General features: G+C 39.8%; 3 protein-coding genes and 2 long non-coding RNA genes across 11 annotated transcripts in view; 4 read left to right on the top strand and 1 right to left on the bottom strand.

The window, feature by feature from the left end:
- Positions 1-6,537: 6,537 nt before the first annotated feature.
- Positions 6,538-14,922, top strand: nfil3 (nuclear factor, interleukin 3 regulated). Its single transcript, XM_028601601.1, has 2 exons — positions 6,538-6,718; positions 11,179-14,922. The coding sequence occupies exon 2, from the start codon at positions 11,294-11,296 to the stop codon at positions 12,668-12,670; it is 1,377 nt and encodes a 458-aa protein (XP_028457402.1). The 5' UTR covers positions 6,538-6,718; positions 11,179-11,293; the 3' UTR covers positions 12,671-14,922.
- A 10,345-nt stretch (positions 14,923-25,267) lies between these two features.
- Positions 25,268-45,169, top strand: auh (AU RNA binding protein/enoyl-CoA hydratase). The gene is made up of 10 exons (XM_028601514.1): positions 25,268-25,505; positions 30,063-30,130; positions 30,968-31,055; positions 32,573-32,659; positions 35,477-35,569; positions 37,674-37,730; positions 38,705-38,892; positions 39,047-39,097; positions 41,828-41,875; positions 43,840-45,169. The coding sequence occupies exons 1-10, from the start codon at positions 25,268-25,270 to the stop codon at positions 43,915-43,917; spliced, it is 996 nt and encodes a 331-aa protein (XP_028457315.1). The 3' UTR covers positions 43,918-45,169.
- An 11,474-nt stretch (positions 45,170-56,643) lies between these two features.
- syk (spleen tyrosine kinase) overlaps positions 56,644-72,089 on the bottom strand; it is a 48,905-nt gene continuing 33,459 nt past the window's right edge. For 2 of the 6 annotated variants that reach the window (XM_028601166.1, XM_028601165.1), the window contains exons 5-15: positions 72,073-72,089; positions 70,448-70,526; positions 70,244-70,299; positions 69,363-69,425; positions 67,350-67,428; positions 66,316-66,475; positions 64,791-65,000; positions 63,536-63,725; positions 59,154-59,294; positions 57,536-57,648; positions 56,644-56,972 (exon numbers count right to left, since the gene is read on the bottom strand). The exon at positions 72,073-72,089 is cut by the window's right edge and continues 122 nt beyond it. In XM_028601166.1, coding sequence (XP_028456967.1) covers positions 56,900-56,972; positions 57,536-57,648; positions 59,154-59,294; positions 63,536-63,725; positions 64,791-65,000; positions 66,316-66,475; positions 67,350-67,428; positions 69,363-69,425; positions 70,244-70,299; positions 70,448-70,526; positions 72,073-72,089 — 1,181 coding nt within the window. In that variant the 3' untranslated portion in view covers positions 56,644-56,899. Of the gene's footprint in view, positions 56,973-57,535; positions 57,649-59,153; positions 59,295-63,535; positions 63,726-64,790; positions 65,001-66,315; positions 66,476-67,349; positions 67,429-69,362; positions 69,426-70,243; positions 70,301-70,447; positions 70,527-72,072 lie in introns of those variants that run through there. The other 4 variants (XM_028601167.1, XM_028601168.1, XM_028601169.1 and 1 more) reach the window with 4 other exon arrangements.
- On the top strand, positions 57,540-63,968 carry LOC114570707 (uncharacterized). The gene is made up of 3 exons (XR_003694566.1): positions 57,540-57,677; positions 63,521-63,731; positions 63,934-63,968. It is a non-coding gene; the product is annotated as an uncharacterized LOC114570707 (long non-coding RNA).
- Positions 65,635-66,592, top strand: LOC114570706 (uncharacterized). 2 transcript variants are annotated; one of them, XR_003694564.1, is made up of 3 exons: positions 65,635-65,675; positions 66,043-66,194; positions 66,331-66,592. It is a non-coding gene; the product is annotated as an uncharacterized LOC114570706 (long non-coding RNA). The 2 variants fall into 2 exon arrangements; XR_003694565.1 differs by having other exon boundaries at positions 66,043-66,184.

Raw genomic sequence — 72,089 nt, forward strand, 5'->3', positions numbered from 1 at the left:
ACTGGGTCTTTGTATTTATGTTTCAGCTCCGACTACGTGAGGCGTTTCTGTGTAGCGTAGAGTTTTTCCTGCATGTTTCTACGACTTGTAACGTTAGACAGCCAATCACAGACATTATTAGAATTTGGTAGAAGCATGCTGCATCTTGATTGGCTCATTGACACTGATGAGATTCACTCATTAGGTGTTGACATTTGCTTTTGAATGACGAGCCATTTTTCGATACTTGATACTTCAGAGGCAACTCTGTCAGTGCCTAACAAGTACTGAGTTGAGTACCCTGCACTATTCTTAAGCAGTACAGTTTGGTGAAAGTGTCGTCCGTGTAACGGTACCAGATGTCAGAAGAGGCAGTGAAAGTTTAATCAGTTTGTAATCATTTTTTTGCTCTCTCTCTCTCTCTCTTTTTCTCTCTCTCTCAATAAATAAATAAATACAAACAATTCCAGTTCACTCAGGAAGACCATTGGATGGGATTGAAAGCTCTGAAAAAAGCTAGTAATTGGACCATCAGTTAAGATTATTTTGTCAAACTTCTGAGGTCAAGGAGGAACTTTAATGCTCCAGAAGACGGACTGTGAAGTGATGCACCTAGTCAGCAACAATGCTAAGGTACAACAGGGCACGCTCAGCTGATAGGACAGAACTACTCCATGGTTTCATCATTTAAACTTCAAACAGCAGACCACTTGTCATATACTGGTTTGTAAAATTGCAACTCATATTAATGGACACACCTTTTTGCAGATGTATGTCAGGCTACACAGTAAACGGGAAGTAAGGATTAAGATACAGGAGATCTCCTCCTTGGCCCATAAGATCACAGGTCCGTTACCAAAAGCAAAATAATGCAGGAGCTCACCAACCAGTGAGAAACTAGCCATCAAATCTGGTCAATCCGCCACCAGCCAAAGCAGTCTGTATGAACATTTGCAAGTGTGTAAAAACAGACTTCAGGGGCCAACATATTTAAACTGTCCTGACCACATATATCAATATTATATCTACAATTAAAGAGTGGACACAAACAAGCTGGACTCTTCCCTGGACAGGATTTTTACAATTTTAATGGAATTAAATAGCACCAAATAAGTACTATAATTCTTTTAAAGTGATTATAAACATTTTGATTGAAGGTCTTCATTTCTCAAAAAGATGTGTGCTTATTTGGGAATATTGGCTTTAATATAATCGGAAGTTCTTTTTACAACCACAACATTTAAGCAAGCAGGCTACAGCCAATCCACGTAGAGAGGGTTTTTGACTGAAAAGCTTCCCTTCCATTTTATTTCATGTATTAAAGCACACTGCGTCATCCACTCTGTCCCAGCCAAGCTCCAGACACACATGACATAAGTGTTGTCTTTTCCTGGTTTTAAAGCCAGCCATTGCTACTTCCTACTTCTACTCCTCTACATATCAGAAGAAAATATTGTACTTGTTATTCCAGTTATTATTATTATTATTACTTTTTACATACGTGAATGATATGATGCAGTACTATACTACTAACATACCCAGTAGTATGCAAAGTATCTAAAATTGGCTCCACATATGCATCTGGTAGGGATAAGAAACATCATAACATAATATTCTATAATAATATAACACTTCTGGCGCCCAGATAGCTCAGTTGGTAGAACAGGCGCCCATATGCAGAGGTTTACTCCTCGAACCAGAGGGCCCGGGTTTGACTCCAACCTGCGTCCCTTTGCTACATGTCATTCCCCCCCTCTCTCTCCCCTTTCATGTCTTCAGCTGTCCTGTCAAATAAAGGCCTAAAAATGCCCAAAAAAGAATCTTTAAAGAATAATATAACTTTGAAAGAAGCCATACTGCAAAATAAGGACATTTAATGAGGACTTTCATAATTCATAACCAAAACTTTTCTGTGTGCGTGCATGCGTGCGTGCGTGCGTGCGTGGGTTTCCTGCATGCATCATCTGTACTCCTCCTCTCTGTCCTCATGGTCACATTTCTCTCTGGTTTCTTCATTTCATGTATATTTTTGTTTAGACATAAAACGTAGGAACTTAGGAATCAGCTTGGATTCACATCCCAGATTTAACAAACAAGTGTGTAATATCTGCAACAACAAAAAAGTTCAATCAAATCTCATTAACTCGTATTTCTACCTGGTCACAGGCCTCCCAACTAACTATAAAACCAATCCCAGAACTGTATAACTGTATCACCAGACAATACAAACAATGGACAAAAAACCAACGTGGTAGCATCATTGTCTATCTGTTCAACAGAGCACTCAGTGGAATCCCTGCACCGTGGATTTTCTAAAAGCATCCTCTGAACCCACATTACAACAAATAGAGCAGAGTTAGGCCAGTTTACACTTTGAATTAGGAAGGGAACAATCAAATGTTACAATCACCTTAACCCTTCTGTTGTCTTCCTGTCCACTATGAACTTGTTGATGAAAAATGAACACAAATGAACACTTTACCCCCCACTACCACTATTAACCAATTTTTGTGTTAACCAAAGTGTGTTTATTAATTTTTAGAAAATAGTCACACTACAACAAATAATACAGGTGTAAATCAGAACTGTCACAGTAAGGCTCATCGTCAATAAAATAAACAAACATGCCAGGGCTGAAACAAGCAATATTCGGTACAGTAAGTCAGCATATATCATCCTTAAGAATCACCAGTGGTCCAAATGTTAATTTATCTCGAAGAGAAAAGCACTTCAAATATAACGAAGCAAAGACAGACGTATTTTAAATACATAGCAAAATTCAATTGTTGATGGTTGACACACACACAGAGAGCATGCCTCTAATGCTTTCTTCCCCTCTAAGAACACCATAAAGGATCTCCACATATTGTTAAAGATGAGATATTTACCCTTTAATGTAAAAGTGAGTTTTTCCAGCGCAAGACATTCAGACAGTCCTGCAAGCCAGACATTAACACTTGGTTTGATAGTGGATTTCCAAGATTTGGCTATGGTATATTTAGCTTGTAAGATGCAGAAAGCGATCATAGATTTATCTACCTTGCTGAGATTATGATTTACGGGAAAGACGCCAAAGATACACAGTTTGGCATCTAATAATAGCTTTATACCTGTGACATGTAAAATCATATCTAGGGCTGGGCGATATGGAGAAAATCAAATATCACGATATTTTTGACCAAATACCTCGATATCGATACCGCAACGATATTGTAGTGTTGACTATTGGTGCTTTCACAAAATATTTACACAATGAGAGTTTTGATAAATAATCATCAGTAATGTGGTTATAATGACTAAGTGGGTAAAGGCAAATAATAGAACAGTTACAGTAAGTCTGGTAAGTTCAGAAAATGACATCACTTTACTGTAATGCACCATTTAAAACCAGTAAAAGACAACACTTATGTCATATCGCGATATTACGATATCCAAAATCTAAGACGATATCTAGTCTCATATCACGATATCGATATAATATCGATATATTGCCCAGCTCTAATCATATCCATCACTTCCCTCCAAAAAGCCTGGATTTGTGGGCAGTCCCATAGGCAGTGATACAATGTACCCGTTCTACCACATTTGTAGCACATGTCGGGATTATTGGGGCTGAATTTATTTAGCTGAGTTGGTGTTACATATGTTCTCATTATCCACTTATACTGAAGTAATTTAAAATTTATTGTTTGTGTTTGAGATTTTAAGCAAATCTTCTGCCATTCCTCAATTGAGATTACAGAATTTAAATCTTCACACCATGCCAATCTCTTACTCTCTGAAGAAACCTTTGATCCATCCACGATTATCGCATAGAAACTCGATGTCAATCCCCTCTTAGGGTGTTGATTTGTTGCTATTTCTTCTACGCGGCTAAGAGTAGGTAGAAACAAAGATTTCTCTATCTTAAATATATAGCTTCTTATCTGCAGATATTTAAAAAAATGTTTTGGTTGGATGTCATACTTTTGCCTCAAATCTTCAAATGACATGAGAATGTTATTGTTAAATAAATCCGCAATTTTACTTAAGCCTTTGTTTGCCCAAATTCTGTAACCCATATCTTGTTTGCCAGGTACAAAAGTGCTGTTACCCCAGATTGGTGTAAATTGAGATAACACAGGTATCTCACCTGTATGTTTGTGAACCTCATACCATACCATAATCAAGTTTTTAACAAAGGGATTATGTGTTAATGTCTTTAATCCTTTTACTTTAGCTGAATATAAATATAAATTGAGAGGTAGAGGAGATGTCATGCTTCTTTCCAAACTCATCCAGGAACGTTGCGTTTCTTGTGAGAACCAACAAGAGGCAGTTGTAAGTTGGGCAGCCCAATAATACCACTGGAGGTTTGGGAGTTTCAAGCCTCCTCTATCATAGGGGAGATAAAGTAAAGATAAGCGAAGTCTAGCCCTTCTGTTGTTCCAAATGAAATTACAGAACATGCTTTTCATCTTTGAAAAGAAATGAACAGGAGGACCAAGAGGAATGAAATGAAAGAGGTAGAGAAATTTCGGGAGGACATTCATTTTAAGTATATTGATACGTCCTATTATGGAAATTGGTAACATGGACCATCTATTAATAGATTCAGAGACAGACTCTATTACTGGATTATAATTTGCCTCTACTAAATCGTCAAATTTAGGAGTAATTCTAATACCAAGATAAATGAAGCTATCTCTAACTATTTTGAATGGTGTTTGAACCGGGGATTTACTCTACTATTAACCAATTTTTTCCAACTAGTATTACTTATTGTTGGAATGCATGGTCAGTAAACCTTATTTATATGATATAATATCTCATGTTTGAGGCCTGGAGCCTCAGTGCTACATTGCCTTTGTTTTGCTACATTTAAAGCTATGTTAAGGGGCAAATGATGGTTAGGAGGGTGTCCACTGTTCATTATCCTGTATAGGCTCAGGTAATGATGACTTGATCTCTCCCCCCAACCCCCACACCCTCCACACACACACACACACACACACACGTACACACACACACACACACACACATTTTCCCAAATATCATCACTGATTATGATCAATTTAATTATTTCCCTGCATTTCTACATACATTTAGGGAAATAATTAAATTGATCATAATCAGTGATGATATTTGGGAAAATGTGTGTGTGTGTGTGTGTGTGTGTGTGTGTGTGTGTGTGTGTGTGTGTGTGTGTGTGTGTGTGTGTGTGTGTGTGTGTGTGTGTGTGTGTGTGTGTGTGGAGGGTGTGGGGGTTGGGGGGAGAGATCAAGGTATGTAGAAATGCAGGCAATGGGATTCAAATCGAAAACTCTCAAACCAAAGTTAAACCTTTGGTATTGCCTTGAATCCATACAGTGATACAATGGACGGTGCTCACATTACAAACAGGCACGTGAACTATCCAGGAACACATACTTGAGCAGAGACTCTGGTATGCAGCAGCCATCTTAACTCTGAATCTCCAGGTACAAGCCATGGATGGAGAATCAGAACCAGTGCACACCAGCTATCCAACAGGGACCCCTAGAGGCGCCGGCCAGTACAAGAATCACAAAACACAAACGCTTTAATTGCAACAATAAGTACACTAATGTGGAATTTACCTTGGTGAATTGTGCGTACACGAACAGACAATGCAAATGGAGCGATACAACACAACACAGAGCTGAATGAAATAAAAAAATATGAATATATCTGTATGACATAATGAAGTCCGTGCAGGAGGTGGTGCTTTAGTTATGGTATCTTGCTGAGTGTTGTAATTCCTTTTTTGCATTTTAACTATACTCAAATAATACATTTTGGCTGGTATTTGGCAGTATTTTGAACTGATGCAACTTTATTGAGAAAGTACATCCAAACAACATATACAACATTTCAGACACATACTCAAAATAATGATCCAGGGAAAACCATATGACTTTAAATAAACAGAAAACAGTGTCAATAACAAAGAATATGTAGAGGGGATGATTAAACAATATACAATTACAATAAGAGACAAAAATAATATACATTGTTCTTCAAAAAGTTAACCTATAGTGTTTATAAGTTTGAGAGACTTAATATATTCTTTGAATTCACATAAAAAAGCAGTGAAATTGGGGGGTAACATTTACTGTTTTGCATTTTGTAAAATGTGTCCTTTAAAGTCCAATAAATTGACAATAAATTCAACTTTCAAATTCTCATGTTCAAAATAAAAAGGAAGAAGATATTTTTACATTCAGTTTTGATATTATGATTGGTTTTACACTTTATAGGCCTATAATGCATAATTCAAGACCCAAAAGTATTTGACTGTATACAATTGTAATAAATATTATAGCTTCTGGTTCATCATTGCAAAAACTGCATTTGTTTTCAATTTGAACTGACGCACCTAAAAGCACCACACGCTCAGTGCATGACGACATACATTTTATATGAGATTTGAGCTCTCTGCTGAAGCCAAAAGACATTGGCTAAACTTTGGAAAATGCTGCGATCCTATTGGCTGCAGTTGCTGTCATTTCATCTCACGTTGCCAATACACTTAACCAGCCCCTGACCTACTAACACAGATCATGAGTCAGTAGCCACCTTGAGAGGAAAAAGCCAAGGGAGGAGAGCCAGGTACTTCGCAACTTGTAGGATTTTCATCGACACCTCTTTCCTTATTAGCTGATGGGAAACCTGAACTTCTTCTCTGTGCTTGATACGCGAAGGAAAACCAGACCAACCCTACAACCAGGTGCTAGAAAAGGTACCGTTTTTATTTGAGGTTAACATTTAGCCAGTGTAGTGTTAGAGATTTGTGCGGGATGGTGTTGTGTTTACGTGTTCGGAAGAACGTCCCAGAATCCCGGCGGCGCAGAGCTTTGAACTGTGTCATGTCGCTAACCTCCATGCTTTCTTGCGTAAAGCCCACTTTAACATTTAGAATAGCCATGTTCAGATTCGCATTGAAGGTGAAACCAAGCTCAAGTTCGAGGCAGTGTGTAACGTTATTATATCTCGGCTGTTAGTAGTTGACTGTAACGTTACTGTATTAATAGCCTGCTAAAAGCAGAAGAACGGAGCCATGTATTAGGTTGTATTCGGGCACGTAGGCCTGCCGTTACAGTAGCAGGAGTTTACGGATTGCGACAGTGTTGCAGGATAACCCAGAATATGAGGTGGCTGTCAGACACGTTGGCAAAGCCTTGTGGCTGCTGTCTTGGGAGTCAGCGAGTTATTGGTCCAAGTAACGCTAACAAAGCAACCTCTTCTGTAACTTTATTAACCTATAATAATACATTAATACATTACAACCGCTTACTTTTTTTGGGCGTAGAGACCCCAATGATGTCAACAGAGTGAATGCCCACATTGTCTCAGCACAGCCTACAGCGTAACATACAGCGTTAAATATCAGACACATTATGTATGTATTTATTAAGATATAGGCCTATTTTAACTTACACATACAGAGCAGAACAGCATACTGCCACCCAGGTAAACATTGCATAATGTCTGCAGCCATAGAAACTGCTGGCAGTCGGAGGTCGGGGGCGCAGAGTTTATTGTGTCATATGGACACAATGAAGGAATCTGGGACAATAGGATGTGTTGACGGTCCGCTGCGGTCCGGCCCGGCCCGGCCCGGCCCGGATCCTGCCCCCCCTGCATGTACCCGCCGGCCTGTCGCGGCTGAACCGACGGTGAACTCCCGCGCCCCCCAAATCGAGCTCACGTTGCGGTAATATAACCACCCATTTTTATCACGTGTGATCCAAATTTAGTCTTGATGTCATATTGCCTCGTTAGAAAAGATCCTCACATCCCTAAATAAATAAGCCCAGCCGTGCGGTGCCAAATCAAATCGCCACATCTGTAATATGTCCCCTCCTGTGATCTCAGAAAATAAAAGAAGAAAACAATCCAAATAGTGTATCAGTCTTATATGGTAACATCAGCCATAAACTATTTCACAGAATTGCAAGTTGTCTAGTGGACTTCCAAAGCACCGACAGTGGGCTTGTTTGGATATTAAATCTCATTAGGGCCACACCATAATAAGTCCATTCTATGGGAACCAGGCTATACATTATTCTACTTGTCATTTATTAATAATGTGTAATCCTTAATTAATGATTCCTAAATGTAGACCCTAAACAGGACAAATGAGGACACAAAGTCAGAAGAGACATTTTTTGGGGGAAATGTAACCACACCCCTAACCTGTATTTCTATTATTAACTTTATTTCCATAAGCCAACATCTTTCTGCAGCAGTCCCAGTTGGTTGTGTGGCAGTGTGTTAGGATGCCTGTGTGTGCTGTAGGCCTGAGGTTACAGGCTGTGTGTGTGTGTGTGTGTGTGTGTGTGTGTGTGTGTGTGTGTGTGTGTGTGTGTGTGTGTGTGTGTGTGTGTGTGTGTGTGTGTGTGTGTGTGTGTGTGTGTGTTTGACATTCTGCAGAGCCATGTGTTACCATTCCAGCTGTCTGTAGTCCTTTGTTCTATCTCCTCTGGATGTATGGGAGCTTGGAAGCCCAAACTGCCTTTTTTTAAGCAGCACCTAGGAGTAGGGATCACTTTAAAATGTATGTATGTATGCAAATGTCATCTTTAGGTGATAATGGGCTAGAATGAATTATGACTTGTAAATTGTTAATTTGCGTTCACTAAAGTTCTGTTTTTGCTGCTGAAAGACTCAGATTAAAATTCTACGTTTCTGACAACATTATGAAAGGATCCCTACAGAGCTAAACCTTTTTAAACCTCTTTGAGACCTTTCTGTTTAACCAGAAACAGACAAACAAAAAAAAAAAAAAACAGTACTTTTAGCGTGTATAGAGCCAACATATTTATACATGTAAATCTGTAAACTATGTGTTATTTTTAACCAAAACTAGAGTCGTGATCGTTGGAAAAGGGGAAAGACGACCCAAAACGGCTTTATATAGTTTCAGTCTGGTGGGTTTAGCTAATGTAATTACGCAGACCTTTTATGTTTAAATAAATAATCTTACTCTTTACCAGAAAGGTGAAAACAAGCATTTTTGTGAAGGTAAATACAAGCTGGATAATTGCCATATTAACTTACATTGGAGCTTCTTTCTCTGCTGCCGACTGCAGAGATCTCTCTTAATACTGGACCAATGTCACAGATTGTTGTTCCCATCACTCACTTAGACATAGAAAGATAGGAAAAATAGGGTCCATATGTATCGAACAAAGGGATAGAAGGGACTGTTTGTTATTTATTTAAAATAGACTTGACCCTCCCTTCGCCAGTAATACATTTTCTGTGACCCTCCAAAATGATAGTGAAAAAAAGCATGACTCTCCCCAATAATTTCTTGATACCTTCTGTACTGGTTTGCGCTTGGCAAAGCTGTACAGATGCCCATTGTTTTTTACAGCCATGACACATATGACTAAACCTCTGCTTTCTCATCTGACGCATCCCACTCCTCTGTTATGGTGGGGGGCATTTCAGTAGATTTACTCACTAATGTTGTGAAAACACAATAAGCATGGAAACTAAATGCACACTTCCTGCATTACTTCAAATACTAAGTTACTCCTCTAGTAAACTAGTATTCACATGAAATAAAACAATCAAACATTGAGACCAACAAAGCACACTGGGTAATAACAAACAATGAACACTCAACACATGAACTGGTTGCTATGGACTCGTCACTAGGCTTCCTCAGTAATTGTATGTTTTAGCACATAGGTAAAGGCCTCTCCACTTCGCCGTTTAAACAAAGTGGAATAAACGTATAAAAATCCAAATCTACACAAAACCCACAATCAATTAGTAAGCTGACATCAAATGTATATACTGTACATGGCATTTAGGAAACCTTTATTGCAACGTTAGAACGGCAAGATTTGCAGACATAGTGCAACAGTCATTTTTGTTTTTTGCGTCCTGCTGCTCCCATCATCAGCCAGGTAATATGATTTTTACTAAAGCAGTATATGAAATCAGATGTATTACCTACCACCATTTAGTTGTTTTGTGTTATTTAAAATATCTGGTCATGCCAGACGTAATTATTCCACTCATTTTTGAAACAATGCAATTACCTGTTTCAGCCACTGGGGGGCGCATATATACATGAGGGCAACTCATGGGTCAGACCCCCCCCTCTCCCAAGGTAAACATTTTTGGGTGACCCTCCCCTCAACAAAGAATAAAAAGACATGACCCTCCCCTATTTTCCTCCGGTGGTCCATTCCATAAATACCGAACGGAGTGAGGGACAGATGAGGAGAAAGACACACCCACACACACACACACACACACACACACTTTTTAAAATGGAATTGGTCATTGTTCTGGCTTATGAAAATTAACAAAATAATATTCACTCATTCTGTCTGCACCAGATCAAAGTTAATGTGTCCCTTTCAAAAATAAAAAAAATAAAAAACCTTGACTAAAAAAGATTTTTAAGGATGTGCTTGCTTAAAAATGGAACTCATTCTTTTTTTTAACCAGTTGTAATCTCAGCAGCACTGAAACAGAGAGATGTGTGTAAATGCATCCAAGAAGCATACAAAACTTGTGCCTTTTTTTTGTTGTTGTTGCATTTCAAATTCTTAAATTGAATCGTTTCTTTTATTTAGTAGCTCAAAAACAACACAAAATAGGGCTGCAGCGATTAGTCGACTAATTGATTAGTCGATCGACAGAAAAATAATCGGCAACTATATTAATAATTGGTTAATCGTTAAAGTCATTTTTCATGCAAAAATGCCAGAAAATGTTCTTTTTTTTCAGCCTCTCAAATACAGAGATTTCCTGCTCTTTTTAGTTTTATATCATCTTAAACTAAATATCTTTTGATTTTGGACAAAACAAGACATTTAAAGCCATCATCTTGGACTTGGATTGACATTTTTCACTATTTTCTGACATTTTATAGACCACACGATTAATCAATTAATCAAGAAAATAATCGGCAGATTAATCGATAATGAAAATAATCGTTAGTTGCAGTCCTAAACACAAATATTAAATCTTACTGAATCTGAACTGAATCAACATGAAACATCGATATCGACTCATAACCCTACTAATGTATCTACAATCAGTCACATTATCTAGATTCATATTGTATCATCTGAGAGGGAGACATGCCTACCTTAATGGAAATGCATTACTTTGAAAATATGGTTAACTTGACACTGACATCTAGAACCTCTCTCATTGTCTGTTATTCCACAGATTTCCTCAACTCAAGTGGATTAATCCAATGTGGCAGTTACTATTGCTGCATTCAAGCATGATGGTGCACAGCTAAAGACCTGTCAACATATTGACAGTAGCCAACAGTGATAATATGCAATCCATCAAGCAAGAGGTGGACTCCAGTGAGTCCTACAGTGGAGAGGATGCCCTTGTCCTGGCTGTGGCTTTACAGGGGGCTAACAGAGATGTGATAGGCCAAAAAATCCCTGGTATCCCTTTCAAAGCAAAAAGTACCTGTCGCAGGAAAAGAGAGTTTATCCCAGAGGAGAAAAAAGATACGGTTTACTGGGAGAGGCGTCGCAAAAACAACGAGGCGGCCAAGCGCTCCAGGGAGAAGCGGCGGATAAACGACATGGTGCTCGAGAACAAGCTGATGGCCCTGGGGGAGGAAAACGCCTCCCTCAAGGCCGAGCTGCTGTCGCTGAAGCTGAGGTTTGGCCTGGTGAGCTTGGCAGCATATACCCAGGAAGTGCAGAATTTATCCAGCTCTACCGCCATCGACCTCTACCAGGAGTTAGTTCCACCCAACGTCAGCCAAAGTTCGTCCGGCAGGGTTTCGGAGCCTCTTCACTTGCGCAGCACCTGCATATCAGTCATCAAGCATTCCCCCCACAAGCTCGAGACACGCACTGCGGCTCAGGGCAGCTTTGATATCTGCAGGCCTGCAGAGGTCAAGCAGGAACCAGCCGAGAACGGCGGCTATGCACAAGAGCGTAGTAGTCCCTACAAACTCTACAGAAACTACGTGGCCAGCCCTTTGTCTGGAGTCTACTCCCAGCCTGCCTCCTTCCTGCAGCTCACCAGGTCATCCAGTGACTCCCCCAGGAGCTCAGACGATGGCGCTGTGAGCAAATCCTCAGATGGCGAGGACGAGCAGCAGGTCCCCAAAGGGTTGATGCCGTCTGCAGCTGACCCAAGAAGTGTCATTGTCTCCACACACAAAGTGCCAGATGCCAGTTCTTCGGCATTGCCCCATAAACTGCGTATCAAAGCCAGAACCATCCCGATTAAAGTGGAGGCCATGGACCCTGAATACGAGTCTTCTGGAAGGTCCTCCTCTCCCGTCAGGATTTCCGAGGGGGGATGCTACAGGAGCACTCAGGACTCTTTAGAGTGCACCCAGTTGTCCCCGTGCCCTTTGTCATTACAGGTCACCAACATGCAGGACTGGAGCCAGCCGTCTGAGCAGTGGCATAAAAGCAGCACAGAGACCCCGCAGAAGGGCTGCCAGAGTAGCAGACTAACCACAAGTCCTGTCTCAAACAAAAGCGGTGTGGATGTAAAAGAACGTTCCTATGTGCACTCGCATGCTGAGGACTTGTATCTAAGACCGGGCCCTGCATGCCCATCTGCAAAAGTGGCCTCTCTGAAAAGACTGATTCCAGCACAGCAAGAATCCGTGATAGAGTCAACCAAAAGCCCAACTCATCATCATGAGTCATTACCACAAGGATGGTCCTCTGCATGACCTCTGTGTTTAGTTTTTTTTGCATTTCCACTGTATTTGCTGTTGCACTGTGTGGTTCATATTGGAGTTAAACAATGTTTCAATTATTGTAACTTTTCAAATAGAAGGTGTTCAAATAATAGCTGTTGGAGCACGAGCAAAGGCTAGTATTGCTAGTATAGGCTGATTTAAAAAAACAATGAGAAGGCATGGAATTACCTGTAGTGTACTGTAGTTCACAAGGTAAATTCATTAAAGGTGCTCTAAGCGATGTCACGCCTTTTTTAGGCTAAAACATTTTTTTGTCACATACAGCAAACATCACCCAACATTGCTTAGAGCACCTTTTAAAATGTACAAAGCCACAGCTCTAATCCCATCAGTACATGTCATTCTCACCACTCTGCTCCTTAGAGTTTCTCATATTGCGATTGTGATATGATTCACAATATTGGAGGGAATGATCATTTTTGTATCCTTATTCTCATTTTCATTGAAAAATATTAAAATTTCAAAATATAAAATGATCATAGTGTGATTGATGCGAGGATCTGTACCAAACAGATTCTCCCTTCATTCTGTAGGATAGGGATTTGTAGGCTGGGACGTCACTAAATTTAGAATGGTTTGACACATATTTTGCCTTAAACAAATCTTGCACCCCCCTGGATATTGCACTAGTCCATATTGTGATTTCGATAAAATTGTGATTAATTGTGCAGGCCTAAGTGATTTTAACAGTCGCTTATTCAGGGATAGAAAAACAAAAGGTCAAAGCTAAAGCGACTGGAATTAATTGGTGATTGAAAACAGTACTTCTGTTAGAAAAACCAGCAGAGTGGTGAGTATGACAGGGCTCTTTTACTGATTAGGTAAGTGATGAATTGTACATTATGCTGAATTTAAACAAAGGATTTCTGGGCACTGTTGGAGAATTTACAGTAAATTGTTAATTGATGATGTGTGACAGACATCATTAATGTGTAGGATATTAATATGTGTAAAGCTTTTATTTTTATTTCACCAAACGATTCATGACTGCTGTCCCACCTACTGTCACTGAACACTGTTGCTCTGGTGTTTGTGGAGCAGGAAAAGGCCCCTGTTATTAACATCATCACGTGTTTTCGGCTGGGGGCAGTGTGATAAATGTTGCCAAAGGTTTGGACATTATTTGCTTTAAAGCTGAAATCTGTTTTTAACTGATGTAGTAATGCTATTGTATCCATTTGTGTGTTGGTGTGGTGACAGGTTTCCAGTCCATTCGTCTGCTTTAAAGGGAATGTTCTGTGGTGCTTTATTTTATGGGTTTGTCATTTCTAAAGAAGACATTTCCTGGAAGGAATGATGTCATTTGGTACTTATTATGGGGGGATAAAGAGGTTTAATTGGTACTCTTCCAATTATAATTCAATTAAACTGCTGATGGAACCTAGAATTTAGTCAGTGAACAGCAGGTCAGCTGAACATGTACAAATATGGAATTTGTCTACGGCAAACAAAGTTTTTCTTGAATTTAAATGGAGCTTTTTTTTTAAGGACACACTATTTTCCCTATAATTATTATCTAATGACATAGTTCTTTTCAGGAAACTAAGAACCGGAACCCGTAAAATACAGCATTTCTGTTCTCTTTTGTCTTGTTTTAAAATGCCGAAAGTTCCAGATTTTTGGCTTTAACCTAAGTTCAGCGTAACTTTTAAATAGACTCTGGTGCACGGGTTCACTCTTTGCCAAATAACCATCGCTTCTCTTTTGTTTTTTTAGTGGAATTTTGTTGATTATTCAAACGTTCCGGTCTGCTGGTTATACTGTACTGAGACTGTGCGTGACACTGACTGGAGAATTGTGATTACATCTGATGGAGCTGACACCAGTAGATCTAAATGGTTTTATAAAGCTCTGATACATTCTATCCTCAGAGGTTTGCAACTTCTAGAAAAGTAACACTTGTATATCAAGAGTCTCCAGACATTCAGGCTACATTTCCATTGCTACGTTTTGGTTTTAAAAATGAATATCTTCTGCTACGTTCCCCCCTCTCATTCCCCCTGCTCTGGCGTTTCCCCCTCTCATTCCCCCTGCTCTGGCGTTTCCCCCTCTCATTCCCCCTGCTCTGATGTTTCACAGCCCCTAAAGCGGAGATCTTTGACAACACCGACACTACGGGTATATGATTCAGAAAATGGCACAATTCTATATCGATTTTTAGGCTCAAGATTTGATTAAAAATTTATTTTCGATTTTAAATAAATAAATAAAAACAATTCACAGTATGTAAATGTAATTACTTTTCCCATGTGATTGCAGTAGACATACAATTTTTAAAAGAAAAGAAACAACAAATTAAATGTAGTTTGATATTATATATGTCTTCATACAAAAATAAAAACTTTGGCAACTTAAAAACTGCAAAGTGCTAAGCTTTGGCCAGTTTTCAAATACATTTAATTCAAGTAAAAAATAAAACTTAAATAAAAAGAGCTTTTCATTCAGAGTGCGGTGGGAGTTTAGAGCATTGAAAGAGTGCGTTGGTTCTTCTTCTGATTATGACAAGTGCCCAGGCGTCAGTGTGAATTTGACACAGCGCCATCTAAGGGAATGGCGAGCTAAACTCATTTCAGGACAATAGTAGACACGCCATTACAAAAAAAAGAAAAGAATATGAATTTTTGGAATTCTATGAATCGATTTTGAATCTGTAGAGCTTGAATCGCGATACGAATGTGAATTTATTTTTTTGCACACCTCTAACCGACACCAACGCCAACATTTCTCCTCCTGATTGGTTCTTATCGGTCACGACGTCTCGTTCTGAGACTAAGCTGCTAACGTTACCATGGCAACTACCAGCATGGGGCGGAGTCTCCATGCTGCCTCCTGTTTATGTCCAGTATACCAGAATGATGATGAGATATGAGGTTTGTGCGTGTTAGTTTAAACAGAGATTAGTTCTTCTACTGGAGATAAAAGCTCTTGGTGCATGGAGATCACTTTGGGCTCCAAACTCTGCTTAAAAACCAAAACGTAGCGATGTAAATGTAGCCTCAGTATTAAACCAGAAAAGGCAGTGGCAGTTCTAGACCATTTTAAATGGAGGGGCCAGGTTGGGCCACATGTGACTTTAGGGGTACCAAATAAAAGCACAAGTATTACATACCACCAACCCTCCATAGGTTTGGTTCTACAAAAGATTAACAATACACATATAACAATAAACACAAGAATACTCATTCACTGTTAACCTACATTTTTTGTATCACTGCACATGAATAATATTCTGTCTTTGGGGATAAAGGTGTGGTTAAAAATGTATGAAAGTATTTGCCACAGTTAGGGGGGCCACAGGGGGTTATGGAATCCAGATCTGTCAGGGGTTCATCAAATGGCGTATTTATTAATTTCTTATACTCATTTGCGGGGATTACATCATGCCTCCTGGTCTTCTCTGTAATCAGTTTCAAACGGCTGACTTCAGCCAACCCTAGATGAAGAATGGTGTGTGCATATGTTGTCATAGTTTGGATTATGATGATGATGATGATGATATTGATAACTCCATTTGCCCAGCAGCCTCAAACTACATGTATCTGAACACTTTATACAAGATTTATTGTAATGGTGAGTTTTTGTTTATAATAAATGTATTGTCACTGAATCAAGTATATTGTTTTCTGTGTATTTCCTTTGTTGTTTTATAAATGATCTGAATCTCAGTATACCTGACTGATACTTCAGTTTTGAGGCTGATACTAATATTGTTATTTGAGTTTTAAAAAAATCTGATAACTGTATTTTGGCTGATATTGATTTTGTCACACAGCTCTCACAGCAGACAACCGTGGCTCCCAAGTTGTTATTTTTAATGTTAGTCCAAGTCTAAAGTCTAAAGTTCTGGGGTCTCATTTATAAAACTGTGCATAGGATCCTTACTATAAGTGCACGTGCGCCCAAAAGCCCAAGTTGGTGTACGCCGAAAAAAAGTCAGATTTATAAAACCGTGTGTACGCACACCTGTAAGCAATGTTCCCTTTATAAATCACAGATTGACTACAAGTGTGCGTACGTGGATCAAGGCAAGGCAAGGCAGCTTTATTTATATAGCACATTTCAGCAACAGGGCAATTCAAAGTGCTTTACATAAAACATTAAAGAGCAGTTAGAAAACAATTAAAAAACAATAATAAACAAATTAAAAACATTAAAAGACAAGAATAAAATTGATAGTGCAGTATAATAATAAAAGTTACAGTGCAGTATAAGAAATTAAAGTTAATAAAATCGATTATTTAAAGAAAAGCAACATCAAAAAGATAGGTCTTTAGCTTAGATTTAAAAGAACTGAGAGTTGCAGCGGACCTACAGGTTTCTGGGAGTTTGTTCCAGATATGTGGAGCATAAAAACTGAACGCTGCTTCCCCCTGTTTAGTTCTGACTCTGGGGACAACAAGTAGACCTGTCCCAGACCACCTGAGAGGTCTGGGTGGGTCATAATGTAGTAACAGATCAGAAATGTATTTTGGCCCTAAACCGTTTAGAGATTTATAAACCAGTAAAAGTATTTTGAAATCAATTCTTTGAGGCACTGGAAGCCAGTGTAGAGACTTCAGTACTGGAGTGATGTGATCCACTTTCTTGGTTTTAGTGAGGACTCGAGCAGTAGCGTTTTGAATCAGCTGCAGCTGTCTGATTGATTTTTTAGGGAGACCTGTAAAGACACCGTTACAGTAGTCAAGTCTACTGAAGATAAAAGCATGGACAAGATTTTCCAGATCCTGCTGAGACATAAGCCCTTTAACCCTTGATATATTTTTAAGGTGATAATAGGCTGATTTTTTAATTATGTTAATGTGGCTTTTAAAATTTAGGTCTGAGTCCATGACTACACCAAGATTTTTTGCTTTGTCTGTTGTTTTAACATTGTCGTTTGAAGCTGAGCGCTGACTTTCAATCGTTCCTCTTTTGCTCCAAAAACAACCACCTCCGTTTTTCTTCATTTAATTTAAGAAAGTTCTGGCACATCCAATCATTAATCTGTTCAATGCACATATTTAATTGTTGTATTGGGCTATAGTTCCCTGGCGATAAGGTTATGTAAATTTGTGTGTCATCCGCATAACTATGGTAACTTATTTTATTGTTTTCCATAATCTGAGCCAGCGGAAGCATGTAGATGTTGAACAGAAGAGGCCCCAGAACTGAGCCTTGGGGAACTCCGCACGTCATATTTGTATGCTCAGATGTATAATTACCTATAGACACAAAGTAGTCCCTATTCTTTAAATATGATTCAAACCACTTTACTACTGAGCCAGAAAGACCAACCCAGTTTTCCAATCGGTCAAGCAATATGTCATGGTCTACCGTATCAAATGCAGCACTGAGATCAAGTAATACTAAGACTGAAATTTTGCCACTATCTGTGTTTAAGTGGATGTCATTAAAGACTTTAAGAGCTGTCTCAGTGCTGTGGTGTGGTCGAAAACCTGACTGGAAGGCATCAAAACTGTTGTTTAGTGATAAGAAAAGGTTGAGTTGTTGAAAAACCACTTTTTCTATGATTTTACTTAAAAATGGAAGGTTTGATATTGGCCTATAGTTGCTCATTAGTGTCATGTCTAGATCAGCCTCTTATCCCGCCCTGTACACGCCCATTTTTAACCATAAAGTCAATGCAAAGCACCTCGTGAACGCTGATCAGTATGTTAATGACCCTGGCAGATGTTCTTCGTTACATCAAAACATGCCGAATCATGACGACTGGCAGAGAAAACAAACAAACAAACAAACAAAAAAACTCTCAGACGCAAGGGAATTGCTGCCAATTGAATTATAATTATAGGCCTGTTGTCGCACAGTGTATGGAAACCGGATCTATAGACTACCTTTATTAATAAAATCTTCCAAAACAGCAGGCATTACGGTACTCGGGGACAGCTTCGATATACCAGACATATATAATAAGATTTAACAGAACTATATATTATATCCAAACAAGCCTTATTGATGAAGTTGAAGATTATATATAATATTTATTTTAAAAAAACACTTAGCTGTCTGACATTTCCCTCTGGAAACAGCCGGTTTCACCCAGAGTGGCGAGAGCCTGTATTTGGACCGGAATGGCACGGTTCCGGCGCGTTGCCCTCTCTACTGGACCCAATTCAGTGCATAGATCCAAGAGCGCAGCTATATTACTATTACAGCTATATTAGGGAATTTAAAACGGCATATGAGCCAGTCATCGTCATGGTCCCTGAAGTCTCTTTCTCTCCTGATTCTTCCATTCCGGTCCTCCTGCAGGGCCAGCAGGGCCATCATGCAGCATTACGCACGGGTCCACCGCAGTATTTATACGTTTAGCCCACAACAATGTGATTTTTAACACCTTACTAAAATCACAGCATCAACTAGTGGTATCCCCCACCCCGAGATACAATTTGAAATCAAAATGTAATAGGCAAACACACTTTTCTTCATGCAGGTTTTGTCACTAACGGTATTAAAGTTCGGACTGATAACGAGGACATAGAGCGTAACGATTGCGCGAGAGCTTAATGGCTGTATTTCCAGACTTTGACATTTGATGATATATGCACAGTTTTAAAGACAGATATTTAGTTATTTACACTGTGTTGTGCAGTTATCTAATGGTAGGGTATTTGATGATATCCTGTATTCCATGCAGTCGGGCCATCTCCTCCTCCTGCGCTCCGTAGCGGACAATGGCCCTCATTTATCAACCTAACGTACAAACCAACGCAGATATGAGCGCAGAAATCGTCTTACGACAGGCTTCACGTGGGATTCATGAAATGTTCGTATCACAACAATCAGAGCGTAAGAATGGTCGTACATTGATAAATGCGGCGGCTGGAAACGATCGTCATTTAAATATCACGCCCCAATATATTCTGGGTTTTGAGGCCTCGCCACTACAATTTACGACATGGCGAGACGTAATCCGGCTGAGAAGCGGCATTTTTCAGAGGTGGAGATTGAAACCCTGATATCTCTGGTTCATTTGCACTAACATGTGTACTATTGGCAGCCTGAAAACTGGTATTAAAGGCTGGAGAAAGAATGCGGGATGAAAAGAGATCACTGATGCGGTCAACAGTGTTGCCGTAGTAAATCGGACTCCAGCTGAAGTTTAGCCTATTTAATTTATACATGCTTGACACATTTTCTATAGTCCTAATAGTAATATACAGGCTTCTATTGCAATCTCTTAGGCCTACATGTAGGTGTACCTATAATTAAATAAACACACGGTAGCGGAGTTTATGCAGTGTCTTTTATTTTACTCGTGTTCGTCGGAACGAGGCAACAGCTGAGGGAGAGCGCGTGTCCTCCGCCCCCCCGTGCTGGACCCTGTCTCCTGACAGCAGAGGGGCTGGAAAAACAAGCCAAAATAACTCTGTCAATGGCAGAAATAAATCATTCACTTGAAAGAGAAACAAAAACCTGAAGAATAAATAAAAATGTTGTGCATCGTCATGCTTCCTGTATTGAATATCGTTGCCAAACAACACTATAGGCTACCTTTTAAAGCGAGAAATAATATCCTGTCTCCTTAGTATAGCCCTCAGTTGGGGCTGTTCTGGACACTGCTCTCCGGGCATCGGGTCATCTGGCTCCATCGCTACATTTATGGCACTGTGTTTTGCTGCGAGATGTTGTGCAGAACCCCCCAGGCTAAAACAATGTTGCAGACCGGCGCATAGAGGTCTTTTAAAAGAGCCAGATCTGTCATTGCTGATACGTGATCAACTGATGACTTCTCCTTCTCCTGTTAAACTGATTATATGCTGCACCGCAAGTCCACACTGACTCGAAAACTTGCGTACACGAGTTCAGACCAGACGTGAGATTTGATTGCAGCCTACGCTCACGTCCAAATTGATAAATGCCGAGCTTTGCGTAGGAATCGGCGTACGCCCGTCGTACGCCTGTTTTAGGTCGTACGCACGTTTCATAAATGAGGGCCGTACTCTCTGCAGTCTGACTTCAGTTCACCACCTCACCATCTGCGTCGCCAATTCCTATTGGCCCTCATTTATGAAACGTGCGTACGCCCTAAAACAGTCTCTAGTCAAAAAGAACATTTCAGATTCAGAAGTTTATTTTCACCTTTTTTTAGCAGGAGAGGGGCCCTCGGAGGTTCTCCTGGTGGGATTGGATGTAGCCGCAGCGGTCATGTCAGTTGGGGGTTCAGGTTTTTTTCAGTGAGTTTCACATTCCTGTGCCGGCTTGCTAGGTGCTTGCTCAGATTTGAGGTGGAATTTTTTGCTATAGATAAAAGTTTTTGTCCCACGCAGAGCGTACAGCGGACGCTGATGTTTTTGTCACCTTTAACCGAGTCAAACTACTGTACACAAAGTACTCTCGGTACTTCCAAGCATTAAACGCTGCATGGTCCTGCTCTCTCCCGCAGTCCATGTTGTCTCTTGTTCAACACTACACATGTCGGTGTTTACCACTGACGTCGCGTCGTGGCGCTCATACATCATTGTCACTCACGAGACAGTTTCACAAAACAAAATCACGGTTAATAATGCAGTAACACAGCCTGCTTACAGGGAAGTAATTTGCAATTGTAATCCCTTACTTTACTCGTTACTTGAAAAAAGTAATCGGATTACAGTAACACGTCACTTCTAACGCGTTACTGCCCATCAGTGGACAAGACTGTGATGTGACACTATCAATAAAATTGACAAATTAAATTGACAAATGACATAACTTATGCCATTCATGTGTATTGGGCTTTCAATTTCAGACATCCACAATGGCATGCTTCCTATCCAGAATCAATATTCTATTCTTACAAGGAGGAACTCCAATTTCAGATATCTACAATCCAGTTGTTACTAATCATAATTTTGATTTCAGATCTCCAAAATGAAAAACCTTTCCAGCTATCCATAATGTCATTTTGAATATCTAAATATTTAGACTAGTACAAATGTAATTACCGATATCCACAATTGGCATTATGACTAGTAAAAATGCTATTACAGATATCTACAATCTACAAATTATGCCTAAAAACAGTGCAATTGTGTCAAATATGTTTTTTTATTTTGGAAAACTCGAAATTAAAATGATGACTATTAACAATTAGATTGTAGATAGGCTTTGTGAAAATGGAGCTCTTCCAATTATATTGTAGATAAGCTAGAATGTTCATTCTGGATAGGAAGACTGTCATTGTGGATATCTGAAATGTTCTTTTTGACTAGGGAGAATTAAAATGCGGATATCTGCAATAAATATCCAGTCTAGCTAACAAATGTTAAAACGGCCACTTATAGTCTGCTTTTTAAGGATTTAAAGCAGTGGCGATTTCTTTAAGACTGCAAAGGAAGCTCAGCTTCCCCTAAAATGTCTAAAATTTAATGGTCAAATATGTACAATTATGTTAACATTTTATTGACTAAAATGCGTTAGAATACGTTCATCTCAAAGACGAGTTGGTTCAGAATTAGCTGACTCGATTTCCTTCTCATTCATTCCCCTAGCGTATCAGTGCATTTCCTAGCCTAGCGTCCGTTGACTTCAACGGGGCTGCTTTGAGCAGTTTTTTTCAGTGCTTCGAAACTAGAAGGTCATTGGATAAATGCTGTGATTATGTCCCGCCCACGGACGCTCAGCGTCTCTGGGGGTCAATGGAGCAGTGGGCTGGCCTGGACGCTGGGCTTCTGCGTGATGATTGGAGGATCTGTCGAACAATGGTATCTCCTTTTGATTGACAGTGATTTTGTACTATAAAAAGTCGCCGAAGCTGTTCAACTTCAAGCACAGCTCAGCTCCATCGCGGATTTTGCAAGTCTAGCTAGTTGAAAGACGAACTGCTGCAACCTGTTTCTTGGTATTTGCTTGGCAAAATTGCTAGCCAATTTTCATCATACATTTCATACAATTATACAGTTTAACCTAATTCCCACATTTCCTCCTTCGAGTTTAATATCGTTTTGTTAGATCGTCTGTGTAAGGTTTAGCCCCATGGTGGAAGGAGGAGACATGGACTCAGGAGTTCTTCACCGGGTGCTTTGTTTTATTTCTCCCCCATTCATGGGGAAAGTGCGGTAGTGCATGGATGAATTATTACAAAAATATATCAAAAATAACAAAAACAACAAAGAAACTAGGTACAAACTATTTAAATTATCATACTAAACCAATATTAAACAAAACAAAAGCCTAAATCAGGCCCTGACTATTGGGCTGTAGCACCTGCACCCTTCCAGGCCACAACTGTTCTCTTCCCGAGGAGCCTCTGCCTCCTTCCTTTATACCTGAAGCTCCTCCTACAAGACAAACCAAAGTTAATTGGAAATCAATCAACCTCATCATGTTACCCCAACATTCCACAACATTTCTGGCTACATCAATACACAAGATACCAACTATAAAACCAGCAATTAAATGTTATGCTGAACAAGGTTCTCAAAAACAGAAAACATAGACACTCCAGCACCCCTCCTCTGTACTGGCTTACACTTGGACTGTTCCAGGTCCTCCCCCCTACAAATTACTCCGGACTCTGTCACTTCCTGTTTGCCGCTTTGACCCAGCACCCTGCTTGAACATGAGAACAGGTGAATGAAACATTTTGATGACCTTGGGTAAATCCACTAACCTAAAATAAATGCCTTGAAATGAACTGTGTATGAGTTGTATTTATCAAATCATGCTTTCTACTCTTTCGACTAGTACTTAAATACATTGAAAGGAAATAACATGAATTGACAAGCCATGTGTCCATTGATGCTAGCCCACATGCTAATGGTAATGCTAATGCTACCAGTCATATGCTAATGCTCATGCTAGGGTTAGCTTAGCATGCTAGGACCAATGCTACCACTGGCTTAAATGAAGGCATGGGGTAACCCCATGACAGTCTGTTCATTCATTGATTCATACAGTATGCTCAGCTAGTGTTGTAGGGGTGAACTAGCCAGCTAGCAATCTGCACACGATGGCAGACAATGCTAATATTGTCGACCTGATTTTGGCAAAGCCATTTGAAAGTCTTCCTTATGAGGGGAAACTTAGAATTAAACAGCAGGGTTAGATCACCACTTAAGATTGATTTAGTGAAAAAGACAGGGCAAAGTACCAGGTCTGTTCAGCTCTCTTGGTATGACAAAGTTAGCTGGCTGACTGGAAGTGCTGTGACAACGAAAATGTACTGCTGGCCATGCCTCTTGATGAAACCTTCTCACGGATATTATAAATTATTATTATAATAATTATATTATTATTGTATTTAGGGCTGGACCCGAATATTCGAATATTAAAATATTTGTTCGGTGGGTTGGTATTCGATTTTAAAATTTGACATTCGAATATTCGTTTTTTTAATTTTTTAATTTTGGTTTATTTATTTTCTGCATTTATCTAACATTCACACTCCAGTCCAGTTGGTGGCGGTAATGCACATTTAAGTTGGTTTGCAAACCGCCAATAAACTACAAAGAAGAAGAAGAAGAAGATCCTGTCGGTACACGATGACGCCCACTTCGAGCATTTAGCGAGCTGGGCAGAGAAGCTAGCGTAGATAACAAGTGCGGAAATGGAAAACTGTTTTGCGTTTTTCCGTTGTGATTCGGCAAGAAACTTAAACATTGTGAGGCGAAGAGATCGTTTTGGAATATAAAGCTTGGATATTACATTTCCTTGGACTCTTGTGGATTTATGAAAATCAAGTTTTGGTCAAAGTACCACTTTGTTGCTGAAAGGACAGGTATGCATGCACTCTCGGTTGCACTCTGCTTTAAAGTTATAAAAACGCTCATGAGTGGAAGTTTTATCGAGGTTACAGTGACGCCCCAGTCACAAAGTGTCCCGTTGACGGGACGGTGATCCTCGAGAGGTTAAAAGTTTATTAATTCTGAACGCGTCTGGCCTGTCTATCTACATTGCACCAAATACGACACTGCACTCCCCTGTGAAGTCGTTTGGATGAAAGGTTCTCAAAATAATCAAAATGCAAACAAACAGACAGACACATAGAGATTCCTGCCTTTATTAGAGATAATAATATGTTCAGCCCCCTCTCTCCAAAGCTTCCAATATTCGATGCGCATTACTACCGAAGCTTAGAAGCTCAAAAAATGGTATTTGGACCAGCCCTAATTGTATTATATTATTATTATATAATTTAATAATTACATACATACATATTATAATATTAATATAAATAAATGGACAATTTTTATGATGTAGGCCCTCTTTGAATTACCAGCAGCCGCCACTGATTTAAAGATATATTAAATGAGTTTAGTATGTTCAGTTGTAGATATCTTGAAATACAATTTCTACAAAAAAGAATGTTATTGTGGATATATTTAATTACCATTCCATGAGAATATAATTTTCACTAGGAGAAATGCTGTTATCATCTAAACTGTAGGATTGGAGTGAGCAGATAGAAGTGGTGTTCGATTAAATGTTCGAACGGCTTGCCATACCCCCGTGCTGTCCATAGACTTCTTATATACTGTCTATGATAGACTGTATGGTACTGTCCCGTATTGACTGCAACCACGTCACGTGACGCCAACACGTGACCGGGTTCACAGTTGAAAGTCACTGCGGCTCAGCGTCCTCATGGTCCTGGCAGTCCTAATGGGACACAGAGCCTTCTTGCAAGCTTTCCGCGTGAAGGCAACGGGCCACAACAGTGTCTGTAGGCTGGCAGCGGCCTTCTCCTGCTCGAGACAGTATGTTTTCCCCGGGAAAGTCTCGCCTTCTTCTCGCCTTAACGGTCCCGGAGCAGGGACCCGACACTACAGCTCGGACCCGAAGGAGGACCTGCGCGTCCGATACCTGGACGGAGAAGACGCCGGTAAGTCCCGCTCAGAATCAGTGTCATTTTAAAGGCAGGTTTGTCAAAGGAAAAACGGTAATTAATGTCTAAACGGAAGTTCCCGGTAGCTCGCCAACAACCGGAAATTGACCATGTAAAGTCTGCTATTCCACTGTATCAAAGTAGAGTGTACGCGTTGACGTCATCTTTTTCTAACGTAATAACAACCTACTGAGTTGCATTATTATGCAAACCTCTCATAAGTGGGGTGTGGGGAAAAAATTTAAATCTTATGCATCATAATTATTTTTGCCGCGATTTTTTTAAAATTGAAAAGTGATATTTTAATTTTTTACTACATCACTTCTGTTTCCAGCAAAACAGAACAGAAGCAGAAAAAGCAGAAAATCCATCTTATGTTGTTTTTTACAAAGTAAATAAATCAGGGATGCACCGAATCCAGGATTCGGATTCGGCCAAATATTGGGCTTTTTGACGGGGTTCAGTTTCTGTCGACTCTTAGAATTTTTTTCCACCGAACCGAACCTTACGCTTAGGGCTGGGCGATATGGTTGAAAACTGTATCACGATATAAGTTTTTCATATCGGTCGATATCGATAATTATTGATATTTTTTATGACCTATTTAAAATAAGGACCAGGAGAAAAATATATTGAATTTAAAATTTTTTATTTTAAACTTAACCCTGCTCTGATTATAATCCCCTCAGTTATAAAAGCAGAAATGTCAACACAACCATGGAAAACACTCAAATAATTAAAATGTAAACAGGTCTAAAATCACAATGAACACTTAACAATTATCTCTTAACATTAAGGTGCAAAATTAAAGAATAAGTAACAAATGCTTAATAAAGTGTCATAAAATAGTGCAAAGTGTAAATTTAAGAAACCTGAGAAGGAACTATTTTCTGCAGGTTTAGTGCTAGGTTGGTCACCTGGCTTCTGGACAGTGCTCAGCATGTCTGCCTCCGTTATTTCTTTGTAGTGTTTAGTAAGGTGCTGATGCAGAGTACCTCTCCATGGTGGTCTGCTGCTTGTAGTGTTTAGTAAGGCGCTGATGCAGAGTACCTCTCCATGGTTGTCTGCTGCTTGTAGTGTTTAGTAAGGTGCTGATGCAGAGTACCTCTTCATGGTGGTCTGCTGCTTGTAGTGTTTAGTAAGGTGCTGATGCAGAGTACCTCTCCATGGTGGTCTGCTGCTTGTAGTGTTTAGTAAGGTGCTGATGCAGAGTACCTCTCCATGGTGGTCTGCTGCTTGTAGTGTTTAGTAAGGTGCTGATGCAGAGTACCTCTCCATGGCGGTCTGCTGCTTGTAGTGTTTAGTAAGGTGCTGATGCAGAGTACCTCTCCATGGTGGTCTGCTGCTTGTAGTGTTTAGTAAGGCGCTGATGCTGATGCAGAGTACCTCTCCATGGTGGTCTGCTGCTTGTGGCGTTTAGTAAGGTGCTGATGCAGAGTACCTCTCCATGGTGGTCTGCTGCTTGTAGTGTTTAGTAAGGTGCTGATGCAGAGTACCTCTCCATGGTGGTCTACTGCTTGTAGTGTTTAGTAAGGTGCTGATGTAGAGTACCTCTCCATGGCGGTCTGCTGCTTGTAGTGTTTAGTAAGGTGCTGATGCAGAGTACCTCTCCATGGTGGTCTGCTGCTTTTAGTGTTTAGTAAGGCGCTGATGCAGAGTACCTCTCCATGGTGGTCTGCTGCTTGTAGTGTTTAGTAAGGCGCTGATGCAGAGTACCTCTCCATGGTTGTCTGCTGCTTGTAGTGTTTAGTAAGGTGCTGATGCAGAGTACCTCTCCATGGTGGTCTGCTGCTTGTAGCGTTTAGTAAGGTGCTGATGCAGAGTACCTCTCCATGGTGGTCTGCTGCTTGTAGTGTTTAGTAAGGTGCTGATGCAGAGTACCTCTCCATGGTGGTCTGCTGCTTGTAGTGTTTAGTAAGGTGCTGATGCAGAGTACCTCTCCATGGTGGTCTGCTGCTTGTAGTGTTTAGTAAGACGCTGATGCAGAGTACCTCTCCATGGTGGTCTGCTGCTTGTAGTGTTTAGTAAGACGCTGATGCAGAGTACCTCTCCATGGTGGTCTGCTGCTTGTAGTGTTTAGTAAGGTGCTGATGCAGAGTACCTCTCCATGGTGGTCTGCTGCTTGTGCCGTGTTGCAGATGTTGTTGGATGTTGATGGCGAATACGGCTGTGCTCCAAAGTGTGAGCGCGGCTAAAGTGGTAAAACAAGTTTATGGTATTACCAGTGTTGGTCTGACGACATTGGTCTGACTTCGGTCAGACTTATAAAATCCCCAAAACTGCCATACTGACTTTTCCTCGCTCGCTGCGGCACTCACTTTCAACTCCACGCCGGTTCTGTTATTGAAGAACACGAGACAGCGATGTGGCGCAACCAAACTTGATACTGTTACATGATTGGCTGTTAGAGTGTCACTCCCTACGTTGCTAGGTTGCCAGAGAGTGAGGGCCTTTGTTCATGCAACCAAACTTGATTCACAACCTCTGGTTTCTTCTGATGAAGAAAAACAAGTTATCGAACGTTTTATCGACCGCATTTTCTATTGATATTGATTATGTGTCTATCGCGATACATATCGTTATCGTTTTATCGCCCAGCCCTACTTACGCTTGCACTCCGCGCGCTACGCTGGTCGCCGTAATGACGGCGCCGTTGATTACGGGAAGGTGTTTACATAGGTGGAGCGTTCAATGCAGGAGGCTGTGAGAAAGTGGACATGGAACTCGTGAGCAGAAAAAGTGTTGTTTGGCTAGCCTGACAAGCCAGCCCCACATCCAGATGTTGGGTCTGGTCAAAGTAGCCACGCTTTGCTTTTTTATTAATAAGGAAAAATCGTCCACTAATTAACCCTGACAAGGCACACCTGTGAAGGTAAAACCATTTCAGGAGACTACCTCATGAAGCTCATTGAGAGAACACCAAGGGTTTGCAGAGTTATCAAAAAAAGCAAAGGGTGGCTACTTTGAAGAATCTAAAATATAAGACATGTTTTCAGTTATTTCACACTTTTTTGTTAAGTACATAATTCCATATGTGTTCATTCATAGTTTTGATGCCTTCAGTGAGAATCTACAATGTAAATAAAAGGAAACAAATTGAATGAGAAGGTGTGTCCAAACTTTTGGCTTGTACTGTACATTTAAATGCCCTCTGTAAATGCTGCCCTGCTGGTAGGGGCAGTTTTTTACAACTTGTCCTACTTTCACTTAACTACGGTGCAGTAAAGTCAATCAGATGTCCGTGATCTGCATAACGACAGTACAGTGGGACGTTCTCCTTCAACAGAGCAACAGTAATGACCTAATATACCGTCATTACTGAGATTAAACTACATTCTCGGTTATGTTTGCGCTGAATAACGCATTCAATAAACAGAAACATAACTCTTGCAGCGCACATGAACAGATGCGCAATATTAGCTCACACATAAAATAATAATAAAAATGACACCCTCGTAAATTAGCCTACTGTTGCTAACGTACATTCATAAATCCTTCATAACATCGTCCTGTACCTTGGACCTCAGACTGACTTATTGATGCACGCACAGAGTAGTGTCGCCAACTTAGTCCAATGAGGGGAGAAAGGAAATGTGATAGCGTTCCACGTTAAGGCTTTTCTCTCTCGCTAGAGACCGCTGTCTGGTCCGCTATGTTTTCGTACAGTGTTTTGGATGTTTTTGAGCTAAACAGTACGGCAATCATACTAATGAATACAATTATTTTTTCAGCAGATGTCTTAGTTACAACACAATTGAGCTAGCAAAGCAGTTTTGTGTTTATATGTGCGAGCGGGATTTATTCAGTTTGGGAAATCCCACGGTCTCTAAGCTACAGCTCAAATAGTCTGGCTGACTAAACGGGGAGGGACCCATCTGGTAGTGATAGGGGCCGAGACTGAGAGAGCTTCATGGAGCTGCATGGATAAATATGCACCAAACAAGCCACTTTGAAATTTTGCTATTCTCATGAATACAAAAGACCCTCCCCCCTAGACTAAAAAAAATGGATGGCCCTCCCAATACTCAATACTATCAAATTACAATACTTGCCAAAAGAAAATCAATTTACTGTCATGTAAGAGAAAGCAACATGGAGACTTCACTTGAGAACCTGGACAAACGGTTAATTGATTATCAAAATAGTTGTATTTGATGTAGTATTGTATGACATCCTGTTAGTAGAAAAGGTTTAAGTATGTCGTTTCTAGTACACAACTGCCAAAACAATATACAGTACCAAAATGAAATGGCTTTCTACGTTCCTCTGCTGTACTGTAGTCTGTTGCATGTAGCAAGGACTTAGGATGCAGCGTTTTAGTTTTCATGATGTGATTTTTTTTTTTTTTTTTGTTGTTGTTTTTTCCAGTTGTTTTATAATAATACAGTTTATTTAAAGCGACTTTTATGACACCCAAGGTCACTTCACAAACAAACAATCATCAAACATCGTTAAAATTATATTCATCTTATAAAAATAAAAATGTTATGTCTAACATGCTGCTCTTCATTAATGTGCTTGTTAATTAATCAGCATGATGTAACTCTCTTTCAGGTATTGTTGTCGTTGGGATAAATCGACCCAAAGCGAAAAATGCCATAAGCAAAAATCTGGTCAAGATGGTACGTATTGTTATTTACCTTGTTTTGTTTTTTTAGATAATTTTTTGGGGCTTTTCCCTTTATTGCATAGTGACAATGGATAGACAGGAAAGGTGGGAGAGAGATGGGGAATGACCCGCAGCAAAGGGCCGCAGGTCAGATTCAAACCCGCGCTGCTGCAAAGGCCTCTGCCTACATGGGGCGCACCCTCTTACTGGGTGAGCTAGAGGTCGCCCCATCTTTTAATTTTTTGTGCCATATCTATTTAACAAAGATGACTAAGTCAACTATGCACGGCAATAAGCATGATCGGTCCGCGTACAGTAAAGGCAATGAGTTTTGGGTCTTATTTGACAAAAAAAATTTTTTCTGTTATTTCATCAACAAAAATGTATATTATGCTTGAGAAAATAAAATCCAAATTAACAAAACTGGTTAAAAAGATAATATTAATATTTAAATAAATAACCGTGAGAGTCCGGTATACAGCCTGACTCTCATATTCCAGTTTATGTTCTGCTTGTTCAAAGGTTGTTTGGTAAATTGCTCTTAAACACATTCAGAAAGGATTTGAATTGCTATTTTAGAGGCGTCTGTGTGTATCCTTAGAGGAGCCTCATTCCAACTTAAATACGATATATAACAAAGTGATGAATATAGATCTTAAAAACCATTGAAGTACCTGTAGCTCTTCACTGGCTTCCAGCACTCAGGTTCAGTGTTTTCTGATCTCTTGTATAATTTGAGTTTGCCTTGAAATATGCTCCAATTTTATTATTATTATGGTTTGTTAATACAAAGTGAATTTAAATCATAAAACATTTTTTAAATCCACTCCCAAAAAAATGTGTGTTTCAGATGTTTGAGGCTGTGGAGGATATCAAGAAGAATAATAAAGTGCGCAGTGTAATTCTATGCAGTTTAGTTCCTGGGATCTTCTGTGCAGGTACACTCTCTTTGTTTACTGGCATGCTGCATTTCCTCTTTTAAATCCCTTTTTTAAAAATTAAGACATACTTTATTGATCCTGCAAGGGGAAATTAAATGTTTTCACTCTGTTGTTACTAATTACACACAGGCCCAAAATACAAACATGCCTATACATGCACTTATGGAGAATCAAAGTTGGCAGTGAACTGCAAGCAGTCCACACTCACGTCCACACGGGGACTTGAACCGGCGACCCCCTCTGGTACTGTTAGGGCTGGGCGATATGGACCAAAAGTCATATCCCAATATATTTTGGCTGAATATCAATATACGATATATATCACGATATTTTTTCCACAAAGTGAGAGCAAATGTTTAGTCAAAGTCAAAGCCAAATATGTCATGTCACATGTAGTTTCATAGAAACCGGCTATTTCAGCGAACAGTTGCAAAATCAAATGAATAAATAATAAAACAGGTTTCTTCACCTGGTTCAATGCTCAGCTGTTCAAATAACAATAAAATGTAAACATAAATACTGTATACAACAGGAGTACCTTTTATGAAATCAAAGCTCCATAAGGTTTGTTTTAGTTTTTTCCAGCGTTTTAAATTGTTAAATTTTTCTTCTACACATTTTCCGCGCTTATTTCTACATCCCATATTTTCTGATATAGGGCTGGGCGATATAGAGAAAATCAGATATCATGATATTCTTGACCAAATACCTCGATATCGATATTGCGGCGATATATTCTAGAGTTGGCAGTTGGTGCTCTCGCAAAATATCTTCACACTTAGATTTTAGATAAATAATCATTAATAATAGAACAGCTACAACAGTCTGGTAAGTTCAGAAAAGTACATCACTTCACTGTAATGCAGCCTTTAAAACCAGGAAAAGACACTTATGTCATATTACGATATTACCATATCCAAAATCTAAGACGATATCTAGTCTCCTATCACAATATCGATATAATATCGATATATCGCCCAGCCCTAGGTACTGTCAACCCCTAAAACCATGTAGTCATGTGCTTTCTTAGGGTTTGTGGCCAGAATTCACTTATATCTTTTATGTCACTTATTTAAACATATTTACATACAAAGGTATTCTCTTAACTTTTATTTTATTGATTATTTAAATTAAATTATTTCATGTTTTATATTGTTTTACTTTTTATCAAATGTAGCTCTTTCGCTCAAACCGTTTTAAAAAAAATAGTTTTTATAATTGTTTTTGTATCTTTTTTTATTTGAAAAGTGTTACATAAATGAAGTTTATTATTGTTGCATTGGAGGGTTTTTTCACTGTTGGAATCTGCTGTTTGGAATGTCTTTCTGATTCACTTGTTATTCTTCAGTTGTAGATATTATGGATCTAGTAAATATAATTCTGTATTCAGCTGTATGTTCAGAGACCTTGAGACTGAGGTTTTGGCAGATCCCAGAGCTGTGAGTGGTGGACCACACTGTTTCAGGAAGCCCCAGGCCTGTGGCGCCATGCTGATGCTCTGTGGGTTTGTGCAGGTGCAGACCTGAAGGAGAGGGCCAAGATGCACCAGAGTGAAGTGGCACCGTTTGTGTCCAAAGCCAGAGCACTCATCACGGAGCTGGGTAAAGAATGATCAAGTTCAGTGTAGGGCTGGGTATCGTTCAAAAATATTCCATACCGGTACCGAGCCAATACTGGGACTTTGATACCGGTTCCTAAACGATACTTTTTTCAATACCAATTTTATAAAATCCATTTTAACAAAAAGTAATGACAACATTACACATTACGGCACAAATCTTTGTATTTATGTTTCAGCTCCGACTACGTGTAACGTAGAGTTTTTCCTGCGTGTCTCTACGACATGTAATGTTAGACAGCCAATCACAGACATTATTAGATCTTGGTAGAAGCACGCTGAATGCTGATTGGCTCACTGACACTGATGAGATTTACTCCTTAGGTATTGAAATTGGCTATTGAATGACGAGGGATTTTTCCATACTCAATAATTTAGAGGCAATTCGGTCGGAGCCTATGAAGTATTGAATTGGGTACCCAGCCCTAGTTCAGTGACAGTTTTGTTCATATATGGACTTGAATGGGGGTCTCCAACCTTTCTTCATCTAAGGCGTACTTTAAAAAAACTAAAGTGGCCAAGAGCTACTTGCATCACATAATTTATTAACATAACACACATAAGCTGAATGAAGCTACTGTTTGATGAAATTGCAATACCCAAAGCTTATGAAAAGTCTTAACTTCACATCAAGGTTCATGACTATTTTACACTTCTTTTAGACCAGATAGTTAGCTACATCACTGAAAATATTCCCATCAGGGTCCAAGAAAAAATGACCACTTTACACGTCTACGGCCCACAAAGTCGGCTACCTCCCTTTTAATATGGTGGTCTTTTTGTGTCTCAGTTTGTCACCTATGGCGAGCTACTGGAAACCTGCTCGCCAGCTACTTGTTGGAGACCCCTGGACCTGAATGTGACAGAGATGCATGTTCATGCATCACTTTATTTAATAATAATGTTTGTAATAATGATGTTTGTTTACAGATCTCATGTTATTTTGCTGTTATCATTACTTTGAAAAAGTGAAGAAGAAAAATAAAGTGAATCTCGAAACTTTCATTAATGACCCAAGCCAGCACGAGTCAGGGCAGCCCAATAAGGGACTGTTCATTATTTATTTCAGGGGCCCCCGGAGGAGTTTTAGGACCTTTAGTGAAAAAAGGCATGACCCTCCCCTCACCAGTAATAGTTTTTTCTATGACCCTCCATAACAATTTAAAAAAAAAGGCATGACCCTCCCCCAACAATTTATCAATACCTTCTGTACTGGTTTGCGATTGGCAAATATATACGGATTACCATTGTTTTTTACAGCAATGACATATGTTACTAAACCTCTGCATTCTCATCTACTCATTTCAGTAGATTTACTCACTAACATTGTTGTGGAAACACAATAAGCATGGAAACTAAAGGCACACTTCTTGCATTACTGCATTACTTCAAATACTAAGTTACTCCTCTAGTAAACTAGTATTCACATGAAATAAAACAATCAAACATTGAGACCATTGAGCGGAGCACTCTGGGTAACATTCAACACACAAACTGGTTGCTATGGACTCGTCACTAGGCTTCCTCCACTTTGCCGTTTAAAACAGGAGTGGAATAAACGTATAAAAGTCCAATTCTACACAAAACCCACCATCAATTAGTAAGCTAACATCAAATGTGGCATTTAGGAAACTTGTATTGCAACCTTGGCACAGTAAGATGTCCAGACTAGTGCAACAGTCATTTTAGTTTTTTGCGTCCTGCTGCTCCCATCATCAGCCAGGAAATATTTATTTTACTAAAGCAGTATATGAAATCCGATGTATTAGGCTACCTAACTCCATTTAGTTGTTTTGTGTTATTTAGCTAAGATATTTATAAAATATGTGGTCATGCCAGACGTAATTATTCCACTAATTTTTTAAACAATGCAATTATCCGTTTCAGCCCCACAGCCAAACTCATGGGTCAGACCCATCTGGTAGCGAAGGAAGGCCGAGACTAAGAGTTACATGGAAAAATATGCACCAAACAAGCCACTTTGAAATGTTGCTGTTTCTATGAATACAAAAGTTGGGTGGTCCATTCCATAAATACCGAGTGGTCCCTAAGGTTTCATTTTCTGCTGACTAATGTAATTATATACTAGTTAAGTAATTGTAATGTAATTCAATGCTAATGTTATAATCACAGTTTTTGCACATGTTATTGTTAGCAGGCGGGCGTTTCCTATCTTCTCACCTGGCAAAAGCTGAGAGCACATCACCGTTGATTATGTGAAGATTTGAGATGATTTAGATTAAGATTCAGATAACATGAGTGTAATGTGAGCTTCACTTAGAGATGGTTCGGACGGATATTTGATTGAAATATTCATTCATTCAAACTTTATTTAAACTCGAGAGATCATAGTGGGGCTGCCCTCATTTACAATGACATAGATTAATTACAAAAACAACACAGAAAAGAATACATCACAAGAAAGATAAAAGACAATAAAACGCAATTAATGTATAAAATTTGATTAAAAAAAAGTTAGGATAATATGGATACAAAAAAAAGTGCAGTTATGTAAAGCAAGTACAAGTAGCAGTTAGCAAGTTTGAAACCAGATTTCTAAATTGTCCAAAAGGCACAAGTGAGTTGATTTTCAGAAAGTGCTGTAATTTGGTGAAAGGGGTTATGGTTACAAAGTGTCTCTGGCTAATTACTGTATATGGCCCATAGCCCAGAAGCAGGGGGGGACTTTGTCCACGGCTTTGTCAGAAGTGAAGTAAATATGTACCAATGTAGTTGGAGTTTAAGTTGAATAGTTGTCTGATGTCTCTTGATGGGTACCTTGTTGTCTTTTATTTGACAGGTAACCTGCCGGTACCAACGATTGCTGCCATTGATGGAGCTGCCTTAGGAGGAGGCTTGGAAATGGCCCTTGCTTGTGACATCAGGATTGCCTGTAAGACTCAGTGGGCTTTATTTTTGAGGTTACAGATAATGTTAAAGGTGCCTTTATTGTCATTTCTAAGCATACACAGAGAAATGAACTTGTCCTCTGCATTTAACCCATTCTATACATAGGAGCATGGGCAGGCTCCTGGAGACCAACTCCAGTTATTATTTTTTTGCCAGTGCCTTTTTTCGGTCAGGGGGCACTGACAGGAATATAGCTTAAAGTGTCTATGTGTAACTTTCAGTCTGTGTTGATTCTAGCGGCCCCTTTGGACTAAAGCGGTAGTGTTTTACCACCTGCTGTCCTAAAGCTCTTTTCTTTACCGTGCTGTATTACCTACTGTAGATTACTGAGTTACCAGGAGGTCATATAGTCGTGATGAATGTTTAGCTCAGACAGAAAATCATTCATTTCCAATAAGAGAATACGTTACAGATGCATCCTTTCATTTCCAGTGTTGCTACAGTAACCTCTGGATGTCTCGTGAGATAAACCAGGTATCACTGTCACTGGGTCACGAGCCAGAGCATTAAGAGATTGTTGTAGCAACCAACATAATAATAACTTAGATTCATTTAGCACATTTCATGAAACCCACGGACGCTTTACACAAATAACATTACAGAGGAACAAAAAGAAAATAGTAGGCCAACACAAACACGGACTAAAAGGAATAAAAACTGGTGCTAAATGGAAGGCGGACGTGATTTTTAAAGTCGGCTACTGACGTACAACCATATTGTGCATTGTAAAGTTATTTTATGAATGAAATAGACATATAACATACCTGAGGGCCATTCGGGGATGTTTTTGAATCATTTACAGTCCCACAATTGTCTCCATCTGTTGAAAGCCCGACTGAGTGTGACTCACGTTATCCCCCGTCGTCTTTCACTCTCCTTTTTAGCTTTCAGTTCTTCTTTTAATTTTATTCTTTCCTGTGATGGTCCTGCCCCAGTATCAGCCATAACTACAACAGATAACTTCTAAAATAACATTAAAATACAATTAGGCCTATATAAAGAAATCTCCTTTTACCTGGCTGGATACTCACTAACACAGGCTTTTCCAGTGTTACACTGAAATCTGTGACGCGTCAAAATGTGTGACTGTAGCGCCGTCTACCCGCCAAAAAATCATGACTTTGCGGGAAAAATCAGACCCGGACAGAGGCATTAATAAAAACTGTATAAAACTAGTGTTCTTCTCACTGTTAGTCTCGTTTGCTGTTGCAGGTCATTTATGATCATCAGATGGAACATTACACAGTTTCACAAACATCTAAAAGTTACATATAGTCACTTTAACATACATGTTTTGGTGGTGGGAGGAAACCAGAGGACCTGGAGAGAAGCTGTGGAACAGTGCTAACCACTGAGCCACCATGCCGCCTCTGGTCTGTGTACATGTATATGTTCATGGTTATTAACAGCTGTCTGACAAAGCAGTAGAAGCAGTTACAGCTGATGCTGACACACTAAAATTGGTGAGGCTATATTTAAAAAGAATGAGGTGTGTGTGTTGTCTGTGTACCGCCTGAGCGAATACACTACTGGTATCATGAGTCTTCATCACAGCTAAACATGCTGACAGATTGTTGTCAGATCAGTGGAGCCTGTTGACGCCCAGCAGCGTTCAGACACATGAGACAACAATCAGAACAGAACATCTGGGTTGAATCATTTTCAAAATAAGGAAAAATATTGTATACAGTAAAACTTCAAACTGCATCACAGCATGTATTTCCAGATGCATCATGAGTGATGATGTAATGAGTCTGGGTTGGGAGAGCCTTAAAAGCCTTCTCTGTTCCTGGAAACGGCATTTATAGATGCAGAAAGTAGGTTTTAACAGAAACTAAGAGGCTGCACAAGCACTTTGATTGATTAGTCCAGTTCAGATTTCCCTCACTCTAAATGATTTTAGCCCATTTAGTTATTCTATAGTAGTTGTGTGTTGAGTAATTATGTTTTTGACCTTTTTATAAGAATGATCAATTAATGTAATATATATGTATATACTTTGTTTATTGTATCATACAATACATCTATACTAGTAGTGATTGTTGTATTTATGTCTAAGTAGTAATACTGCTCTTTGATCTCTCTAGCCAATACCGCCAAAATGGGACTAGTTGAGACCAAACTTGCAATTATTCCTGGAGCAGGTAAGACTGGATTATTTTTGTCATCATCTCCAGTGAAAGTATTATTGCTGTCTAACACATCTGCACTTCAAGGGACTGCGGTTAAAGCAGGGTTTTTGCGGGGTCTTAAAGTCAAACAAAAAAAATATCTTAAATCCACTTAAGGACTGTGTTCTAGGTCAAATAGTTTTAGACAGCTATCGCATTTAAAAAAAAAAAAAAAAGGTCTTGGAAAGTCTTAAATTTGATTTGGTGAAACCTGCCGAAACCCTGTAATGAGATCATATAAAAAGTCTTTGAAAAGAGCATGGATAACTGTGTTTTCAGAACTTCCTTCCAGCAGCTAAAAGTCATGTTTAAGGGGAGGACTACTTTAGAGGCACATGTGGATAAACCGGGGGCTAGAAAGGATACAGCTACAGTGGCGACAGTTAAGTTTAGGCACAAAAACGACTAGTTAAGTTGAATATACCGTGGTCTGGAAAAGTCACGTTTTCAAAACCACTAAAACTAGCTTTCTGGAGGGCTCCTAAGAAGCTTTGTGCTGGGGAGAGACGTCTATGATGGGCTTACGGTGTTGTCATTTATACATATATTTATTTGGTTTATGGTTTATTGTCTATTTTGTTGAATGGTCTTGAATATTGTAGGTACTGTGTCATCTTTTCTTGATTTTTTTTCTTTTTTTTTTGTCTGGGTTGGTGGTGTTTTCATGTTGTGAGTTGTATTTAGTTTTTGTCTTTCCGTCATACTGTTCCTGTGGTGTTTTTATGAGTGGTCAAGGACAGAAATTGTAGTTTTGGAATCCCTCTCCCTGCCAGTGTGCAGTGTGTTCAATGGAAATGAAGTAGTTTTTTCTACCCAGAAAACTACCCCCAATTTCAAAATAATACATATTAAAGCTGTAATTGCAATATGGCGATAGCGTGATATTGGAGCAGTGTCTTTGGTCGAGGTTCCATCCTGGTTTCTCTTCTCTCGTCACGTGCGTGCAGGTGGGACCCAGCGTCTCCCCAGGGTGATAAGTGTCTCTCTTGCTAAGGAGCTCATCTTTGCTGCTCGGGTAGTGGACGGAGCAGAGGCGTGTCGACTGGGCCTTACCAATCATTCTGTGGAGCAGAATAACAGTGGAGACGCTGCCTACATGCGGGCTCTGGAGCTCGCCCGCGAGATCAACCCTCAGGTAACACGGCCACTCCACTGACTCTTTGATACACTGGGGGGACGAAACGGTGATATGGTGATGAATTTGCTAATGCAATTTATATCACACACAGCAGTTTGTGATGCCTTGTAACAGATTTTAAAAAGGTACTCTCTGACTCTTGGCTTCACAGGGTCCAATTGCAATAAGGATGGCCAAACTGGCGATCAACCAGGGCATAGAGGTAAGGCTCAGACGTCAGTGCAGTACTGCTGTTTTACGATTGCTTTGGCTCAATTTTCACAACAGTGAAATTTGCAAAACTGTGAACATATTTTGAATCTTTTGGGAGTGTCTTCTCCACCCCTGGCACTTCAGGGAGGTGATGTCATCACATGCCTCAGCAATGGCCTATTGGAGGGTTGCCTATTCATATGGACGCCTGCCAGACACCTCCCACCTCCACGCTGAAAAGATTTATTAGATTAGTTAAGTAGAGTGTGGTGGATGAAAATTAGGTGCTGATTTCGGATGAGCTGCAAACCAGTCACGTACAGCCAAAGCGTGATGGAAATTAACATTGACTGCGCACCACGTCACATCCTGTCTGAGCAGCCCAGTTGGTAAACTTGGACGCCGAAAGGAAGCGGGCCCACCTGTGCAGTCTATGTCATGCAATCCAACACAACAATTACAACTACAGACTCCAAAATGGCCATCTGGTTGAAATCAAGTCTCACAACAAAATATATAAAGATGCATTTTTGAAGGGCTTAAAGTCAACCTTTACATGAGTTTGTCATGTCATGAAGGTGGCTCTTTTTTAACCTGGCTAGATCGCCATGGCAACTGCAGACCTAACCTGCTTCCGACCAGTTCTTATTCAGAGATTTCTATTGAAACTGGCAAAAAAGCACATTCACCAACCCACTCCTTTGGAAACAGCAACGCTCTATAGTCAATAGTCAATATAAGTGATACAGCGAACCGTTGTGCTTTTTGCTGTAATATTTTATTATAGACGGAAGTAGGCAAGTGTATAACCACCTTCATGGTACCCATGATCTCTGACCACCGGGGCTTCAGGCTTTGTGGAGCCAGTACACAAACAAAACCCAGCTCTGTCCAACTAGCATGGTAGAACACCCCTCAGGTTGCAAACACACGTTGAATTCACTTTGTCATCTTCTATGTTTAGTAGAACATCCATCCATCCATCTTCGTCCGCTTATCCGGTGTCGGGTCGCGGGGGGAGCAGCTCCAGCAGGCGACCCCAAACTTCTCTTTCCCGAGCAACATTAACCAGCTCCGACTGGGGGATCCCGAGGCGTTCCCAGGCCAGGTTGGAGATATAATCCCTCCACCTAGTCCTGGGTCTTCCCCGAGGCCTCCTCCCAGCTGGACGTGCCTGGAACACCTCCCTAGGGAGGCGCCCAGGGGGCATCCTTACCAGATGCCCGAACCACCTCAACTGGCTCCTTTCAACGCAAAGGAGCAGCGGCTCTACTCCGAGCTCCTCACGGATGACTGAGCTTCTCACCCTATCTCTAAGGGAGACGCCAGCCACCCTCCTGAGGAAACCCATTTCGCCGCTTGTACCCTGGATCTCGTTCTTTCGGTCATGACCCAGCCTTCATGCCCATAGGTGTGGGTAGGAACGAAAACTGACCGGTAGATCGAGAGCTTTGCCTTCTGGCTCAGCTCTCTTTTCGTCACAACGGTGCGATAGATTGAATGTAATACCGCACCCGCTGCGCCCGATTCTCCGACCAATCTCCCGCCCCATTGTCCCCTCACTCATGAACAAAACCCCAAGGTACTTGAACTCCTTCACTTGGGGTAAGGACTCATTCCCTACCTGGAGAAGGCATTCCATCGGTTTCCTGCTGAGAACCATGGCCTCAGATTTAGAGGTGCTGATCCTCATCCCAACCGCTTCACACTCGGTTGCGAACCGATCCAGTGAGTGCTGAAGGTCGCAGGCCGATGATGCCATCAGGACCACATCATCTGCAAAGAGCAGCGATGAGATCCCCAGCCCACCAAACTGCAAACCCTCCCCACCCCGACTACGCCTCGATATCCTGTCCATAAATATTACAAACAGGATTGGTGACAAAGCGCAGCCCTGGCGGAGGCCAACCCTCACCTGAAACGAGTCCGACTTACTACCGAGAACCCGGACACAGCTCTCACTTTGGTCATACAGAGATTGGATGGCCCTGAGTAGAGACCCCCTCACCCCATACTCCCGCAGCACCTCCCACAGTATCTCCCGGGGCACCCGGTCATACGCCTTCTCCAAATCCACAAAACACATGTAGACCGGTTGGGCATACTCCCAGGCTCCCTCCAGGATCCTTGCGAGAGTGAAGAGCTGGTCCGTTGTTCCACGACCAGGACGGAATCCGCATTGTTCCTCCTCAACCCGAGGTTCGACTATCGGCCGAACCCTCCTTTCCAGCACCTTGGAGTAGACTTTACCAGGGAGGCTGAGAAGTGTGATACCCCTATAATTGGCACACACCCTCTGGTCCCCCTTTTTAAAAAGTAGAACAATTGAACACAAAATGTGGCTGTGTTTAGTGCCAAGTGGAGCATGTGATAAATGACTTTGCACTTAGTATCTAAGTATAGCCTTTTGTGTTTTATTTATAAGAATTTAGGCAGTTTGGCTCTTTGCAGAAACAGTTTTTCAAATTGAAGCTCTGTTGGGGTAAATTAAGCCACAGCAATTAGAGTTACTCCCACCTTCTCCTGCAGGGACTCGGATCACTCCTCCTGCAACACTGTTGCCCCAGTCTACAGGAACAATGAAACACCTCTCAGTCTTATGCAAACCCGTCATGTTGTGTATCAGAGAAACTGTAACATGCACCGGCATTTATGTCATGATTTTTCATTAGAAATCATCGGAACTGAGTCACATGCTGCAGTGTGAACATTCACTAAGAGATGCCACATTCTCTTTCAGGTGGATTTATCTACTGGTCTGGCAATTGAAGAAGCATGCTATGCCCAGGTGAGTAATTAAACTGCAATTAACAATTATTTATAACCTGCTGTATGAAATATTCATTTGGTTGGCATTTTATCAGGTCAGTCTAGCTATGGGGCTGGGTACCGAACGTCGACACTTTTATGGCACCGAAAAAAACGCACACACGGAAAGGTGCGGACGGAGTAAACTGTCTGCAGTTTTGCTGAAGTCACAGTGAGTCATGGTGATGCCAATAAAGTGGTTTCAAGTGTAGTTATAGTTTTTCAAAACTTACACACAGACACCGTTTACTGCAATATGATATTAATGGTGAGGTGAAAGCGGTTATGTTATCCTAAGAGGTGTTTTTAAAATGTAGTCTACCCTTATCAATATAAGATCAGGGTTTCCGCAGGGTCTTAAGGGTCCCATGACATGGTGCTCTTTGGATGCTTTTATATAGACCTTAGTGGTCCCCTAATACTGTATCTGAAGTCTCTTTTATATAGACCTTAGTGGTCCCCTAATACTGTATCTGAAGTCTCTTTTATATAGACCTTAGTGGTCCCCTAATACTGTATCTGAAGTCTCTTTTATATAGACCTTAGTGGTCCCCTAATACTGTATCTGAAGTCTCTTTTATATAGACCTTAGTGGTCCCCTAATACTGTATCTGTAGTCTCTTTTATATAGGCCTTAGTGGTCCCCTAATACTGTATCTGAAGTCTCTTTTATATAGACCTTAGTGGTCCCCTAATACTGTATCTGAAGTCTCTTTTATATAGACTGTAGTGGTCCCCTAATACTGTATCTGAAGTCTCTTTTATATAGACCTTAGTGGTCCCCTAATACTGTATCTGAAGTCTCTTTTATATAGGCCTTAGTGGTCCCCTAATACTGTATCTGTAGTCTCTTTTATATAGACCTTAGTGGTCCCCTAATACTGTATCTGAAGTCTTTTTCCCAAAATTCAGCCTTGGTGCAGAATTACAGCCACTAAAGCCAGTCCCACAATGAGCTTTCCTTAGGATGTGCCATTTCTAAGAGAGGGGTGGGCCAGGTGGAGGGTGGGGGTGTGGCCTTGACCAACTGCCACTTTGCTCGTTTGAAAGCCATGATGTCTCTCTCTCTCATGGGGGGGTCCAAATTCTCTGGGCGGGCAAAGCAGAGAAAGGGGAGGTAACCTTGCTCCTTATGACCTCATAAGGAGAAGATTCTTGATTGGTCCATCTGAGCTTTCATTTTCTCAAAGGCAGAGCAGGATACCCAGGGCTCGGTTTAGACCTATCACCATTTCTAGCCACTGGGGGACCATAGGCAGGCTGGGGGAACGCATATTAATGTTAAAAAAAACCTCATAAAGTGAAATTTTCATGCCATGGGACCTTTTTAAAAAGCCTAAAATTTAAAAATCAAAATTGTAGGCTTTAAAAAGTCAAAAATTCGCTAAAGTATTGTGTTCTAGGTCTTAAATTATTTCAAACAGGTCTTAATTTTCCTACGTCAATGCAAAGCTACCCTTAATGCTCTTTTTTTTATTTTTTTTTATTTCAGTGGTGTTGTAGTTCCTTCTTTCCCTATTCCAAATATAATTTCGTTTTCTTACTACAAATGAGACCAACATGTAACTTATATTGCAGCCAATCAGCTTTTGTGTTATTGGAGCGAGTCTCTTTCAGATTGTACCACAGACATAAAACTGATTATATTCTTCAGCTTTGGGGAAGTGCAAGTTTAGCGATGCTTGGCTTGAAAAAAACTGAATTTAGGGCTCAGTTGATGTTGTGATAAAGATCTTAAATATCAATCATAATGGTCTTAAAAAGGTCTTAAAAAGTCTTAAATTTGACTTGGTGAAACCTGCAGAAACCCTGAAGATGAGTGTACAAAATATTAGAAACCCCTCAGGTTGCAGGTTCTCCCTCAGGAAATAAGTTAAGGGAGATAGGCTTCAGATAAAGACGGGCATCTTTTCTCACGACCAACACATTTGTGTTGTTTTTAAGGTGATACCAACTAAAGATCGATTGGAGGGTTTGGCTGCATTCAAGGAGAAGAGGCGTCCTCAGTTCAAGGGGGAGTGAAGCCCCACTACTTCCAGAAACAATCCTGAGTTCTGCCTTCAGCTCTCCTACTACTCCACTGCTTCCAACATGTTACGGGTGAAACTGGACACGTCGACACCCAGGGGACGTCTGTCAGACCGCAGGACATTAGGGCCGCTCCTGGCTGGCGTTTTTACCAGGGACTCGAATGTTCAAGTGTAAAGCACGTCCACCAAGCAAACTAACCAATCATTGGCCACTGCTTACAGTACTAAAAACGTACGTAACTATCTCAACTGGCAATCTAAAACATCAAATTAGATCAAATGGCTATTGATCTTTGCATTATGATTGGTAGTTGGTCACTAACCTCTTTGACTTATAATCCAATCATCCAGCCACTGACATGTCTGAATGCTTCACATAAATGATGCATCAGAAAGATCATTGCCTCTCTCTTTTTTTACTTTGGTAGAAATGTACCACTCTGTTCATAACACTGAATAACAGAGGTGTCTGCATGAAATCATAAAACAGAAAATAGTTTTGTCTCACTTGAATAATGTCCAGAGGGTGGAATTTTGGATTTTAAAGTTATTACCACTATGTGTAACATTCGGTGCCTCTGCCTCCCTGTGCTATTGACAAAAAAAAAGACACTGTGACCCAAGATGAATTGGCTGATAACAAACGCCTAGCCTAAATCTAGTATCAAGTTTAGATGGTTGTCTTTAATCATAGCATTTTAGATGTACAGTAGTGGCTTTAAGGACCACACAGGTTGTTACTGTGCCTCAAAACTAACCAGAGCTCCATTACATACATAATACATTCTTCAAATGAAATCGGCATGTTGCAAAAACAAATGATTTTGAGAAGAGCGCTTTTTTAAGAGCTTTCTACCACATCTCAGTTAAATTAGTGGATGGTGCTTGTTAGATTGACTCAATTTGTAGCCTAAGTTAGCTCATACTGAGACACTTCATCAGGTCATAGAGACCATTACATTTGGTTAAAAGCTTGAGATCTTTCTCCGGACATATTTGATATTCATTTATTTTATTTATTTTTTGACATCTTTTCTACAGAGCCCCCAACATACAACACACACACACACACACACACACACACAGAGACACACAGACACACACAGCTTTTATGAAACTGTTGATGGAAGATTGAGCCACAGTGGAGATGATTGTATGTTATGTTAGTAAGTGAAGTGGGACAGCCCACAGGGCATCAGACCGTATCCCACCGTTGTAAATAAAACTTGAGTCTTCCCCTACAACATTTGTATTGTTTTGAGTGCACATTATGTAATGACATGCGGTTGCCCTAACTCTAACACTTGCCGTTCGGTAGAATGTAACTAAGTACATTTACTCCAGTACTGTACTTGAGTCCAAATGTTGAGGTACTTGTACTTTACTTGAGTCTTTTCTCTTCATGTCACTTTCTACTTCTACTCCGCTACATTTCAGAGAGAAATATTGTACTTTTTACTCCACTACATTCATCTGTTCCAGCTTTAGTTACTAGTTACTTTAGTTACTCCACTACATTCATCTGTTCCAGCTTTAGTTACTAGTTACTTTAGTTACTCCACTACATTCATCTGTTCCAGCTTTAGTTACTAGTTACTTTAGTTACTCCACTACATTCATCTGTTACAGCTTTAGTTACTAGTTACTTTACACATTCAGATTTCTGCACACAGAACACATGTAGTTTATAAATCTGGTGTTTGATTCTAAAGTAAACTAGCCGACAATATAACGGCTACAAGTCAGCTGAGATGATGAGACCATTAAACACACAGCTGGTTGGATCCTTTACTCTTTCTAACATGGTTTTGTAACTTGCTTAAGTTAACTACATTTTCCTGATGATACTTACATACTTTTACTTCACTAACATTTTCAATGCATTTTTTTTACAATGTGGTGTTTGTATTTGAATCTGAATCTGAATACTTCTTCCACTACTGCTCTCTGACATACATTATGTTGAGACATATTGTTCATAAATGGGGATTGGAATCCCTCACATGCAGTCAGCTGGTGGAAACTGATAACTGAGCGTGTGCGTGCATTGCTAAAGATAGGCTCAAGCTCTCTAAAGTGACATTCAGGGAATCAAATCTGGAGCTCAGATCTTTTTTTTGAGTATTGAGTTTGAGTCGTTATTACTGAAGGGGTTGTAAACTCCAGGTGCTAGGCTGGTAGCTCTCCCAATATCATCAGACAGTGGTGGAAACTGTCCAAAGTAGAATAACAAACGAAAGAAATGCTGGAAACCACAACGGACAATTCAGAACGACTGATTAAAGATGTCCCCAAACTCTCAACATCATCAGCCTGAGATCAGAACACACAAACCTGAGGAAATAATGAGCATACAAATAATAATGATTATGGAACATTTAGTATTTCATTTCTTTATTGTTTTTTGTCCTTCATAATTTAAATGCTAATGGAACTTGTTTTAATGTATCATTTATTATCAACCACTGAAAACTATAATTATTCTGCCTATGAAGTAGAGATAAAGTGCACTGTGTGTGTGTGTGTGTGTGTGTGTGTGTGTGTGAGTGAGAGAGAGACTGAAGTGGAAACTGTTCTTTTAGCTCATGCATCAGACATTTAAAACTCATTTCACTTGATAGGTTATCATGTAGGATATATATCATACATATATATATGTTCAAGGCTTTATATTAACTTTTTTCTGATCACCAGCCAACATGGCTAGTAGATTTTTAAAGTTACCAGCCATTCAGATTTTCCACTAGCCAATTTTTCCCAGGGAAAAAAAAAACAGATTATGAGTGCCGCCGAATACATTTAAGCATCCGTGTTTCTTTAAAAATATGAGTTTGGGTTGATGGCTGGCAGATGAACATTAAACTATAAACATTTACTTTTGCTCTCGAAAAATATCTCCACCTTTTATTTTCTCCTAACTATCTTTAGTACTTCATTTCATCTCAGCTGGTTTGTTTCGCGCCATTCCGTTCATTTCCAAGCCAAACACACACCGAACCGCCCAAATTTCTTGCCGGAAAAAAACAACAGATCTGGCAACACTGACTCGTTGGATCGTTTCTGCAGCCAGATGATTCAAACAGACGCTTTGCTTCATTCATCACCAACCAAATTTACAAATGTTATATCAGCCAAAGTTCATTTTTACCGGCATTTGGCGGGTTGGACGGTTGGCAGGTTGGCGGGTGTCAATTTAAAGTCCTGTATGTGATATCATACATTTATATCATATACTGTAAAATATATACCAGCTGACAAACCAATGGTTCCTAGGCCACAGACTGGTATAGCACATTTTGCTACCAGGCTCCAAGGAAACTTCCATTCAGTTAATAAAAAGCTCAATAACCATTTATGCAGCAGTTATGTTGATGCTGCATCTCTCCTCATCCCTCCCTAAGTCATGCTATACTACTGTCCTTTATGTTAGGCCAGTCTGCAAATCATCAACTGCATCATCAATATTAAAAGAGTTATTGCAGCGATATTTGCTGATGAGCCCATCAGATACAGTATAAAGGTAAAGCTCCGGGAAAAGCTAAGTCAACCTTAAATTAGTCTCGCATTGCCAGACCTTCTTTCACAGCGCTGCGGAGGGAGGTCTGGCTACTCACACAGCATTCTGGGATGGGAGAAAAACGTGCTCTGGTTTATTGGCATTTATTTAAACCAATCACAATCGTCTTAGGCTTCTGCAAAATAGCCTCAGGAAGGAACTCGTTTTGGTGGAACGTGTGTATGTTCAAAAGTAGTTTTAGTCGTGCAACAGAAAACTCAGATTAGACAGATAGCTAGCTGTCTGAATTTACCCTGCAGAGATCTGAGGAGCAGTTAACCATAGTCCTCACAAATGTATAAGGTATAAGGTACAAAGACAGAGGAAGGGGACGGTGGAATTTCTGGCGGCACCAGAGCAATCCCGGAAGTGGAACATTGTGGATATAGAATAACCTTAAATTAACTGAATAAATTGTCATAGAATGTCCTTTATTCTGTTAATGCAATGTTTCAGTGTGTCTCAATATCTCAATGTGTGTATATGTACTATATATGTATTTATGTGTGCATGTAGGTATATTGTGCGTATGAGCACGTATACACATAGGTATATGCATGCATACTTAACAGTTTTCTATTGTTAATAACTGATGTAATTTCTTTATTATGAGTAGCAGTAATTAGCCTGCACCCCAACAGTCACTGCTACAGTATAATCTGTTTGACATTGACTCATTATTTTGTGTCTGTTCCGTTTGAATTTCTTTATTGTCATTTATTTTAATCTCAAGACTGAAATAAAGTTTGATTGACGAGTATAATGCATATAGGATGAAAGTCGGCCGTCTCCACATCACAGATGCTGCAGCAGACTTTCTTTACTCTGTGATGAGGAGTGTTCAGAGTCGAATCAGGCTCTTGTGGGGTTGAAGTTAGACATGCAGTGCTGATGGTATGGTCGGGGTTACCGTGAGGCTATATAATATATAAAATAAGTAGAAGGTGTGTGTGTGTGCGAGTGACTGTTGAGGCCCTGGCCAGCGGTTGCGTGCAGGCGCGCCCTGTGGCTTCAAGCTGCTGCTGCTCAGACCCTGACATCAGGCTGCACATCCCCACTGTGGCTGGCCTCCTTCCGGCAGATGTCCCAGCAAGAAGCCGGGGGGAATCCCACCACAAGTCAAGGTTGCGTAAAGAAAGACCTGTTCCCCAGTACTGGAGGCCTGCACCCCAGCCGCTTCTCATGGGAAACGTCGAAGGTGTTAACTGTAACGGCATCTTTGACACCATCTAATCTGTCTTTTGTAGTTTTTTTATTTTTTAGGAACCGTTTTTGTTACCGCAGGTCAGCCTAGTCTGGGAGATGTGGCTCTTCCTCCCTGACCATGCTCAGGGCTGTTTCTGTTTAACTCTTTCTCAGCACGTTGTTTTGGGCCTTAAATGCCACTAAAATGAAATGGAATTCAGCCGTCATTCCTTTCATTATTTTGTTTATACCTGTGCTTTTTCTACTGTGACGTGTCAAAAATGCCCCCAGTGAAAAAACCTATTGTATTGGGTTGGAGGCAGAAATCTCAGAGACAAGTACTGTATGTCAAAACCTGGACAAATTAAACAAACTGTATTGACTCCACTCGAGGGAAGTACGTTCTTTTTTAATTTGGTGAACAGACCCTGTGAGGTAGGAACAAACAGCACAGGTGTTGACAGGTTGAGGTCACTAATGGTCAAGTAATTCATTATTGATATTAATATCAGTAATTAATAAAGAGTAATAAACTATCAATTCTGTATATACACAGGTTGAAGTCATTAAAAAAGCCTGATGAGTTTCTCATATTCTAATAAGCCAACAGCGTTTTTAACCAAGTTAGTAAGCCATCTGCCATTAGAAATGGTACTAGTCATATGATGAGGGGTTTCCAGTTGGTGGTTTGTGGTCCAGATGCACCGCATTCTCCAGGAAGGTCAGAGGTCAAACAGTCCATGTTCTGGTCTAGCTGATGAACTACAGAGCTAAAAAAACAAGCATCTGTCATGATGGAAGATTAACACCAGCTGAAGAAGTGTTCCAGTTGTATCTTATATATATAATATATAGTATAGTACGTATATATAGTAGAGTATGTATATATATATATATATATATATATATTTATACGTACTATATATATATATATATATATATATATACGTACTATACTATATATTATATATATATATATAATAGTACGTTGAAAAAAAATGATGAAAAGTGATTATATAGTATGTTGAATATGAAGTAATAAAAAAGTCATAGTATAGTGTGTCGAAAAAGTCATAGTACAGTAAGTTCGAAAAAGGTATAGTATAGAATGTCAAAAAGGGCTTTGTATACTATGTCGAAAATAGTAATAAAAAGTCATAGTATAGTAAGTTAAATGAAGTAATGAAAAAGTCATAATATAGTTTGTTGAATAAAGTGATAAAAATGTCATGGTATAGTATGTCATAAAAAGTCATAGTATAGAGCCCAGATAGCTCAGTTGGTAGACTGAGCCCATACATAGATGTTTGAAAAAACTCTAGTATAGTATGTCGAAAAAAGTTAAAAAAAAGTCACAGTATAGTATGTCAAATAAAGTGATAAAAATGTCATACTATAGCATGAGGCAAAAAGTCATAGTATAGTATGTCGACATACTATAATATCACTTTTTATCACTTTTTCAACATAGTATACTATGACTTTTTAGAAAGACAATACTATGACTTTTTTCACTTTTTCAACATACTATACTATGACTTTTTTTTGACATGCTATACTATGACTTTTATCCACTTTGTTTGACATACTATACTATGACTTTTTCGACATGGTATACTATGACTTTTGTATCACTCTTTTTCAGTCTAGCGATGTGAAGCTGCTCAGTGACAGCAAGGAGGGCAGTTTCTGTTGAGTGGCCAGCCTGGAAGCCAGACTGGTGGGGAACAAGAAGGTTTTTCTGGTGGAGATAGGTAGAGAGTTGATTGTAAATGGCACGCTCAAGAGTTTTAGATAGAAATGGAAGAAAGGAGACGGGTCTGTAGTTATTTTCTTCAGACGAGTCAAGTGTTGTGTTTTTTTGAGTAGTGGGGTCACTCTTGCCTCTTTGAGGGCAAAGGGGAAACAGCCAGTTGACAAGGAGATGTTAATGAGATGGGTGAGGAAAGGAAGGAGGTGAGAAGGGATAGGATCCAGGGGGCAGGTGGTTGGACGGGCAGAGGTAATCAAAGTAAGAATTTGATTTGGAGATAGAGGGGTGAAAGAGGAAGGAGTACTGGATGTACATACTATACTATGCCTTTTTTGACATGTGACTTTTATCAACTTTTTTCAACATACTATACTATGACTTTTTTTCTCACTTTTTTGACATTCTATACTATGACTTTTTCTTCATACTATACTATGACTTTTGTATTACTTTTTTCAGATACTGTACTATGCCTTTTTTGACATAGTATACTATGACTTTTTTATCAAGTGGAAAAAAGTCATACTATATCATGTCGAAAAAGTCATAGTATAGTATGTTGAAAAAAGTCATTGTATTGTATGTGAAAAGAAGTGATAAAAATGTCATAGTATAGTATGAAGAAAAAAGTCATAAAAGTCATAGTATAGTGTGTCGAAAAAGTCATAGTATAGTAAGTTCGAAAAAAGTTATAGTATAGAATGTCAAAAAGTGCTTAGTATACTATGTCGAAAATAGTAATAAAAAGTAGTGATGGTAGTGATGGTAGATGGTAGTGAGCTCAGAAAGTAAAGACACTGGTTCGCGAAGCTTCATTTGACCAACACTAGCGCTCTCTAGCACCTTGCTTTTTCAAATGTGTGTTGCAACTACGGTAGCCGTTATGTACCAAGAAGCTATGACAACATGTCTTCCAGTTTTCGCTTTTTTGGCGATGAGGATTCCATCTCCTGTGGCTCAGCATGATTACGATCCTCCATTATGAACTAAAGGGCAGGGACAAGCGCCTCTCACTGATCTCCTTCTCCGTTTCAGCTGGTTTTAGTCACGCTGGCTCTGAACCAAAACGCATTGCTAGTGCTTCATGTCCCTCTCAGTGATTATAGTTTTTCTTTTTAAGATTATTTTTTGGGGCATTTTAGGCCTTTATTGACAGGACAGATGAAAACATGAAAGGGGAGAGAGAGGGGGAATGATATGCAGCAAAGGGCCGCATTACTCCATAACATTTCCTCAATAAAATGTATACTTTTACCACTACATTTCCCTTAAGTATCTACAATACTCGTTACTACAAAATAAAATCAGAAAGACAATTGTTAGACTGCAAGTTAATGCAAGCTCCTTTCCAGTTGGTTGACGTAATGCTTGTTTGTTGCCAAGCGCAAAAACCATAGACCTAAACTAAAGAAGAAGAAGAGGAAGCTATATAATATATAATAATGGCAGCACCTGTTGCAGGCTCTGCTGCCAACCAACAGTGGCTGTATTTGCAAGAAATGGTTTTGTACGTTGGAGTAAAAGATTCTTCCTCACAAAAAATGAAAATTCTGTTTCTGTTTTTCTCTTCGTTAATATCAGACTTTGAATTTGATGTTTAAACCCTGAATAGTACGCTTTACTATAAGGAAACCACAATCAAGTTCATAATCAAAGTTTTTATTTTTTACTTTTACTTCTTCTTCTTAAGTACATTTAATATCAGAAAATTACTTTTGATACTTAAGTACAGTAAATACCAGATACTTTAACTTCTACCCAAGTCATTTTCTGGTAACATGCTTGTACTTTTACTCTAGTATTACTGTCACATACTTTATACAAGACTGGTGGAAGCTTTTATTTTAAAGGCACAAATACAAATACAAATGTATTGTAATTAAAACAAATGTGCGCATGTAGAAATGATATATAGATATAGCATAGCTTTGACATCGGAATGGGTGTATACTGTATATTGGCACACATAGAAACATGAATCGAAAATATTTTTAGAGGTTAAGGGCTAACAAGTCAAAACATTTTTGAGTCACTGTTTATTCCTGATGTATATGTAATTATTTTATGCAGTATTACAATTTAATTGGGATGGTGTTTGACGGTACGAGTGCAAAATGACACGGGCCTTGTCTTGACTGAGAGACACTCCCACTGAGAAGTGATTGTTTATTGTCCCACACCTGGAGACCCAAAATGGGAGGGGAGAAATGTATTTGTTTGTTATTTGAGATACTCTTGATGAAGGTCCAGAGGGACCGAAACGTTAGTTTTTGGAAATAGCCAGAGCAGACTGAAGAATTTTTTTCCTTTGTTTTGTAGTTGATGTTATCATCCAACGCACCTGCACAGGAGAATTTGTTTGGATGTGCGAGCTGTTCCTACAAAAAGGCACAAATCCAGAAAATCGTCGAGCCAACATTGGAGCCAGTCGAGTTTAACAAGTGAACATCGTCAGGGTAATAATGTCGTACAGATATGTGTACAAGAGCACTCAGAAACACAAAAGCAGCTGTGCTGTTGGTGCAACATTGAGATTGACATCACTTTGACTCTGCTGCCACCTTCCCACAACTCAGCAGAACAAACTCCTGACTGCTCCAAACGAGCTTGGTAGAGTTGTAGCCCAAAGACCTCACCATGCACATCTGGATTTGTACATTTTTAATCTCAATGTTCTCACAGTGGAATTAATTCACATTAAATTAAGTCTCAGATACAAAACTAAACAAAAAAAACAGATGTTAGAGTTTCACAGCAACAAAAAGACATTTTTATATCCTGCTGCAGTTCTGTACGGTGGGGGTTTAATAAACTTTTGGTAAATAAATGGCTGGTCCTCTACTCATTTGATCAAATGAGAAGTCAAGAGAGATGCATTATCTTTTATAGAAATGTTGATGTTTTCACTTCTGTATGTGTTTTACAATGTGCGTTTTGTCCTCAGAGGCCATCATAATTATGTAACAGAACGTTTAAATACTTTTTAAATAGTTTTGAAAAATAGTACTTTGGAAGAACAAGATTCTTATTTTTATCATTGATGATCATTTAGAATTTTGTTTGCCTGTTTCTCTGGTAGATGGCAGATGGATCCGTATTTTAGGAAAATTATCCATCTTGGTGTTCCTAGAAGGTTAGTCTTGCATTGCCAGACCTTCCTCCAGAGCGCTGCAAAGGAAGGTCTGCCTAGTCCACACAGCATTACTGGATGGGAGAAAAACGTGCTCTGGTTTATTGGCATTTCTTTAAACCAATCAGAATCAAGCTCCGGACGGAGCCACGGTGCCTCTGCTAAATGGACCTTTTTCACAGCAGACATGTTGACTTGTCATAGCTGAAATTGATAGCCTTAACGATGGCCCAATTCCATCAAGTGTCCCAGTAAGCTATTTCAGTGAGTTAGCATGCACAATACCAGGGTCTCTCCTAAGTGGAATGCAGCCATCAGTAATGGTTTTTAATAGACCCGTGCTTTTCTTACTATGACATGTCAACATGTCTGCTGTGAAAAAGGTCTATAGTCTCAGGAAGGAACTTGTTTTGGTGGAACTCCGATTGGACAGATAGTCTAGCTAGCTGTCTGGATTTACCCTGCAGAGATCTGAGGACCAGTTAACCATAGTCCTCACAAATCCACCGGAGGTTAGAATGCCAACACAGAGGAAGAGGAAGGGGAAGGATATCTGGACGAAAATGAGTGAAATCCGTTGGCAACAGAGCAATCCCGGAAGTGGAACGTCATGGATACTACAAGGTTGATCTGAATGTAATTTCAGATTGACATTAACTGATGTTTACTGACACTCCATACCTGTTTTAAAGTAAAGTCAACCAAACGCTTGAAACTGTAACAATCTTCGTTTTGGAGAAATTCTACTCTCTCATGTTTGAAATATCAATGGATTTCCTGGACACTCCCTACTGACAGGTGTTAGCATTAAACATGAGTCATGGATATGTGAAAAGGACACTCATTCACCCAAATTGTAATTTCACGATACTGAATTTGGTACTATTGTCTAATGGTAATGGCCAAACAAGAGGTAGATTTACTGGTTCTAACGTGAAATCCAAACAAGCCTTGACTGTGTATGAAAACGGCCACCTTTTGTTTCCTGACTAGACCTCTAATTAAATGTACATGTATATTTATACTTTATGGTATACAGTATAAGGTAGTTCATTTAATTATTTGAAGTTATTTTGTATTTCGTTGTGCTTGTATGTTTGTCAAATTGCTCTGGAACAAATTTGGGACTCACTTTACAGAAAGCTGAGTTTGTTCTGAACATCTTGATATGAGGGATATCATGGGGAGCATGTTAGATACAAAACCCCTTAAGACGAGAATTCTAGAAGATTTCTAAAAATGCCCTTAGACCTCTGAGGGTCAACTGTGACTGTTTTACATGGTGTAGTCATACGTCTTTGTTTTGCATCAATGTCATTTTGAATGCAATTCTCATTTCATGAATGGGTTTAAACATTTTTCATTCTTATTTGTATGAAATCATGTTATAATTTTTTTTCAAAGTAGGCCTGCACACTGCTGTCTACTTGTCTTGATATTAAAATCTTTTCTTATTTTCATTCAATTGTATTTTTGTGTGATAGTTCACTTTGTACTCAGGCCTCACTTGCTAAGGAGATCTTGATCTCGATGGGATTTCCTGATTAAATAAAGTATATATATATATATACAGAGATGTCAAGTAACGAAGTACAAATACTTCGTTACCTTACTTAAGTAGAAATTTTGGGTATCTATACTTTACTGGAGTAATTATTTTACAGCATACTTTTTACTTCTACTCCTTACATTTTCACGGAATTATCTGTACTTTCTACTCCCTACATTTTAAAAATAGCCTCGTTACTCATATTTCAGTTCAGCTTGTTCATCGTTCAAAAACACACAAACAAAAACCCCTATCCAAATCGCTCCATCCGGAGAGAGTAAATGTGATTGTGGTTGGATGAGAAGTATAAACATAGTCATTCCGACACCCTATTGGTTTGTACGCGATCCATCAAACCTGCACAGACTTGGTGCTAATACGCCACCGGTGCCTTAACGCCCGTTATCTACCGGACCGAATAGCAACGCGGATTTCGGTGCCTTATTTAGGTGCCACTTAAATGCCTGCGCTTCTCTCTGATGCTCCGAAAACGGACGTTAGAGGGAACTGAAACATCGCCGCACGGGACGCTAGTTAACACTACAGTTGACAGCAGGTAACGTTAGCCTAGCGTTAGCTAGCAGCTGGAGTAAACATGATAAAATGCTGAGAGCTAAACGGTGTAAAGTGTGTCTGTATTTCACTGGAGAGGATTGTAACACCAGCCTGTAGCTGCCGTTGTCTGAAAAACACAGAAGAGATGTGTCACCTTTTTCAGCACTGAGTTTGCAGGTATGATTTTAATATAACATTATTATAGTCATTATGGTTTGGTCCCCACGTTTTGGGGTTACGTTTTTGTCCTTAATGGCATTGTTTCCCCCTTACATCAGGGGTCGTCAACGTTTTTTAAACCAAGGACCCCTTAACTTAAAGTGAGATGTAGCAGGGACCCCCTACTACATATTGTATGAAATTAAGTTGCCTATTAAACTGGGCCTACAATAACTGTTAGGGCAGCCTAAAGCCTTCTTACATACCCTTTTTTCATAAGCTATTAAAATATTAATTGTTGGCATGATTTTATAAATCATATTTTAATGTTACATATATGGCACAGTAAATCTAGGATTAACTGTATCTGTGGGCTGATATCTTAGTGACTACCTTACCTATAGGCCAGTAAGCCTATCATCAGTGGGAATTTATATTTGCTAATAATATGTTGGAATTATGTTAAGGCATTTTCTTTTTTTTTTTCCAAGACTTAAAAATGTACAATAATTTGGAGGCCCCCCTGCAATGACTCTGAGGACCCCCTGTTGAAGATCTCTGCCTTACATTACTTTTACTTTTATACTTTAAGTAGTTTTGAAACCGATACTTTTACACTTTTACTTAAAGTAAAAAGCTTGAGTTGATACTTCAACTTCTACAAAAGTCTTTTCAAACCCTAGTATCTATACTTCTACTTGAGTAATGAATGTGAATACTTTTGACAAGTTAGTCTTTTTTATATATATATATATATATATATATATATATATATATATATATATATATATATATATATATGTTTATGAAACAAGATGCAACGTGTGTTCATAAAATAAGATAGACTTGGATATGTTTATTACAACTTCCACATTGTGTACATTCAGAAATGAACAAGTAATAAAATAAATGTCATTTGCATAATTATGGCATATGTTTAAAAGTTAGAATTAATCCTCCAGTTGAAGTCAATGTTCTACAACAGCATTTATATTTCATAACACAAAACAAGTCATTTGTACGCGATAAATGGAGTTTTTCTCATCAACCAACAGTTTGGGTTCTCTCATAACATCCATGTGAAGAATCACTGGGAAATGTCGTAATAATACTCTCGTAGTCTGGGCTCAACAACCGAGAATCCAGGCCTGTCATCCAACCTGTAAGACATGAAAACAGCAGAATGAGACACTGAATGAAACGTGCGCTGCCCTTATTATTCCGTGTGATGACTTAGAGCATGTGTCAAACTCAAGGCCCGCGGGCAAAACCCGGCCCCTCGCACATTTTGAAATGTTGGCCCGCATATCAATACATTTTGGTCCACCTAGTTGTGCGCCAAACCAAAAAGACAGGAAACTGTTTTCAAAATGCAATTACGCGACACTCAAAGCAGACTTTGGCAGATTGGTCGACTTTGACGCTCAGAAATTCCCCCAGAACCAGAGAGTTTACATATTCAGGCAGCAAAACAGCGGTCAAAAAAACTTTGTTTTGAATCTTTGTTTTGCTTGATTTGCTGCTTTATGTCAGCCAAACTGTAAGAAAGCCATATGAGACCAATAATGCAATAATACATTCAAAGATGTTTGACTTTTGATTAAATGAAAGCATGTCTATAAACTCTACATGTCTGGCCCCTGATGTGATTCTCTTTTTCCACTGTGGCCCTTAGTGACGTTGAGTTTGACAGCCCTGACTAAAAGACTAACTTGTCACTTACTTGTATGTCCAGCAGGTTTTCATGAGGTCATACATCTCTGGTGGACAGTTGAGTGGGGCATCCATTCGACTTCCACTTTCAATCATCTGCATGACATCATTTCCTTTCATTCCCTGTGAACAGCGGAGCATTCAGATTAAAGGTGACACCATCAGGCACACATGTAACACCAATTACCACAGGAATGGGCGGATGCAGAATTCTGCAAAAATGTTCGCAGATTTAAAACAAATTAAAAAAAATAAAATAAAACTCTAAATGTTAACACATCTCCACTCAATGCAGAAAAACTAGTCTGCAGATTTTTATTCTAGATCGCCGGTGAAAACAGTAAAAAAAAGACCCCGTTTGGGTCTGCTTGTTACAGTATCATTAAAGTTTTCAAAGTTTTTCAAAGTAGTGATTTCTTTCTTTGCATTACTCCTTAAGCAAAGTAATTATTAAACTGCTAATTATCTAACCTTAAAGTTACACCCAAAGACGACTGTGACACAGGACACAGGTCAATAATAACTTTTACAGAGCACATTACAGTAGTAGTAGTAGTAGTAGTAGTAGTAGTAGTAGTACTACGGAGTAGTCTCAGTGAGAGGAACATTTAAATACAAAAGTGAACACATTGTATTGTCTTGAAGTGTTTTGGGCATAGTTGTGCTTTTATGTATCAAAAACAGCAGCTGTAAAAAAGAATAAAATAAAAGACCACATGCGCTTTTACTTCTAAATGTGCAGGTCTAACTACTGCTGCTGTTAGTCCCCAGTAAGAGTGTGTGAGCAGTGGTGGAACGTAGCTTCTACCATCTATAATCCAGCTACATTTACTCCAGTACTGTCCTGATGTTGAGGTACTTGTACTTTACTTGAGTCTTTTCTCTTCATGCCACTTTCTACTTCTACTCTGCTACATTTCAAAGAGAAATATTGGACTTTTTACTCCGCTACATTCATCTGTTCCAGCTTTAGTTACTAGTTACTTTAGTTACTCCACTACATTCATCTGTTCCAGCTTTAGTTACTAGTTACTTTAGTTACTCCGCTACATTCATCTGTTCCAGCTTTAGTTACTAGTTACTTTAGTTACTCCACTACATTCATCTGTTACAGCTTTAGTTACTAGTTACTTTAGTTACTCCGCTACATTCATCTGGTACAGCTTTAGTTACTAGTTACTTTAGTTACTCCGCTACATTCATCTGGTACAGCTTTAGTTACTAGTTACTTTAGTTACTCCACTACATTCATCTGTTACAGCTTTAGTTACTAGTTACTTTAGTTACTCCACTACATTCATTTTCAGTTTATAAATCTGATGTTTGATTCTAAAGTAAACTAGCCGACAATATAACGGCTACAAGTCCAGCTGAGATGATGAGACCATTAAACACACAGCTGGTTGGATCCTTTACTCTTTCTAACATGGGAGAATACTTGAACTACATTTACCTGATGATACTTACACACTTTTACATTTTCAAAGCAGGACTTTTACTGTAACAGAGTATTTTTATGGTGTGGTATTAGTACTTTTATTTAAGTACAGGATCTGAATACTACTCCCCCCACTGTGTGAGTGATTTAATGTGTGAACAAGGCGTCGTCTGGTGTTAGATGTTTCTACCTTGTAGGGTTTCTGGCCGTAGGAGAAGGCCTCCCACATGAGCACCCCGAAGCTCCACACATCACTTTTGGAAGAGAATTTGAAGTAGTTTATACACTCAGGAGCGTACCATTTCACTGGCCACTTCCCATGACCCTTGGCCTGGAGGAGGAGACACACAAAACATTAGTGGCTAGGACTTCAGCTTATATTGACCAGCCTCAGAATGCAGTGTGCCGTATTGTGGGATTCTGGCAGTTATTCTAAGGCTCATTCTTATGTTCTTTTGTCTGATGAGCAAGCACAGATCTCCTGTTTAGACTGACTGTGACCAACTACGGGCAGCGATGTTTTCTATATGCTCATAGCAAGTTGAGACACACGAGGAAGCAGATAGGTGCATGTTAGTCTATATCAGCGGTTCTCAAAGTGTGGGGCGCGCCCCACTGGTGGGGAATAGAGACGTGACAGGTGGGGCGCGCCAAACGGGAGGAAATGTTCCTTTTTATGCCTTTATATCTTTATCCAGACATCCCAACTGTCCCGGAAGTTCCGGGAGTCTCCCGCATATTAATAGCGGCTCCTTGACGCCCGCAAATGAGATCAAATCTCCCGGAATCTGGAGCAAGACCTCCACTAGACTAGAGAGTGTGTGTTTGTGTCTTTGTGTGTGTGTGTGTGTGTGTGTGTGTGTGTGTGTGTGTGTGTGTGTGTGTGTGTGTGTGTGTGTGTGTGTGTGTGTGTGTGTGTGTAAGGGTACCCGCGGGGTCTTAAAAGCATTGAAAAAGTCTTACATTTGATAGTCTCAAATTAAGGCCTTAAAAGCCTTGGATTTGGTATACAAAGTCTTGGATTTCGTTACAAAGGTCTTATATTGTTTTCCTTTCCTAGGATTAAGTTCATACCGTAACAAAATTAACTGTTACCAATGTAGGCTAATTAAAAACTGACCGGAGCCCGTCGCTGGACGCACCGGAGGACCGAGACACAAAACACGCCTTTCTGACCGGTACCGGGGGTTAGCGGTTAAACTGAGTGGAGGATGTGCGGAAATGTGTCGGTGTGTCGAGCCTGGCTGGCCACTCGGCGCCTTCAGACAAAGCTCAAGATAACAGGCTAACGGATTATTAGCTAGTCAAACACCGAGCGGCTCCATTAATCTGCTCGGTGCGTCTCATAACAAACGGAGCGAGCAGCCGCCGGACTCTAACATCTGTTGATCCGTGCAGGACTTCACTGTGAGCCGACTGTTTAGAGACCATGTGACCGGTGTTCTGACGATCTATGCTGCCTTGTCGAAAAATGCTACCGTAGCGTAAATCGATAGTAGAGTCTATCGAGTCGTGCTGCCCTATCGAAATGTGCTTCCTTATGTGATATATTTGCCTGCATAATTCCAAATGTGCAGGCAGGCTGAATCCCATAGAGGTATATAACTCTAACAGTATTGACATCTTATGTTTATTTGAGAATATTTTGATACACCATTATATCTTTATTGAATATTTCAGTGGTAGCATATTCTGATAGACAAATATACCCTATCAAATAATGCTCCCCCAACAGAATCATTATATATTGCACCACTACTCACTCCATGTGCACTGTCAGGAGATAAGGAGCATATTTTGATATTCTATTAAATTATATTTATTGAATATTTCAGTGGTAGCGTATTCTGATAGACAAATATACCCTATCAAAAGGTACAATGAATAAATTATTTATTAGATATTACTCTATTAACCACAGTATCGGCCGTATGTCCGACCGCAAGGTTGCATAGATTTATGGGCGGGGAATCAGACCATGCTTGTGGGTCGTGCGCATGCGCAGAACCGCTAAGTAACACATCTCGATAGGTAGCATAGATCGACAGAACACCGGCAGGTAACGTTAACGGTTCGCTGCTACTGTAGCAGAGCTGCAAGGAAACCAGGGCTCTCAAGTGTCACACATTGAGCGTGACTGTCACGCACTCCCGCCACACATTGTATTTCTCACGCGGAAAAACTATTTATAACATATTTAATATTCTGCAGCGCCCAGAAGTTTTCTGGTGCGCCGCTCTCACTATGGAACTGACAGGAGTCAAGCGTGTCTCCCCTGGAGCTATTAGTCGAGCCTGCCACTTATCAGCCAATCAAAAAAATAGAAAGGGGCTATACATATACAATAGCCAATCAGAAAATAGCACTATTGTATCTGGGTAAGATTTAACGCAACAACCAATGAGAAAAAAGCATAGAGCAGCATACAGACACTTTCCTAAACGTTCCCAAACAGGGCTCTGAGTCTGTCAGAAGGTCTGAGATCTACCGTATCAGCACAGCAATCACGTAACGCACAGCAGACTATGGTGCAGGTAGATTATTTTATAGGTTGTTTTTTTAGGTACTTTATTTATCTCAAAATATCACGACTCCTCCAAATCTCAGAGAACACAGATATATTTTGAATGTGCACAAAGTTTTGAACATGAGCAGAAATCTTGCTCAAAAGACATCTGAAATATTACAGTCCAGGGGTGTATTAATTCATTAAAATAAATGAATTTATCATTGAGGTGAATAATTGTCATATGCACATTTAAGGAGGTTACTTCCTCAACAAAAGTTGTCACTGCCTGTCCTTAAAACTTAAGAGCCCTGAGTAAATGCTGTACTGAGCTGTGTGTTTTCAGTGTTAAACACTGCTGCAGCTATTCATGCACGACTGTTGTTGGTGATCTCCAGAGATGGAAGACTTACTCAGATCATGTATTTCAGTAAAAGTAAAAAAAAACTGTGTTGTAGAGTTACAAATTACTTATCAGTTACAAGTCCTGCATTCAACATTGTCCTTAAGTAAAATATACTGTACTTAAAGTACCAAAAGTAAAAGTGCTCATTATGCAGTGTAATATATCTTATATTATTGGATTATATTATATTATTACACCACATCATATCTCTGTGAGATGGGCTTTTCAGCTGTTGCTTCACTGAAAACAAAGTACAGATCTCAGCTGAACATTGAGCATGACTTGAGAGTGGCAGTATCAAGCCTGACACCCCAGTTTGAGAAATTGTGCAATGCAAAACACATGCAGGGATAAATAGACCTCACTTGCCAAATGGATTTCTCTTCTTTTCTTTTTTTAACAGATTGCAAAGTGGCACTTTTATTTATTTTCTATTTTTGAACTTGATACAAATTTTAACACAGCTGTACTTTTATTTTCTTTATTTTTGAACTTGCTGTTATTGGATGTAGATTGTTAGTTTGTATTTAGATACAACTTGTTACTATACTGATACTAGTTGTTCAATAAATTGGAACGGTTTAAGCTTGTTGCGTATTTCACTAGCATTGTGTTGGGCCAATGGGGGCAGGTGGGGCTTGAAAATTCCCCCTTGTCCAAAGTGGGGAATGACCGAAAAAGTTTGAGAACCACTGGGCTATATCGACAACGTTTCATTTACGGCAGGGGTCTTCAACGTTTTTTAAACCAAGGACCCCTAACTGAGAAAGAGGCGGAGCAAGGAGCCCCTACTACATTTATTGTATAAAATTAAGGTGCATATTAAAGCTATAGTAGTGCATAGTTTCTGTCGCACCCATGAGGAATTCAAAGTAATAACAAAACGGCGTGTCCACATGATACAAGCCTTCTGTAATCCCGCACCACCCCATATATTTGCTGAAATATATATGTTGGATTCGTGTTAAGATATTCTCATTTTTGGAGGCCCCACCCCTGCATTGACTCTGATGACCCTAGGGGTCCCGGACCCTCTGTTGAAGATTTCTGATTTCCGGGATTGTTCTTGTGCTGCTGGTAATTCTGCCTGATGTCCCTCTTTTCAGCCGCATGTCCGTCCCCTTCCTCTGTCTCTGTGTTGGTGTTCTAACCTCCGGTGGATTTGTGAGGACTATGGTTAACTGCTCCTCAGATCTCTGCAGGGTAAATCCAGACAGCTAGCTAGACTATCTGTCCAATCGGAGTTCTCTGTTGCACGACTAAAACTACTTTTGAACGTACACATGTTCCACCAAAACAAGTTCCTTCCAGAGACTATTTAGCAGAGGCACCGTGGCTCCGTCTGGCTAGTCCATACAACATCAATATAGACTAGAACTAGCCAGACCGTAGATCTACGGAGGAAGGTCTGGCAATGCAAGACTAGGCGCTTGTTAATATTGCAGTAATTTTAATGCTTGCATGTATGGGCTTACTTTAACGCACATATAAAAGGGACCAATGCAGAGGACCATCAAGACTTTTGGTGCAAATACATCTTCTGCTTCATTTCATCACATGAAATAAAGGTTTGATGTGATAACAGTGACAGATCATGTAAGAAAAAGACATATGTATTTATTTGTGCTTCCTGCTTGGCCCACAGCCTCCCAGCGGTTACCTTGTAGTAGTTCTGCTCCTCAGCGACAGCTTTGGAGAGGCCAAAGTCGCTGATCTTGGCGTAGTGCTGCGTGACCAGCAGCACGTTCCTGGCAGCCAGGTCTCTGTGGACAAAGTTATGCTCCTCCAGGTACTTCATCCCCATAGACACCTGGTGGACCAGCTCCGTGATGTTCTTCACCGTTGTTTGCCTAAAGGTGATCAATTGTTTATCTTTTGTTAATTGTTTAATTATAAAAGTATCTGTTATTCTAATTATTTTAACTGTAAACCTCAAAATATAAAGATGACAGGCTGATCACTAACAATCTTTTTATCTTTAAAACTGGTTTATCAATATAAAAGTGTGAATGGCTTTAAGTTTTTTGTTATCTTATTTTATGGCCTTTATTTCCACAGGACAGCTGAAGACATGAAAGGGTAGAGAGAGGGGAAATGACACGCAGCAAAGGGCTGCAGGTCTGAGCCGAGCCCGCGTCCACTGCGTTGAGGAGTAAACCTCTATATATGGGCACGCACTCTACCATGTGAGCTGCCCAGGCGATCGTGAATGGCTTTTAATTGTAATAGAAATGTTTGCTTCATAGCCATCTGAACTGAACTAAAACTTTAGTTCTAAATGCTACATTTTTCATTTTGGCATTGACAAGTCCTCAATCATTTCTAATTCCCAATTCACTTGAAGTGCATGGACTGTGGGAGGAGTCCAACTGAACCGCTGCACTTCCAGCTGCATTGCTCAATCAGAAACATTGGAGGCCATTTGCAATTCTTTTCAATTTCAAACCACCTGCGCTATCATGACAAATGAGTGCGCAGTGTGTATGGTCTTTTTAATATTTTGGAATAACATGTATCTAATATAATAACAATATATATGTGGGTTGGGCCCAGGCTCAGCAAAAAAAATAAAAAAAATAAAATGAAATTAAGCTTTTCATGATAATTGAAGCATAACTAAAAATGGAAATGCTATGTAAATATATTTGCACGTTTAGGTTCCTTAGGTCCCATAGAGTCCCTATACTTAACTACAGATAATACATTTAAATTTGCAACTTTAATACAAAGTGCACTGTCCTGCCTTATCTTTGATGTTCAATAGTAAAATGGAATTTTAAAAAGCGAGGGGACAGCCACAGAGGAAATCACGTCCTTAGCCTCTAGGAACGAACATACACTGCCATAGGCCGGTATCCTTAACAATCCCATTTCAAACCAAACAGGTGTGTATCACTATGCATCCGAGTACATACTTGTGTTTCTGCAGGAACTTGTGGAGCGGTCCCAGCTCGGCCAGCTCCATGACCAGCATGAGGCTCTCTGCCTCACATATACCGATCATCCGGACGATATAAGGGTTGTCCAGCTGTTGCATGACATTGGCTTCTCGCAGCATTTCATCGGTTACTGATTGGAGGTTATCATCATTCTTCAGGATTTTGACTGCAACTGGTTTCTCTGTCCTAGTACATGGGAAGGGTTAGCATTAGGATGGATGCGCCACACGCACCACAGATGCACCTTACAGAAATGTTGGCTCTAGCCCAGTAAGCCACATGTTTTAGACAACACGAAAAAGGGTCATCCGCATATAATCAGTAATACAACAAAGGGTGGAATAAGGGGTAGAAAAGTACACAAACTGAGTCAAAAGCTGTATACTATAAAAAAAAAAAACTAAAATTCACAAATAATGCTGCTGCTGATAGCAACATGAATTGCACATCACTTGCAACCGTTTTTTGCTCAAGTCATAAGTTCCAATTCACAAAAGATATTGATTTCATGATAATGACATTACAGCATAAACACGCCTGTAAAGTTTTCTAGTTGAGTGCAATCCCCATAGATCCCCATGTTAAAATACCCAACTTTACAGATTAATTAAACCGTTTACAGTCTGGTACAAAAAACTGTTTTGGTCTCCATAGCTAATTTCCCCCCAAGAAGCTGGAGGCAGCAAAAAACCACCGCTGGCTAAACTGTTTAAAAACGGCGGGTTTGTTCGGGACACTCCCGTCTGTCGCTAGCAATGATGACGCAGTGATTAGTGACGATTTTCTCCGACCAATCAGGAGTCTGCAGGTTTTCACATCACCTTTAGGTATCTCCTCAGCTCGCTTGGAACCTCGACGAAGGTGCCAAAGGCAGTAAACAATGTCATCTTGGCTGCCAATGTTGTTAAATTTGCCCCAATTCCGGGTCACATTACTGCTGAAACATGTCCGATTGGGTAGTGGTTTGGTTCAGAAGCCTTTATCTGTGATTTTTTTGACAGTAGAAAATTCTGCTTCGTTCCACTACAAACTTACGTTAGCATACTGCTAACTATTAAGTAGCTACATGCTAACGCGACATAGCTGTAATCTCGTCCAATGCTGGTAATTTCTCCCCAAATTCCGGTCACTTTTCTGTTGAGACATGTCTGGTTGTGTAATATTTGGTTTAGAAGCCTTTATTGGTGATTTTTCACGGTACAAAGTCCTGCTATTTACTCTGTTGCAGTAGCTGCAGCTTTAACTAGTGAAACACGGAGCGGAGGCTCCGAAGATTCCAGGAAGCGCGCTGACCAATCACAGCAGACTGGGCATTTTCTGGAGGAGATATTAAAGAGACAGGCGCTCCTACAGAGCATCTCATTCAGAGGGTGAATACAGGTGCAGCAGCCATGGGCAGTATGAGAAAAAAACATTAAAGCATGTTATGTCATGCAAGTATAATCCTGAAAATGTTATACAATAGTTGCCCTTTATTGTGATGCTATGTGATTTAACATACTTTCTCATCTTGTAGATGCCCTTCATGACTGTACCAAAGTTCCCAGAGCCCAGTTCTCCATCCTCCAAGAAGAGCTGGCTGCGATCCACTGTGGAACTCCTTAGTTCATCTGGGTCTGCGTATGGACTCTCATACACCTCCGTGTCCATCGGCATGGCCTCTGATGGAGAAATGACCATGACACATTTGAGTGATTGACACATCAGTCTGTCTTGCACAGTATGCAAACTTGTATGTGAAGTGAAGTTAGATATCATTAAACAACCTGTTCTCTCAACTCGTCAAATACTGACACTTGGGTGGCTCTTAGGGTTAGAAACCGACACACAAGGCACCCTTTAGTCTATATGGGACGCACTGGGCATAGCAGCAGCTCGACCTAGATACTATTAGATGACGTAGTATGACGAGCGACAACGGTAGGGGGTAGTAAAAAAGACCAAAAATCTGTCTAAGGACGCAGGTTGGGGTGGTGGATGGGTCAAACAACACAGGACTCCCACCCAGGAGATCGGGGTTCATGTCCCGTTATGTCCTGCGTGTCACTGAAACATACATGTTTTGACCCCACCCAGTGCTTTTACCATGCATGTAGTCTGGATCAACAACAGCTTATTTACCGGATCGCCAGATCTTCCGCCAGATGTCTCTCGCCTTGCAAAACTTGTTTGTTTCCGGAAGCAACAACAAACTTTGTTTTGAAGTTTTGTAGAAAATTTCAAATCAACAAGGAATGATTGTAAAGATTTACAGAGAATATGTTTAGGGCATTTCCTCACCAACTAGTAACATTTCTCTAACTAACAGTTCCCTAAACCTGGGAGCGATGCATTCACTGTGGGGAAGGGTTCAGGGTTTTAAAAAAAAAAAAAAAAAAACGTCCGAGAGGTTATCAGACAAGGTCTCAGCCTCCTACCTAAGAAGTTCTACCGAGGAATAGCAGAAGCTCATAAGAGTGCAGGGAAGCTACAGTAGGACTAACGTACCAGCAAGTTAGGAATCTTTTGAATACAAGTGTGCTTAAACGTCCTTACCTTTTCCGCCTGGTGGATTATTGGGCACTCTGGCTTCATAAGTATTTGAATTACCTGTGGTGTTGTGTCGAGGTGTTGGCTGTTTAAGAGGAAAAACAGAGTGAAAACACATAAAACACATACATGGTGCACTGCTAAAAAGTTATCTGCATTGAGTGAATTAAGCAGGGTGCCACTGTTAGTTTATAACCTGTGTTCTAGTGCTAGACTTGCCCTTTGAATGTTTAGGTTCATTTTCAATAAAACATTAGAATTTGATGTGTAGTTCTCATATTCAGAAATCATTCACCCTTGACTTAAAAGGAACACGCCAACGTTTTGGGACTTTGTCCTATTCAGCGTATCCCCCAGAGGTAGATAAGTCCATACATACCCTTTTCATCTCCGGGCGTGTCCTAACTCTGTCTGATGCCCCCACCGCTAGCCTAGCTTAGCACAGATCCTGGAGGTAACCGGCTCCATCTAGCCTACTGCTCCCAATAAGTGACAAAATAACGCCAACATTTTCCTATTTACATGTTGTGATTTGTATAGTCACAGCGTGTACAAATAACAAGGTCACATGACACACAGCCATCTTCTAACTGTAAACTGGGAACTATATTCTCAGAAGGCAAAGCACTGCTACTTCTGCTACTTGGGCGGAGTGATATGCTTGCAGCACTCCAGGCAAACTCTCTGCTTCTCACCACTGCACTTCTCAGGTGCTGCGAGCACAAGATACTTTTGCATGCTCACGAGAAAAGTGTCTTGTGCGCACCAAAAAGTACCTTGTGCTCACGAGAAGCACAAAGAAAAAGTAATAGTAATCCCCATGTCCCTTTAGGGGCTCCGTAGAGGAATAGAATAAATGCACAGGACATCTTCAGTCATATGTTTTTAAAGAAGGGTTATGGAACAAGTTTAGTGTCCAAATGTTCCACGGCCCACATCAAAACTGCTTCATTTCAATGATCTGGTCACTTTGAAACATACAGTATGTACCACGCCCCCAGGAGGAGCCTTTGGAAGATAGGACAGAAATGTTGTTTGGTCTTGTCATGCACACATAGAAGGATGGGACGCAGCGCAGACTGCTGGACCGGCTCAGTATGTAACTGCAGTGAGTAACCTCTAGATGGTGCTAGTGTCATCACAGTAATCACTGGCCAACGAAGATAATGTCACAAAGTGAATTAAAAAATGAATAAGTTTCTGAGTGCTGCCAGCTCCAGTTGTGAAACTATCTGCTCTGATCTGGGATCAGTCAGAGGCAAGGGCGGAACTTTGGGTTCAACCGATTAAAAAAATTATTTAAATATAAGGTGATTAACATGTATAAAACAGAAGTGTGAATACCAGAAGGTGTACAAAATGTATTGGACTTCTTGTGTTGTACTGGGGTATATAGTATATACTTAGTTTCTGTAACTTAAATTTTTGCATGGAAAAATATACTTTTATGTAAAAAGGGTAGGTGTAATAAGCTCCGGCTTCAGCCTTCACCTTTTCGGTCTTGTTTGTTTCTTGTCGCTATGTATGTTTGACTGTTAAAAAAAGAATTAAACTAAAAACTAAACTAAAACATTGGGGGGGCTTGAGATCTATTTTGTTTTGAGCAAAATTGAAATTTTGAGCATATCAAACATAAAGGAAATTATTATTAGATATTTGGGGGCCTGGACAGGCCACTTCTGATTATTGGGAGGGGGGTTGTAACCCCATAGAACCATATATATATATATATATATAAATATTTTTTTCCTGGCTCAGAATGGGCCTTTGTTGGAATATCAAAATGTGGGGTCTGGGTGGTGTGGGTTCTGGGTGTCCTCCCCCAGGGTCATTCTGATACACTTTTATGCAGCAATGTATGGTGGGAACACCTGTATTTAGCCTAAGAGAAGGAAAACTGCTGTGTTAGTGACAAGCAATCCATTCCAAACTGAAGGAAAATCACACAGGGGGAAGGGTTCAGGGGGGGAGGGGTTCACAAGACATTGATCAACAGGTTTATGAGGAGTGTTAGTGCACCTTCTTTAGGCCGGGTATGGGAACAGTTTTGAGTTTGGCGATAATCCCACCTGCTGCATTCTGCTAAAAAAAAAAAAAAAAAGAGAGGTTATCAGAGGACGACGTGCTAATGTAACGGCCATGCATGTGATCAGTACAGTAGAGGCAGATTCAGGGCAAAGGTTAGCTCCAAACAGGACATGTCCACATCATGTCTCATATTACTGACTCATTCAACTGTAAACTACAAGAGAGACACTGTTCATACAGTATACAACTTCTCCATGTTCATTTTACTGTACAGACAAGTACTGGACTGTACAAAAAGAAAAGTGTTGGTTCACCCTAAATTACAAAAAGACGTCTACATCAACAAGCTGCTTGGATTGATTGCAGTTTTGTTTTTGGAAGGGTTCATAAAAATAACCATTTTGTGCACACAAATGAGTCTGGGGTGTTGGAGTTACGGTAATCTCAGCGACATATATTCAAAACTATTTCAAAAGAAACCCAAAACTGTCTGCATGCATAAATAGCACTAAAGGGAAGTGAGAACATGTATTTCTTTTTTGTGATTTGGTGAACCAACTCTTCAAATATTAGCTATGCAAGAAGATGAACATACATGTTTCGATCTAACTATGAAATTCTTATTATTTATAAATATGTCAGAAAACATAGAGTAACAACCAGATGCAGCATTAAATCCCATTTCAGACACAAAGTTGTGATTGAAAATATATCTAAAGATGAATATTAATACATGATCAATGTTGGCAGGTATGGGACAAACTTACATCCTGTTTTTGGTTCATAGTGTCGGCACAGGACCATGAGAATATGCAAATGCATAATTGACACCACACACACACACACACACACACACACACACACACATTTACCAAGGTAGAACTTAATCCATGATGGTCCCGTGTGAGTAGTGGCCGTCCAATCAGCACTATAAACACAGCATATGACAAATGTGGATCAGACTTGAATATATTCCTAAACGTTTAGTTGTTAGATACTAATCCATGCGCAGCACACGTGTGTTTGAGTGTGAGTCTTGCTGTAGACATGTTTGGATTAGCTGTGAGTGTTTTTACCGTCCCCATCAGGTCGAGGACACGGCTCTGTTAGCACCCGCAGCAGGCCGTCCGGTTTGTAGGAGTAGTGCTCCACCAGCTGTGACCCAGAGAGAAAGTCACATATCACACACTCGGGACTATATATATATATATATATATATATATATATATATATATATATATATCAGTAACACACAAGACTAAAAGTGTAAAGTCTGTAAAATCCTTCGGAAGCCAAAATGATATGACAACATTGCAGCGTTGGAATGTAACTAAGTACATTTACTCCAGTACTGTACTTGAGTCCAAATGTTGAGGTACTTGTACTTTACTTGACTCTTTTCTCTTCATGTCACTTTCTACTTCTACTCCGCCACATTTCAAATAGAAATATTGTACTTTTTACTCCACTACATTCATCTGTTCCAGCTTTAGTTACTAGTTACTTTAGTTACTCCACTACATTCATCTGTTCCAGCTTTAGTTACTAGTTACTTTAGTTACTCCACTACATTCATCTGTTCCAGCTTTAGTTACTAGTTACTTTAGTTACTTTAGTTACCACTACATTCATCTGTTACAGCTTTAGTTACTAGTTATCTTTAGTTTAGTTACTAGTTACTTTAGTTACCCACTACATTCATCTGTTACAGCTTTAGTTACTAGTTACTTTAGTTACTCCATTATCATTCATTTGGTTACAGCTTTTCATCTGTTACTTTAGTTACTAGTTACTTTAGTTACTCCATTACATTCATCTGTTACAGCTTTAGTTACTAGTTACTTTAGTTACTCCACTACATTCATCTGTTACAGCTTTAGTTACTAGTTACTTTAGTTACTCCACTCCATTCATCTGTTACAGCTTTAGTTACTAGTTACTTTAGTTACTCCACTACATTCATCTGTTACAGCTTTAGTTACTAGTTACTTTACACATTCAGATTCCTGCACACAGAACACATGTAGTTTATAAATCTGATGTTTGATTCTAAAGTAAACTAGCCGACAATATAACGGCTACAAGTCCAGCTGAGATGATGAGACCATTAAACACACAGCTGGTTGGATCCTTTACTCTTTCTAACATGGGAGAATACTTGAACTACATTTACCTGATGATACTTACACACTTTTTAACACAGTATTTTTACCAGTGTGGTATTACAACTTTTACTTAAGTAAAGGATCTGAACACTTCATTCATTGCTGCAGCATTGTTATTCTTAGAGATGTGCTAGTAGCGCAGCTAAACCTGAAAACATTTGTCCTAAAAAGGTCCTCTTATGCTAAGCTAAGCTTAGCTTAGCTTTCTAAGAGTGAGATGTAAACATGGATATCAATCTCATGTCTCTGTATTACGTAGAGATGTTCCAATACCATTTTTTCCTTCCCAACTCCGATACATGGCCTTTGTAGTATGCATGTGCTCAGCACATTTCAAGACAGTGTCCCTAATGGATACATATGTAACTGTAACAACCATGAAATAACATCATATTATTCCTGAAAGAATCAAATGAGTAGCAGTCACTGAGCAACGCTTCAGACAGCTGCTGGGAAAGCCTAAACCTAATCCTGAGAGTCATAGTTAAAGATCAACATGAAAATACAGATAAATAAATATAAAAATGATTGCTCACCTGCCACAGGGTGTCAA

This window comes from Perca flavescens, chromosome 16, assembly GCF_004354835.1.
Source record: "Perca flavescens isolate YP-PL-M2 chromosome 16, PFLA_1.0, whole genome shotgun sequence".
Classification (NCBI taxonomy): Eukaryota; Metazoa; Chordata; class Actinopteri; order Perciformes; family Percidae; genus Perca; species Perca flavescens.

What these genes read in the sequence shown, in the direction of transcription:
- nfil3 (XM_028601601.1), top strand. Translation starts at nt 11,294, where the DNA reads ATGCAATCCATCAAGCAAGAGGTGGACTCCAGTGAGTCCTACAGTGGA.
- auh (XM_028601514.1), top strand. Translation starts at nt 25,268, where the DNA reads ATGGTCCTGGCAGTCCTAATGGGACACAGAGCCTTCTTGCAAGCTTTC. An exon ending in CCCGCGAGATCAACCCTCAG is followed by an intron (nt 38,893 to 39,046) that starts GTAACACGGCCA and finishes TTGGCTTCACAG; the next exon opens with GGTCCAATTGCAATAAGGAT. An exon ending in CGATCAACCAGGGCATAGAG is followed by an intron (nt 39,098 to 41,827) that starts GTAAGGCTCAGA and finishes ATTCTCTTTCAG; the next exon opens with GTGGATTTATCTACTGGTCT.